This window comes from Pteropus vampyrus, unplaced genomic scaffold (assembly GCF_000151845.1).
Source record: "Pteropus vampyrus isolate Shadow unplaced genomic scaffold, Pvam_2.0 Scaffold135, whole genome shotgun sequence".
NCBI classification, from domain to species: Eukaryota; Metazoa; Chordata; class Mammalia; order Chiroptera; family Pteropodidae; genus Pteropus; species Pteropus vampyrus.
Genome location: NW_011888916.1, coordinates 6146198 through 6207481, shown reverse-complemented (window position 1 = coordinate 6207481; position 61284 = coordinate 6146198). Strand labels below are relative to the sequence as shown.

At 47.3% G+C, this 61284-nt stretch overlaps 2 protein-coding genes and 2 long non-coding RNA genes across 12 annotated transcripts in view; 1 reads left to right on the top strand and 3 right to left on the bottom strand.

Moving 5' to 3' along the window:
- Positions 1-3021: 3021 nt before the first annotated feature.
- LOC111744422 lies at positions 3022-20630 on the bottom strand. Of its 4 annotated transcripts, XR_002782142.1 has the most exons (4): positions 19739-20630; positions 13041-13235; positions 5752-5852; positions 3022-3480 (listed from the first exon to the last, which is right to left on the bottom strand). It is a non-coding gene; the product is annotated as an uncharacterized LOC111744422 (long non-coding RNA). The 4 variants fall into 4 exon arrangements; XR_002782143.1 differs by lacking the exon at positions 19739-20630 and having other exon boundaries at positions 13041-13880; XR_002782141.1 differs by lacking the exons at positions 13041-13235; positions 19739-20630 and adding an exon at positions 8093-8210.
- TTC39A (tetratricopeptide repeat domain 39A) lies at positions 8227-49835 on the top strand. 6 transcript variants are annotated; one of them, XM_023534965.1, is made up of 19 exons: positions 10338-11728; positions 12167-12320; positions 16254-16358; positions 23871-24002; positions 24870-24946; positions 26292-26359; positions 30798-30862; positions 32853-32952; positions 34365-34430; positions 36285-36393; positions 36903-36970; positions 37051-37110; positions 38044-38205; positions 42620-42711; positions 44371-44491; positions 46376-46487; positions 46904-47018; positions 48149-48265; positions 48818-49835. In XM_023534965.1, exons 3-19 carry the CDS (start codon positions 16294-16296, stop codon positions 48939-48941), a joined length of 1653 nt encoding a protein of 550 aa, XP_023390733.1. In that variant the 5' UTR covers positions 10338-11728; positions 12167-12320; positions 16254-16293; the 3' UTR covers positions 48942-49835. The 6 variants fall into 6 exon arrangements, with proteins under 6 accessions (XP_023390732.1, XP_011365987.1, XP_023390733.1 ...); XM_023534964.1 differs by lacking the exons at positions 10338-11728; positions 12167-12320 and adding an exon at positions 8227-8365; XM_011367685.2 differs by lacking the exons at positions 10338-11728; positions 12167-12320; positions 30798-30862 and adding exons at positions 8227-8365; positions 28095-28159 and having other exon boundaries at positions 48818-48941.
- On the bottom strand, positions 21617-24957 carry LOC111744424. Its single transcript, XR_002782145.1, has 3 exons — positions 24832-24957; positions 22293-22407; positions 21617-21975 (listed from the first exon to the last, which is right to left on the bottom strand). It is a non-coding gene; the product is annotated as an uncharacterized LOC111744424 (long non-coding RNA).
- Positions 49836-57603: 7768 nt separating the features above from the next.
- The window catches only part of RNF11 (ring finger protein 11), a 33162-nt gene continuing 29481 nt past the window's right edge, over positions 57604-61284 (bottom strand). Inside the window, exon 3 of the mRNA XM_011367682.2 lies at positions 57604-60474. Coding sequence (XP_011365984.1) covers positions 60303-60474 — 172 coding nt within the window. The 3' untranslated portion in view covers positions 57604-60302. The remainder of the gene's footprint in view (positions 60475-61284) is intronic.

The window sequence follows — 61284 nt, the reverse complement described above, 5'->3', positions numbered from 1 at the left end:
TTGGTGACTGGAATCTTTGGGCAGCTTTGGGGTCTCTTGCCTGGGACTGGATCTGGACTTGAGGCCAGTGCTGAGTTTTTACTTCCAAGATTCTCAGATCGGCAAGTTGAGGCATTTGTGATTACCAGACTTGTGATTTTAAATTTCAAGTTTCTACAATGTTGAAGTTTCTAAGATGTTGAATGAAGTTTCTGCTCCCAGGATTCTGAAATATCCCCTGTTGCTGAGGGCAGCTGTACGGGGTAGGAGAGGGCTCTGGTGTGGGGGGCACATTGCAGCCTCTCAGATCCTCAGTCCCTGGTGAGGATACCATGGAACATCTCCAAGTAACCTTTGTCCTCTTTATCAGTGATGGAAGGATTCTGAGTTGAGACATTTTTGGTCCTTTCTTGAGGTCAATGAGAAATAGATTATTTAGGTTGCACTTTCAGTTCTGCCCGTATGCCACATTTCCTGAAATACCTTCAGATCTGTGACTTGAGTTGCTTAAGTGCCTTTGTGCTTCTCCTGAAAATGTCTGCCTCCCAACTCAATTTCTCTCTGTGGTCAGCTCCATTCTCTCCTAATGCTCACCTACTTCTGCACTCATTGTAAGGCATGGCTACCAGCAGCTCCAGGCTCAAGTCCAAGTACAGGAAGACAAACCAGTGAAAAGTACCCTGGAGCCACACAGGCTGATTTCGAATCATGACTCTGGGGGTTTCTGGCAGTGTGACTTTAGACAGGAGAGGAAGGGGCTTCTCCACCACCACTAGTTTGATAAAGCTCAGGGAAATATTTCAATTGGCACTTCCTTCAACCAATCACTCACTGTGTCCCGAGAGGTAGGGTCAAGTAAGAAGATGCACTTCCCATTTATCCAATGGAGCTGGCCAGAAGGGAAGGAGAAAAAGTTCTCTACAAACAAGTAGGAGTAGGGGGTGTTGTAGCATAGATATGGCCACTTGGCAGGCCTTAAAATAAAGCCATAGTTTCATGAAGTACCCAAATTATGATTTACTTGGAGCACCCTGGCCTATCTCACTGAGAGCCCTCCAACTGCTGTTGACACCCTGAATCTGGGAACTAGTCCCTCACGGCGTCCTCTGGAAGCTGTCAAACAAACTCAGAAAGAGTTTGGAAGCTCTGCTGGAAATAAATGATAAAGATTTATTTAAGGGTCTTTGGGGTTGTAAACTGGAGACACAACTAGGCAATACCCAGCGTATTCTGAAGAAGAAAGAAAAGCGACGAGTTCTTAGAGTAAAAAGTATGTTTTTGAGAAGAATCAGTTCTGCATTCTTAGCGTCTGGATTGTTCCGAGGTAGTAATCCTCCAGACGACCGGTGGTGTCGATAATGGATGTCAGGTGGTTTGAATATGTGAGCATTCTTTCCCTAGTCCTTCAAGGGGGTAACCAGAGGGTTATGTACGTATGATGTACATCCAGGCATTGATGCAGGACTGGAAGGTTCAAAAGTTTAAGTTCCCAGGCTAGATAAAACAAGAATAGTTTTCTCAACCTACCTGATTTTAGTAATTTAGCAGCTTCCGTATAGTGACTCCATTTAATTTCTGTACTCCATACCTTGGGGCCTGTGCCACCCACAACTCTCCTGAGACTGTGGCTTTGCCAGCCCCAGCCCCATTTTCTTCCTACCACCACCACCCTGGACTGGAGGGCGTATGCGGGAATGGTCCCTGAGGCTCTTTATCATCCCATCCCAAGGGTGAGAGAGACTCTTTCCCTAATTCCCTACCAGCTTGACTAAGATGTGGCTGCAACCTTTGAGGTACCGTAGGAAACAGAGAAGAGTAACAGAAGATTTTTATGATTCCCTCCCTCACCAAGCCCCTCAGCTGTCCTGGCAGGAGCCTTCCTGCAGAACTTCCACTTCTGGGAAGGCCCAATATATGTCTTCCAGCGTCCTCCATCCTAGAAGAGAGGAGGAAATTTCTCTCCTCACCCAAGATTGCCAAAGCCTTCCTTTCTTTTCCCAAGATCAGCCTTTCTCAGGTGAACAGCAGTGCAGAAATCTGTTGCTTTCAGGTAAAATCTTTCCCCCGCCCAACTAAGTGTCTGGTTTTGCCCCATGTCCCCCAACGGGACAATTATATTAAGACTTACGACACTTTGTGGGACATCAGATGTCCTGTCCAGGGAGACCTGGGCCAGACACTCCATTCGTTTTGACTCCTTTTTTCCCCCATGAGATGAAGTCTGTCCCTGCTCGTTCCTTCCCACAGCCTCAAGTGTCTCTCCTATTCCCTCACAGAATGAGCTCTGGCAAGTACCCACGCCTGTAAGAATTCAGCTCCAGCTAAGACATACCCTCCCCCAGATAGAGCATCTAAGCCTCAGACTGAAGGTGACTCTGCTGTCTTGCCAAGAAAATAGGTGGGTAGGTATTTCCTTTATAGCTAGGTGACTGAAGGGCACATTCAAGCACTGGCCCTGAGCATGGGACAAGGCCAGTCAAAGCGGGATGACATCTCCACAAGCTCAGTGCACAGCACTGCACTCAGATCATCACCCTTCTCCTCCTTCGCGTGCCACTGATCCCTCTGGCCCCAGCCTCCGTCCCCTGGACAACCTCTGAACTGGGCCCTTGCCTCTAGAACACCGCCATCCCCTGCCACCCTGCTGCCTCGGTGATCTGTAAGAACAAGGAGATCTGCCCTTGACTGTGTGCCGACTTGACGAGCATCATCTCCTTCAAGCTACCACAGCTCTGTCCGAGGAGGTCTTCTCTCCAGTTCTGACGAGGAAATCAGGGCCTCCTCATGTTTTCTCAAATGCATAGTCACTGAGGTGGTTTTTAAAAATTTTTTTTTTGTACTAATTTTATATTCTGTTTAAAAAAATATATTTTCCCATCTTCTAGAAAACTCATTCATGCAGCAAACATTGACTGAGCACCTACTATGTGCCAGGCACTGTTCTGAGCACTGGAAATATATTAGAGAACAAAACTGAAAAAAAGAAAAAAATCCCTGTCTTTGTGGAGTGTAGAATTTAATGGGGAGAGACAGAGAATAAATGAATAAGAAAAATATACAGGACGTCAGATATCAAGTGCTATGTATGGAAAAAATAATGCAGGGAAAAGGAATTCAGAGTATGAGGGAGAGGGTTCCATTTTAAAGAGAATGGTCAGGGAAACCTTCACAGAGAAGGTGAAATTTGACCTGTGATCTGAAGGAGGCGAGGGGGTAATCAAGTGAGTGTCTGTGGGAAGAGCATCTCGGGCAGAGGGAACGGCAGATGCAAAGGGCCTGAGGTGGGGGTGTGCTAACGTATTTGGAGAAGAGCAAGGAGGCCAGTGTGGCTTAATATGAGAGAGAACAAAGGGAGGTGATGCCAGAATGATATATGGGGGTGCAGGTCATGCAGGAACTTGTGGCCATGTAAAGGCCTTAGCTTGTGTATTCGGCATCATGGGGAGCCAGTGCAGGATTCCGAACAGAAGAGTAACGTGAGCTGATTCAATGGGTCTGGTGCTGTGTGGAGAAAAGACAATAAGGAGACAGGGGGAGAAGCAGAGAAACTAGTTAGGAGACCATGCAATAATCCAGGCAAATAAATTCTCTATAAACACAATTTAAATATCTGCAGAATAGTTTACCCTACAGATTCACTATAATTCATTGAACAGATTCCTTACTGATGAGCATTTAGCTTATTTCTAGCTCTGTCTTTATTATAGAAAACACTCTGATAACATCTTTGTACCATAAATCTCTGTGTCTGTGATTATTTCTTCAGACAAGTTTGCTGCCTGGGTGTCACTTTTCTAAGGTTTTCGATCCATAACTCCAACTGACCTTTCAAAAGAGAGCGCCACTTTCTACTCCCACCAGCAGTGTGTGACGTAGCACATCTGCCCTGAAGCTATGTAGTAGGTGTCCAATGGATGTTGCGCTGTCCTTGTGCTCATGGCCAGGTCTGAGTGCACATCTTAGGGGAAATCCCTCTTTTCTGAATAACCTGGCATGGTTCCAAAGCCCTTTCAGGTCCATTTGCTTATTTAAAGCTCACAAAAATCCTGTTGTCCCTGCTTTATAGATGAGGAAACTGAAGCCCAAAGAATAACGCTTTGTTCCAAATGCTTTATGTGTATCACCTCATTTAATCCTTGCAACAAACCAGTGAGGTTGGTGCCATCAACATCCCCATTTCACAGATGCAGTCACTGGTGCAGGGTGTCAGAGCTGGGATGCAAGCCCTGGCTTGCAAAGCTGCTCTCTGAACCACTCCCTGCCCTGCCTCGAGCTAGTGACTCGCTTGGGGCTTCATAGCTAGAATGTGGTAGGGTCAGGAGTCCAGCCAGATCCTGGCTCTGCATCTTGAGTTTTAAGCCCCAGCAGGATGCCACTCAATACCAGAAACCCCTCATTAGATCTCTGCCTCTTCTTTCTAGTCAAACTGTTCTTGGTTTCTTGTACCTGACTGGGGCTCCTTCCTTAGACCCACCCTTGGCAGCTTTTGGAGACCAGACTTTGGTAAAAGAGCTCAGATCCCAGAACTGAGAACATCAGAGCAAGGAGGGCCCTTGAACTCCTGGTCCAACCTTTTCTCTTTTTTACATTGGTCAGGAAGATGGGAACCAAGGGCCAAAGGGGGGCAGTAACTTGCCCAAGGTTCCACAGCTGGTGGGGATCAGAGTCCATGGGGCAGAAGGAGGCCAGCCCAAGGAGCTGGCCTAGGTCCTTCCTAAGGGCTCCTCTCCAGGGAATATTTAAGAACCATGACTGTTACAACCCTCTTCAAGGGCCCTTTGTTGATGGGCCTGTTTACTTGTGAATTATTAATGAATCCAAGCCTGTAACCTGCTGGGCGGGGCTCGCTCACTTAAAAACAACCTGCTTTATGGGTAAAAGGGCTCTGGAGTCTAAGAGGGGTAGTTCTGGGATCCAGGACTCAGGATGCTCTGGTAGAGACAGGGGGCGTCGGGGCAAGGATGCTTCATGCCAGGGAAAGGACTGGAGGAGGGGACTGAGAAGGGGAAAGGGGACGAGAGGTCAAGGAGTCATGCTTAATAAGCCTCAGAGTGTCCCTGAGAGATTGGGACTTTTATCCCAGGTTTACAGATGGGAAGGCTGAGGTTCAGAGAAGAGGCAGCACTGACTTCACTGAGCTTAAGCTCTTTCAGCAACAATCGCATCACTTTCACATGCTCACCCCCCCATTTCTGTGACCCCTATATCCATACACTTTTCCTACAGGATAAAGATTCAAGACCTGCCCTTATGCTATGGCTAGACCCGAGTTCAAGTCATACTTGGTCCAAGCCTAGGTTTCCTCATCTATAGGATGGGAGAGAAAGCTACTGTGGAGCTTTCTGGAGAATTTTGAGGAGGTTTTACTAAACAGATATTTACTGAGGGCCTTCTTAAGCTGACAGGTAGTACAGGTGAAAGCAGTCCATGAGGTCTTCACTGCCACTGAAATATTCGGTGAGCCCAGTGATATGTTCTTGCAGGTTGGGGAGAAAATGAGGGGGGAAAGCAGCCCTGGTATCTCCCAGACACAAAGCACCAGGAAACAGGTCCCCAGGAAGGGGAGGAAGGAATCTGGGACTCATGATGCTCTCCTGTCGGCTCAAGGTGGAGATGGGCAGGGGACCTGAGCAGGGTCACCTAGATTGGGAGGTGGAAATAATGGTGACTCATAGGCTCCCCAGGATTGGGACTGGGCCAGAGCTCCTGGGGGCTGGAAACTGCTTGGTGGAGCCCTTCTGAGGGATGGGCCACTTGGATGCTCTGACTCACCATGTGAGTGGCGCCAGCATCACTGCCAGTGTTGTGGTGTGGGGAGAGTTCCAGCTCCAAAGACAGATTGGCTGCTTATCTTGCTGAGCCTCAGTTGTCATCTGTAAAAGGAGGGGAATAATAGCATCTACCTCACCACCACTGCCGCCACCATCAGAGCACCTACACAGCACTGTGCTACATGCCATGCACTATTCTGCACATTTTACATACACGAATCTTGATCCTCATGGCACTTTGTAATAGGCAATATTATTATTTCTATTTTATTGATGAGGAAACTGAGGCTCAGGAAGGTGGTTAAAAGTGAGCATTAAATGAGATGTTTGTTTTACACTTAACATCTGTGGCACGTAATAAGCCTTTGATGAACATCAGTCATTATTGTAATCATTACTCTGAGGGAAATGGTAAAGTGCTGGGCTCAGTGTTAGTGTTTAGTGATTAATCAGGCACTAACACAGAGATGTCTGGCCAGGCCTGCCCTCCAGAAGCTCCCAGTCTGATGGCAGAGACAGTCACATACAAACCTCACTCCACCACTACCACAAACAGACCGCATCAGCCCAGGGTGATAAAGGGGCTCGGGCAATGTGTGCCCCGGAGGCCTCTGACACAGCCAGGGTGGGAGGGTTTCCTGGAAGAGGCAGCTTCTGAACTGAAACCTGCAGGGTGAGTGGGAGTTTTGGCATATGGCAGGTTCTTAAAAAGTGTTGGTCAAATGGAGTAAAGATTTACCTTGAAGCTAATGTAGCATAAAGCTTCAGAACCGGGTCCCTCCCAAGGTTCTAGGAGGACCCTGGTAATTTTACATTGGTAAATTTGTTGTTGTTGTTGTTTTTTAAAGAAGCATTTTAATTGCAATTTCCTGGATTGACCGGTAGTTAAATGAATAAATAATAAGTGACAAAGGAGAAAGGTGTGTTCCAGGCAGAGATAACGGCATGTGCAAATACCTAGAGATTTGAAAGTGCATAGCCCCCAGCCTCATCACTCAGGTTACTGTTTACAAACGTTGCTGATCTTCTCACCAGCTCTGTGAATTCCAGCTGTCACAAGGGTGCTTTTGCCCACCTCCATGCTTTCATCCATGCTGTTCTCCCATATGGTGCACCCTTTCCATGACTTCATTGTATATGCATAATATAAACTTTAAGGCTCAACTGTGTACCCACCTTCCCCAGACCCCTCCAGCCTATGTAGCATTTTCCCTTATCTGGATTTCTATAGTTGATGGTGGATTGTTATCATAGCCTATTCCTTATAGTTAATTATCTTTTCTACGCCTATATCTGAGAATCCCAGAGGTGGGATGATCCTTGCAAGTGAGCATCTGGCCTCTGCTCACCTGTGAGTAGGAAAAGAACTCACTACCTTTCCAGGTAGGCTATTTAGATCGAAACAGTAATCCCCTAAAGCTCTCCCCTCTGCCACCAGGTCCTATCTGCCTGGTTCTCCAGGGACCTAGTCTAAGCTCTTTTCCCACCTGCTTCTGCAAGTTCCTCCTTGTTTCCTCTCCTAACATCCTGGAGCTCAGGGCTAATCCATGGGCACTGGAGTCCCTCCTCCTTCTGTCCCCTGCCTTTGTGAAGGGACAGCTCTAATGGCAGCCACGTGCTCTGATGAGTCATGGTTAAGAGCATTGGGCCCTAGGGGTGGTGGCTAGTTAACTCCTCATGGGCCAGTGGTTCTTTCTGCCAGGAGACCAGATCGGCTTCACCCTTGGACCTAGACATACCTCAGGGCTGGGCACACAATGGGCAACCAAGGAGTGTTATAGATGATGCCCACATAGGCACTGGGTATTCAGGGGGAAGGGGACTAAGGGGGGCAAGTGGTAAGAGTGTAAGCTTTGAGTTCCAATCACAACTTGCCATTTACTGGGTGAGTGGTCTTGAGCAAGTCATATGAACTCTGTGCCTCAGTTTCTCCATCTGTAAAATGTCATTTACGGGGATTATTGAGAAGGCAAGTGTGACCTGCTGGTTTGCAATGAGTAAACTGCCACGTTATTTTCTGCTTTTTTTGTCTCCTCAAACACACTCACACAGTGGCAAGTGGGTGGGATTAAAATCCAAGCCTTACTCTGGAGGCCGGGCTTTTCTCTGCCTGAATGCCCCCCACCAATGAATGCAGTAGGATGATGAAGGGCTCAGGTCGGGGCCACTGCGAGGCAGGAGCAGTGGAGGAGGGGAGAGTGACAGGCAAGTGGACCTCAGATCTAGCACAGAAGAACTTTCTGGCCCCAAATAGGTGGGGCTGTGTGAGGAAGGAGCGAGCTCCGGGTCCCTGGGGGCTGCGCACATAGGGTCCTGGGGCATGGGCCGCCGGGGGCTCTCACCTGTCGGAGCCGAGAGTTGGGGCGCAATCCGCATGCGGGTGGCGACTGTGGCTCCACTGCGCGGGTGGGCAGCCCATGGCCTGGCCCGGCCCCGCCGCCTTCCCCGCCCCTGGCGCGCCCCTCCCCAGCAGCCGCGTCCGCGGCTCCGCTGCACAGCAACGGGCGCGGGTTCCGGCGGCAGCACCTGGGCCGCAGCTGGCGTCCGGCGGTGGCACGCTGTCCGCCCCCCTCCGAGATGACCACAGCCGGCGCCCCGGGCGCCCTGCCGGCCGGGTAAGTGCGCGGTGCGGATGGCCTAGGGGGTGCGGGGCGGGCTGGGCCCGGGGCACCGGGCGGGCCTCCCCCGCGGCCCCCGCCCCGCGGCCCGCACTGCGGCTTCCAGCCCCCTGCCGGGGCGGCACAACGCCCCCCATTCTGCTCGCCTCTGGGTGCCGCCGCCGCCGGGAGCCGGGTAGGGGGTTGCAGAAACTCGCTGAAGGAGCGTGGAGGCGCTGGAGACCCTGGGTCGTCACTTCCCTCTGGGTTCCAACTTTCTTCACGCATCTATAGTAACAGGCCATCACTACATTCAGAGCCGCCTTCGTCCCCTAGTGACGTCTACACCTGCGGGTGGACTCTATTATTATCACCTCCATTACAGATGAGGAAACTGAGGCATAGTTCATAGCTCTTAAGTGACTTCTTTTAGGTCACCCAGGAGGTGAGAGGTGGGCCTGGGTTTTGAACCAGCTCCATCTGATACCAGAGCCCCCCACCCGCAGGCCACACTGCCTTATCTTCAGGGATATTTGGAGGAGTTAAAAGGCTAAGAAATGAACTGGCCAGGCCCATTGGGTACAGCAGGAACCGGGTAATAAAGGTGGGTGTTGCCACTTTCGGCATGGCTCCTCTGTCCACCCCCACCCTAACCCCACTGAGGAACTCTGTAGGGTCCCTATGCTGCCCCTGTAGCAGCGACAGCTGCTAACCGCTAGGAGACATGGTACAACTTATTGCCTTTCTTAGGCCCCAGTGGATAGGGGATGGCTGCTGGGAGGCCGGACTGCTGGGAGGTTGCTGGGTGGAGATCCGGCCCAGGTGAACTGGGAGGGGTGCCAGCCCTGACTGGAGCCTCACCACCAGGGACAATATTTGCCAAGGGCCTCAGGGCTAACATGAACAGGGAGATGACGAGGCTGGTGCCAGCTGTCAACTGGAGGCCTTCACGGGGCCTGTGTGTGCATTCTGGGCTGAGCGCTTGGAAGTTGGGTGGCTGGGGGACACCCTGGCCTTCAAGAGGGTTGCCTGGTGAATCTTGTCATGACCATTTTTGTTGTATTGACTTTCGCCAAGTCCTTCATCCTCCCTAGACTTCTAGTCCCTACTTTGGAAAATACAGGGAGGCTGACTGGCTGCTCCTTTCTTGCTCTGGGCTGGTCATTGGCAGTCTAGAGCCCGGTTAAGTCTCTTCTGTCCAGCCTTGATTGAGTGCCACCCCACTGGGCCCAGAAAAGTGGTTTCCAGGTCAAAAGGCAGGTGGAGCAGGGCACCTATCAAAGAATCCTGAACTCCCAGGCTAGAAACCACATTCATCCCTTTTCCTTGCATGCTCAAATCCTAGCCTGAGTCCTCTCAACAACTCCAAATTCCTCTGGCCCCTCAAAGATCTCCAGGGCAGTGAGCTCACTCTTCTGGCACTGGCGGGTCTTCCTTATACCGAACCATACCTGGCCCCCTGCATGCTTTCCAGGTCCCACTTTTCTTTGAGGCTACACAGGTCCATCTGCCTCTGCCTCCACCCCTGGTCAATGCCATCCTCGTGGGGTCTGAGCAGAGCAGGGGCAAAACAGTACGACCTTCACCATTCAGTTTTTCAGTTATTCATCAAACACCTCCGAGGCTTGCTTGCTCTGGGCTCGGCTATGTGTATGAAGGTCTGTGGTGAACAAAATGAGCTTTAAATCTGCACTTTAAAAATGATAAAATATTTTAAGCCTTTGGAGAAATATAGCAAATAACAAAATGAACTCTATGTCCTTGCCACCCAGCTTTTTTAGATATTAACATTGTGCCCCATTTATTTCATATTCTTTTAAAGAAATGAACCATGACAGAGACTATTGAATGAAGCTTCTCTGGACCCTCTCCCCCTTTCTCTCTACAGAGATAATCGCCATCCTGAATTTTGGTCGTTTTCCTAACTGTTTTTATTCTTTTGCTGAATACGTGTAAGTCTAAAAAATACGTAGTTTGTTCTTACTTTAAAATTTTTATACCAATGAAATCACACAGCATTAATCGTTCTCACTCAGTTTCTGAGATTCAGCCTTCCATACACTTGTTGCTCTGGTCCATACTTGCCCTGATGTATGATATACCACCTGATGTAGAAACCACTATTTATTCAGCCTCCTTGATGGACACTGAGGTGGTTCTCAGTGTCTTGCTATTCAGACAATGGATATTCTCATACAATTGTCCTTTGCACATATGTGAGTGTTGTAGTTTGCCCCATAGGAGTGGATATGTGCACTTAATCTTATAAAGTTAATTATGGTGCACTCAAATTTTTAAAGTTATTTCATTATGAAAAGGGTGCTGCTTGATAAGAGATGATGGAAATGCATAATCTTAGAAAGAAAAAGATAACAATTGCTAACATCTCCCAAGTACTTTTTATTGTGCTTACATTGTCTCAGTTGTTCTTCACAGAAGCCCTGGGAGGTAGAGTTATTCATTATCTCCCATTTCTTTGTCAATCCCATTTCATCGATAAGGAAACTAAAGTGCATAGAGGTTAAAAAACCTTCCCAGGTTTCTCCAGCTTGAATTGCTGAGCTGAAGCTTGAGTTCAGGTTGTCTACTTTCAAAACCCTTGAAGGCCATGCTGTCCTAGGCCATGCCACCTCACCCCATGCCACATGACTTTATGTGTGGCTAAGGGGGACGCTTTGGAAGAAGAGTCACAATTACATTTGCAATTTAGACTGGCTACTGTTACTGAAATCAAGGGATTCATTTTACCTGCACGCATCAAAGCCAAAGGAGACACAGATGGGGATTGTAGTAAAGAAAGTAGAGGTTTATTTAAAGAAATGGCGCCAAGCCTGAAGACGCAGGTGAGCTAGTGCTCAAAGACTCCCCAATTGCATCTAGAGGATAGGTAATATAGGGGAAAACTCATTAGTCATGGTAGCTAAGTGAGTTGGGGTCGTGGGCTCTACTGATTTTGGTAGAGGCTAGGGTAGGAGGCAGTTGATCATTGCATAAGGCCCTGATATCAGTCATGGTGTAGTTCTGTCTGGTTTCAAGGGAATGCCACTGGGATCCTTCTGTGTTCATGGGTGTGGAGCTACAAGATGTTATCTTTAGTTTGACCCAAACTCTGTTTCCGTGGTCAACAGACCTGAGACTTTGTTCATAAGACTGTTCCATGCTGACCTAAGGGCTTAAAGATTAAGGGAGTGGTCGTGCAGGTATGCAGAAGGATGAAAGAAAAGCAAGTGAGTGCAAGCCCAATTTGAATCAAGGAGAAAGAGAAGAGAAAAAGTCATTTTAAAGAAGTGAAGAATTGCATGGTTACATCGTTTTTGAAGCTACAGGTCCCCATAGACACGTTGCCTCATCTGCTGAGTTAAAGTTCTCTCCTGAAAATAAGTAAGTAAGTAAATAAAGTTCCCCCTGAATAGTGGAGCAGGGAGTAAAAGCAATCTCTCACTCCAGGCTGTTCCCTGAGTGAGTCCTTGCCCCGCCTTCACTGTCTCACACCCATCTCACCCTGACTGGAGACAGGGCAGGAGGTAGGGTATTTTCTGTCCCTAGTGGGGACTGAGGATCCCCCAGTTCCACCCGGTGCTACCCATTATGCACTAAGGTAGCAGCTTCTAGGCAGATTAAAACAGGGAGGTGGGAGAGAAGGGGAGAATGGGGTGGCTTCAGGCTGCCTGACACTCCCTTTCAGCCTCCAGCTTCCTTCTCACTTCAGCCTCAAGCTCCCCTCCCCCAACTATGCCAAAGTTCCCCACATTGGTCACCAGCCCTGCTTCGTGCTCCATCCAGCTTAGCGTCCTCCCAACCCAATTCTGTTTCCCCAAGGCACAGTGGAGAGGCCACCACCACCACTTAGGAGTCAGAAATATGTTGGCCTGGGCCAAGTGAGGTGGCCTGGAACAGAAAGACCTTGAAGACACAGGGACAACCTTTGGAGAAGTGGGGATCTCAGTTACAGCCAGGAGAGGAGAAAGGTTTGGTGAGGTTGCTCTTGCAGAAAGCATTTCTGCCTTCTCCCAGGCTCCTGGGAGGAGCAGACGAGGTTCCTGTCTTCACTTCTTTATCTGTCAAATGCAAATAAGAGTGCCTGCCTCTCAAGTCCAGTGAGAGGACTGAATGAAATAATTAGTCATCATTTTAGATAACCTGAAGTGGTATTTTCTTGGTGGTGATGGAGTGGTTGTTAATGTTGTTATTAAGTCTAATAGGGCCAATGCCTCCAGCCTTCCTGAGCTCCCCAGCCAGCTAGCCCGCCTTCCTTACCCCTCCATTTAGCAGGCCTTCCAGAGCCTCTGTCTTCCTGCCCTACCGTATGGCTTGTGCCTTCTCCTCACTATGGTGCCATGCTTCTAGCCCTTTGCTCATACTCTTTCCTTTTCTCGGGCTTCTTTCTCCATCTTGTGCTCAACTCAGTGGCATCTTTTCCAGAAAGCTTCCTTGAATGCCCCACCCTCATTTCTGGGCTTCCTCAGCCTTCAGAGACTCCCACGATCACAGCCTTGAGGGCTCTGGCTGCATCTATTGCTCCTCTAGACGCTGAACTCCACAAGGGCAGGCCCAGGCCTGTGTCCGCTCTGTGTCTCTAGGCCTGGCCCAGAGCTGGAGATTGGTGGGTATTTGTGGGAGAAAGAGGGTGGAAAATTAGCCCCAGGGCCTCCCTGAAGCAGCTCCCAGTCTGGAGAGGTCACCTCAGACCTACCTCACTACAGTTAAGCAGAAGAGGTGCTGGGGTTGCCAGAGGAGGGAACATGTGCCTCTGCATGGTCTGTCCATTCATTTGTCCATTTGTCTTTCTCTTCAGTTGGTCCAAATAGGCAGAACCTCTTCCTTGGTGGTGGGTGAAGGTGGTGGTGGTTGTGGAGTGTGTGCAGAAACGGGCGGCAGGCTCTTGGCTCTGGAATTATTTAGAAATGGATGTAAGCCAGAACAATGGACTTGACCTCTGGGCCTGAGCTGATGGACACTGACTCCTGCAGAAACTTGGGTTAGAACCTTGGCCAAAGTCACCTCTCCTCTGTGCCTTAGTCTCCTCATCTGTGGTAGGGGTAATAGTCCCACTTCACAGGGCTTAGTAAGGATTCAAGGAGCGAACACCAGTTAAACACCCACAACCATAAGCGCTCACTGCCTCTTTATTGATTCATCCAACTGAGGTAGGTGGACTAAACACCAGTCACTAGGCTAAGCTCTGGGCACAAAGGAAGGCACTAACCCTGCCTCGCGAAGAGAGAGACACGTTGCTTCCAGTGGGGCCTTTTTGGCCACTGAAAGGAACCTGGTCTTTGTCCTAAGAATAATGAGAACGCAGGGAAAGGTTTCAAGTCCAAAAGTGTGACATGGTCAGATTTGGGTTTTAAAAAGATAATTTTGGCTATTATGAGAGGGACAGATTAGGAGAAATAATACTTCCACCATTCTCCCTTAAAAAAGCTACCTTGAGGTTGGGTGGGTTGTCTTTTAAAATACATTTCTGAGTTCCTACAGAAGTAACAGAAATCCTCTCAAGCCAAGAATAAAGAGGGAGCTGAAATTGAGCTGGTAAACAAGATGAAGCTGGTAAATAACCTGGGGTTATTTACAAATTCCAAAAACCCAGAACCTTGAATTTCCACAGCCACTCAAGGGATGGGAAATAAAGTCCTGTGGGCCTACCCAGCCACAGTGCGAGGAGCTGGAGCCTAGTCCCCCACGCCCACCACATCAATCTGGGACCTCCATAGGGTGTCCTCAGCAAATAGAGGCGCTGACCAGAAAAAAAATACCCACACACCTGCAAAGGGAGACAACAGTTCTGGTGGGGACAAAAGGCTCCCTAGAAAGTTAGAAATATTGCCCTCACACAAATTTTGTGTTTGAATACACACTGCCTTTTGTGGTCCTGGAAATACTAAACTTAAAAAGTTACTTAAGTGGACTCAGGGTGGTGGCACCCCATGGAAACTGGCCAAAGTGAGTGAAAATCCTCCCTGGGGGAATGTATCCTCATCCCACAAGGATCGTCAAATAGGAGCTTGTGGAAAAATTACAAAACACGCTAGAAAACAAGTCACTCTGAGTGATAGGCACCAGGAGTAAGAAATAGCAGAATTAGTTTTTTCTGAGAGTCTAAGATGCTAGAATTATGATATATAGAATATAAATAATTTTGTTTAAAATGTGTAAAGGGGGGAGGGGAGAGGTAGATGGAGTAAAAGGTCAAATATGCGGTGACATTAAAGAATTAAAAATAAATTAATTAATTAAAAAAATAATAAATAAAATGTGTGAAGAAATCAAAGGTGGACTTGAAACAATAAGCAGGGAAGAAAATACTGCCCGAATTGGCCAAGCAGATTTGAAAAATGACCAAGTGGAATTTCTGGAGAGAAAAAGTATAATCATTGAAATGAAAAACTCAGTAGACAGGATAAGTAGCAGATCAGACCCACCTAGAAAGAATTAGTGAAATGGAAAAGTCTAAAGAAATTATTCAGACTCTTAACAGAAAGAGTCAAGAGGTGGCAAAGAGACATGAAATATAGAATAAAATGGTCTAACAGAGAGAGAAAGGGCGGGAGGGAGCAGGAGTGGAAGGGGGCGTATTCTGTCAGACCTGGGTAAGGATGATAAAGGCCTACACTGGAGGGCCCTGGGCATAGAAGGGTGTTGGTCAAGGGATGTTTGGGAGGTAGAACTGACAGGGCTTAGTGATGGAGTAGATGATGGAGGCCAGGGAGAAAGATGGGTCAAGGATGACTGTCAGATTTCTGACTTGAGACACTAAGTAAAAGGGTGTCATTTATTAAGGTGGCAAAGACTGGGGAAGAACAGATTTAGGACAATGAACAAGAGTTCAGTTTTGAACTAGACACGTTTCATTTTGCTTGGGAAAATATGCTGATATATCATCACAGAGGAGAAAACGTTCGAGCTGGACCTTAAGGTAAATGTAGGAGTTTACCTAGTGAAGAAGGGACTGTCTCTTAACTAACTTTTGAGGAAAAGGATCTCCTTTCAGCGAGATCATCGAGGTCCATTTTGGAACCTACTCTCACTCAAAAGAGATGTCTTGAAAAGAGACATTCTCAAGATCATCAGAAAGGATTTTTGGGATCTCCTCGCTCCATCTCTCATTTTCAGATGGGGAAGTTGAATCCAGAAAGGTCAGAGATTTGCAATCCTAGCCTTAGACTCATTCATTACTCATTTAACAGATATTCATCAAAACCTCACTTTGTATCAGATACTAGATGCGGGGGATACAGCAGCGAACACAAAGACTCCCTTCAAGAAGCTTATATTTTAGTGGTGAGAGACAGATAATAGACACAAAAATAAGTAAAAAATATATGTCAGGAGGTGATAAGAACTATAGAGAAGTGTAAGGACTGGAATATAGAGGAGATGCCACTGGCAAAGTGACCTTTGAGCATTAGAGGCCCTGGGCAGCTCTTAAAGGTCCACTGCCCACTACAGCCCATTGTGACAGTGACTTGGGTTCTAGAGTGCAGCCTAAGGAGGGCACAGAAAGCCCAGAGAAGGAGGAAGAAGAGGACTGAAGTGGGATTTAGTGGGTGGGCTGTGCCCCCCAGGGGGGGCAGAAAAGCCCAATGGGTCAGAAGGGCCATAAAGACTCCCTTTACCCTTGTGACAGGTAAGGTAAATTTATTCCTGGGGCTTTTTTGGCCCCCTGTCCTTGGCCCCTCTCCACCAGAACTCAGATGATACCCCATTCCACTCTCTTCTCACCTTTGGGAACACTTAAAGGTGGGTCCCAATTGTCCTCGTGTCCTAGTACAGAGTGGGCATCCTGGAGGCGCTTGTGACAGGCACCCAAGTCCCACCAAGGAGGTCGGGTGGGCCCTGCAAGGCTCCGTTTCAGCCAGGAGAGGGGTTGGGGCTCCCGCGTCACACCCCGTATCTCTCTCATCAGGACTTCTGTGGGCAGCCTCCACGAGGCCCTGGACCAGTGCATGACCGCCCTGGACCTCTTCCTCACCAACCAGTTCTCAGAAGCACTCAGCTACCTCAAGCCCAGGTGAGGCTTAGGCCCAGGTTGGGGTCGGTGTGTGCGTGTGTGTTTGTGTTAGCCCGAGTGTGAGTGTAAGGCTGGGGATGTTGGATCATGGAGATTCAGAGGTCTTCTGTGAAAGGATCTCCATGTAACTGAACTCCTTCAGCGTTCTGGGTCACCGTGACCCCTGAGAGACCCGTAATAGACTCTCCATTTCACAACTGAGAGCAGCCAGGCCCTCCCCAAGGTCACTGTGACTTCCTTTCTCTTAGGTTCTTGTCACCTCATCCACTTTGATTTCTTGTTCCCACTGAATCTACGGGGGGTTTCTCCTCCATCAGTTCTAACACAGCTCCTTTTTCTTTATTTTTCCCCAAAGCATTAAAGACTTGAATTACCTTTACTCAAGCCTTTTAGGGTACAAGTGACAGTCATTTAGCCATTTCTTCTAGTGGTTACTGCCTTATTTCTAATTAATATGCTTATAATACTCATTCTTTTTTTTATACCTACAGCATAATACTCTTTCTTTACTTATCACTTTTTTCAGTTTTTCAAAAACTGAAATTAAATTGAGATAAAATTCAAATACCATAAAATTCACTCTATTTTACTTTTTACTTTTAAACGTCATCTGTTGACAGACAAGGATTTAGCTTTCTCGAACCCTTGCCCCCTCTCCTTTACCTCATCCTCCTCTTATCAACATATCACAATATTTGGCCAGATCAATAATCAACGTTTACATTATTATAGCTATATAGCTAATGCTCATTGCAGAGACAAGTCATACATCGTAAGATTACATTTCCTTTCTAGAGTTAATAATGGTCTCATTTTTTCATTTGTCTAATTTGCTATACATTTATCCTGAGCTCTTTATAACCACTCCATCAGCTCATGCTATGATGAGTTTCCCTAAATGCTCAGACATATCAGGCAAGCACTCAGTTCCTCCTCTTCTTGGAAACCTGTCCCGTGAAGGACAGACATGTCTGCTGGCCACCTCCCAGCTGCTTCTTCCTTTGGCCACCTTCCGTTGCTTCTTTCTTTACTTGATCCCTGCTTTTTCTCTCTTGTACCCTCCCTCATTTTTCTAGAGCATGTCGTCCAAAAGTGTCCTAAGAAAAAGTTGCATTAGTATGATCCCTCGCTTCAGAATTTTGAAGGCATTGTACCCTGTTTTCTAGCATCTACTGTAGCCACAAGAAACCTAATTCTTACTTTGCATGTGATCTTTATTCCCTCTCCAGAAATGTTTAGGATCTTCTCTTTTATTCCTGCAAGTCTGAAATTTCACTATGATGTTCTGGAATGTAGACTGTCTTTTAGTTCTAGGAAATTCTCTCATACAATAACTCTATGTTCTGTTTCCATTTCCTAAGCTTCTTTAAGTCAGATATTTGACTTCCTGAATCAGTTCTCTTCTAAGCCTCTTACATCCTCCTACCCCCAATTCACAATTCTTTATCTTTTTATTTTCCTCTGACTTTTGGGAGATCAACTCAATCTTATCATTAAATCCTTCTATTGACTTTTTTCCCCTGTAATTATATGATTAATTTCCTCCTAGTGCATTGTTCTCCAAATGTTTGTTTTTCCCTAAAACATTTTATTCTTATTCCTATGGGTGCACTCTTTTCTTTCTTTTTTTCTTTTTCTTTCTTTCTTTTGTTTTTCTTCACTCTTTTCTTTATATCTATATTTGAAATATGTGAGTCCGTAAGACAGGGCCTGGTAAGTAACAGTCACTCTAATAAGTAATTATTGTTGTTGTTATTATCACAGAATATTATCTCTTTTTAAAATGTTTTATTCTTTTCCTGCATAATCTCAGCTTTCTCCAGGTTCCCTATTTCTGTTTAATGAGGAGCATCCTCTTCTCGTGGCGGGGATATGGGGGGCTTTCCTCAATGCCTGCTGGCCCGTGGCTGTCTGTATGGTCATATTCAGGAGCGAATTCACTCAAAAGGCCAACTGGAAAGTCTAGGCCAAGGAGCCTTGTAATTGCTGACACTGGCTTTGGGATGACCTGGCTGAGACCTAGCGCCCCAGATGTCAGCTTCTCCAGAGAAAAATCCTCCATTCCTCAGCCTGGACAGAGACCCCCTGGCTGCCTGTATTCTGAGGAGGCGGGATGAGGGGCCAGGGGTCTAATCATATCTTCTGCCTGCTCACCCTTAATCCCCTCTTTTCAGCTGTAGGTTGTCCTCTGCCACACCTGGTTCCCCCAACTCCCCAGAAGAAGCAAATACTGACTCGGGGTACCTCTTCCCCCAAGTCTGCAAAGCCTGACCTGTTCTAGACTTGACTTAACCCATTGTTCTCCAGGCTATGGTCAGTGGCCCAGCTTTTGGGGGTGGGGGTTCCAGGGCTTGATGATTACGAATATGCTTACAATAGTGGCACAGGCAGCAGTCCCCACACCTCATCTCACCCTCTGAGGGGATCTGGGCTTGGGGTGGAGCAGGGCCGGGTGAACTGGGATCTGCAGCAGGAGTGCAGCTGCCATCTGAAGCAGGCCAAGCCCCTTGCTCCATCACCAAACATGCCGCTTCCCCTTCTAGTACTTTTGGAAGGTTCCATGACTTCACTTCCATCTGGTCATTACCTGTTCCTTACTGGGCCCTGGATCCCAGGACACAACTACCTTCCCTCACTGGCCAGGCTGCTCCAGGCCACAGCTGCTCAGCTTGTCCTTCTCTACCCTGTCTCCTTCATCCCCTGAAGCCCAGCTAAAAACCAGGCCACACCTTTGTCTGACTCTAAACTATCCTGCAGACAGGGGGCCAACAGAAAGGAGCTGGAGAGCAGAAGAAAGTGTTAAAAGCAGATGCCGTGGCTGCACCTAGGCCCTTAAGCTGTACCTAAGTGTACCAGACCACGAACCCCGCCCCCTCCCGCCTCCAGACCCTCATGAGAGGCTGCCTCACCCTCCCTCATCCAGAGGCCAGTCTTCCCGTGAGGCCATCTTTTACCTCACACGTAAGGCAGTGTAGCTTCTCTTTATCTTAACCTCTGCCCCATTCCAGAAAAGGATCTTTCTTATTGAGTTTAAGAGCTTTCCCTCTAAGCAGTAGATGTCAATAGCACACTCACTGTTCTCCATTGTGACAACCAGAAAATATTCCCAGAAACTGCCAAATGTCTGGGGGCAGGAGGTGTGCATGGGGACGGGGAGAGGTGACGGGGAGGGGGAGGCGAGGGGTAGCAAAAATACCTCTCCACCTCTGTTGAGAAACACATGCCTAGAAAAATAACTCTTGCTCGAGATGGCCATCCCTCCCCAATCATAGCCATTGAAACTTCAAAACATGTTGGGGTCCAGTTTTAGTCATTGTTCCTCATTGTACACACAGTGTCTCATTTAGTTATGCTAATCCTATGCAGTGGGTGAACATTACCCCTATTTTGCCTTCGGAGAGCTCCCACTTCTGCTGCTCCTTCAGTTCGTCACTTCAAGTAGTGTTGTCTCCGCTTCTAGTTTATTTCACTTCATGCTGTGTCTGTCCCTGAGCACTGTCTCTGGAACATGGTTGCCACTCCATTCATTTTTCTTGATGAAAAAGTCATTATGATTGATAAGTGGCAGAGCCAGGATTCAAATCCAGGCCTACCTGGCTCCACAATCCACGGCCTCCTGGGCCATCTTGGATCTCGAGCAGGTGGAGGAGTTTACGTTGGGCCAAAGGCCTCGTGCCTCCCTCCTCCACCATGAGGGAATGAAGGAGGTAGAGGGGTGTGTGCGGGGTGCAGGAAGTTCAGGCTGTGTTTGTGCCATGTCCTGGCATTCCTCTGAGGGGTGAGACAGTCCCCTGCCTAGAGTGAGGAGCCAGGCTAGCGTTGCTGGGGTGATGGGAGGAGGTGGGAGAAGTATCTGAGTAGCATGACAGGCCTGGCAGGAGTTGGTGGCCTTTACTCGGTGAGCCTGTCTTTGAGGCTGGAGGCTTCCTCCAGGGTTGGTGGGCAGTTGTGTGGCTCCTGGGTAGGGGTTCCTAATTGGGTGCAGAAGGAGGTTGGAAGGCTCAGCAGTGAGTATCTGGATGAGAGTGACTGGTATGAAGGAAGCTGGGTCAGGAAGAGAAGACAGGCTGGAAGTGGGGGGATGGGCAGTGAGAGTGGGAAGGTGGGGAGGGTTTGCTCAGGAGGGTGGGTAGCATCATTTAAGACTCCAGAGGCAGAGCCGTTCTGTGGGATGCAGTGATGAGGTCAGGCTGTGATCCATGGGATAGGGTGGTTGAACACCTATTGCTGGTTTGTTCATCAAAACTTCATGAAATGCCGTGCCCAGCAGCATGCTAGTTTCTGGGGCTGCAGAACTGAGCAAGGCATGAGCTGTTCTCAGGGTGTGGCAAGAACACACTGAAATAAGCAATAAGCGGTGCCAGGCGTTATATAGGGACCACAACTCATGTGGGGAGGGGCTGGTCAGAAAGGCTTTAGGACTGGCCACATAATTTTGGGGCTCATTGCAAAATGAAAATATGGGGTCTCTTGTTCAAAAATTAAGGATTTCAAGACAGCAATAGCAGAACATTAAACCAAGAACGGAGCCTTTTTGGGCAAGGGGCCCAGTGTAACTGCACAGATCACGTACCATAAAGCCGGCTCTGGATAGCTTCCTGAAGGAAGTGACATTTAAGCTGAGATGGGCTGGGTGAGGCATCAGCCAGATGGAGAGGTCATTTCTAGGCAGAGGGAACAGCCTGTGCAGAGGCCTGTCAGTAATGGGAGTTCTAGTGTATTTGAGGAACAGAGACACTCGGCCTGGCTGGAGTGAGGAGAGCCGAAGCAGATCCCGGAAGGGAGAGGGCAGGGCGATGGAAGGTGGACTGGGGATATGAGTCTCCTAGAAGGTGCTTGGGCTGGAGAGCAGGGCAGTGAGGTGGGGTCTAAAGGGACAGGAATTGGGGTGAGGAGGGGGGCTTTAATGAGGCTTGGAGGCAGGGGGACTGCCTCTGCCTTCCAGACTACCGCGGCCTCACCTAGAGAGGTCCTCAGAAGTGGGGCCTTATGCTGGGATGGGGGGATGGGTTCAGTGGCCCCAAGAAGGATCAGTGGATGTTGGGTCAGAATCAAGAGGCCCAGATAGTGGAGACAAGGATGGTGGACAAGTAACTGATGAGGGCCTGAGCTTTGACTGCTGGCAGTGTAGGAAAGGGCTGGAGGCCGCTGGGCTTAACTGACCTTCAGGTGGCCAAGGAGTCCCTGGTCCCAACACCAGCTCTTCCGAGGGCTCTTCCAGTACAGCTGGTCTGGGCCCAGAAGGTGCGACCCCAGTGGGCATGGTGTCCCAGAGCTGGGTCTAGCTCAGAGGTGAGGGGGCTGTTGCTGCCAGGTGGCTGGCTGCTTTATGTGCAAACGAGAACTTTGTGGAGTGCAAACTAAACTTGGAATGTCTCAGGTCAGGGGACTTGTCATACCTCTGTACCTCAAATTCCAGTCCATACCACATTTGAGGAGCTTCTCGGTGGTGAGCTGGGGAGAGGCCAGGATTCCCAGCCCCAGCAGCATGCCGGTGGCTTCAGACCTCAGACTAGAAATTCCACTTTGCCTGCCAGCTGCCCAGGCGGGGCTGTTCCTTCTTCTGGGCTCAGCACGGGTGCGCTGAGAGGGTGGGGCCGAATCCCTGGCGTCAGGCCTGAGGGGTGGCAGAGGCGGGGGTTTAGGGAGAGAGGAAGTAAAAAGCAAGGGCTTGCAAGTTAGAGAAGCCTGATGGGAAGGGGTAATCTGGGGAGGCATGGATCTGTGTGCTACCGGGAAACCCGTCCCCAAGGAGAAAGCTTTGATCTAAGGCAATGACCCTTGACCCAAGCGGGCGGTGGAGCGACTTGCATTGATTGAGCATTGGCAATATGGCCCTGGCTTATTTAAGCCACCAGGAGTCCTAGGAGAGAAAGGTTAATGGCATGCATTTTAGAGAGGAGAATCGAGGCTCAGAGAGGCTACAAGACTCACCAGGGTCAAACTGCTGGTATTGAGCAAAGACGAGATTCCAACCTGTGGCTGAGAGACTTCGAAGCCTGAGTTCTGCTCACTGCAGGTTGCGGCCTCCTTTCCACAAGTCTCTGCCCTAAGATAAAGTGGTTCTAGCAAAGACCAGGGAGGTGTCCTGACAGCTGCGAGGGCTGGTGAGGGGTCGACCAACCACTGGTTTTCTTCAAAAACCTTTGACTCCCAAGGATGATATCACCTGAGAGTCACCCAGAAGTAAAAAAGCAACTTAATGTACAGAGGTGTTTGTGAATGAGAAAGGCAGGAAAACAGGTAAAATCATGTGATTTTACAACAGAACAGTCTATAAACCTTAGTCCATCTTTCTTTGCCCTGAAGTTCCCAGCATAAGCCTGGAACTGAAGAGATTCGTAAATAATTAACAAGGGGGTATAGGGAAGGGAGTGAACCTCTGCAGCACCTACTGTGTGCCAGACAAGGGTCCTCCCCAGCCAGCCCTACATGGACCCAAGCAGGCCAGCATTATCGTCCCTACTTTGTAGAAGCATAAATCAAGGCACAGGCATGTTATGCCTTCTCTAAGTACGGAGATGGACTGACATTGTTCCTACCCCTCCCTGCCTGCTGCTCTCTGTTAGACTAAATGTCCCCAGCCCCAACACACTCTTTAGTTGAGAGGTCTGGGGCTGAGGAGAAGCAGGGAGGCTAGAGGGGAAGGCTTCCTGAGGCAAGCTTGCTTGGTCCTGTCACATCGGTGCTGAGGACAGAGATGAGTCCCACACAGGCTCTGTCCTTGAGGTACCCAGTCTGGGGAGGGAGCCCTGGATTCCCAGAGAGGCCTTTGAAGTATTTAAGGCCTTGACAGATGGATGAGTCAAGGGACATGGGATTAGGAAAGGGCATTTCAAGCTAAGGGAGCAGCATGGGCAAAGACCTGGAGTGGGGAAAGTGTGGGGTTTTCTTGAGGAGAGCATGTGCAGTTTAGTCTCACATGTGACCAGATCACAGAGCAGAAGCAGAAGTGAAAAGAGGGCTGAACTGAAGAGGTGGGCAGGGCCTGCGTTTTGCAAAGTGCCATACCTGAGCATTATCTCATGGGATGTGGAAGCCATGGGAGGGTTTAACCAGAGAGGTTGAACTAGAGAGTGACATGATCAGATGATAGAATTAGGAGAGGGAGCAGGTGGGAGGCCAGTGAGGCAGTCCCGGGAACAAGGATGGGACAAGCCCAGGGGTGGGGCTTGAGGGTAGAAGAGATCCCACAGATAAGACTTGGGCTCTGCCAGTGGGAGGTGGGGCAGAAGGTGAGAGGCAGCCCTGGGTGGAGGGAAGCATGGCCTCAGGCCAACATTGCTAAGCCATTTTTGAGTCTTCTGAGCAGAATAGGAACAGGCTCAGATTTGGAAAGTCACAGAGCCACTCAGCTGGGATCCGAGGTCTTTAGATCACAAGTAAGTCTCTTCTTCTCCCTGGACCTCTATTTCTCCCCATGCTGAATGGGAGAGAAGATGGTGGATGATTGACACAGGGCCAGTTACCTCTGAGGTTATAGGAGGTACCTATGTCCTTTCTCCCTGGCAGGACCAAGGAGAGCATGTACCATTCGCTGACATATGCCACCATCCTGGAGATGCAGGCCATGATGACCTTTGACCCTCAGGACATCCTGCTTGCTGGCAACATGATGAAGGAGGCGCAGTTGCTGTGTCAGAGGTCAGGGCCCCAGCGCGGGGAGGGATAAGGTGTTGTGAGGCCTATCCTGTCACCCTGGCCTATTCCAGTGCCTAAAATGTCATTATGAGTGCTGTTCCTTTTGGCTGAGAAGATGTGTCCTCAAGTGCTAAGAGCTGTCCCTATCATCACTGCCTCAGGAGCCTTATTGTCAGAGCCACTCACTGAGGGCTCCCAGGGCCCAGGCCTGGTTGAGAGGAGGTAAATTCTGGCTCTGTCACTTAATTCTGGCTCTATCACTTGACCTTGGGCAAGTCCCTCTCGGGTGTGTTTTTTGATAGGTTTGTTGTGGGGACTGAATGAAGACACTAGTCACCGGACTTGGTATATAATTGGTGTTCAGTACATATTAACTGCTTGAATTAATGAACCAGTAGACCCCGAGTGTTTGTGTGCAGGCGGTCGTCATTCAGTGGGGACACACTCATGCTTGTCCTAGGCTAGGTCCTGTGCTGGGTACTGGCCATGCACGGAATCATCAGACCTGGGCCCCTCTGATGCCCACACTGCCTGGTTGGAGAGACAGGCACAGACAATGATATTTCAGCACGATGCAGGGAAGCTCAAGGGATCATGGGTGTCCAGCTAAAGAGTAGGAAAGGCTTCCTGGAGGATGTAATGCCAGACCTGGGTCCTGAAGGATGACTAGGAGCAGAGGGAGGAGGGGAGGGTGCTCCAAGCAGAGGCAACAGCAGGGGCAAGGGTGTGAGAAAGCCCTAGATTTGGGGGAGTTGCCAGGATTTCACTGTGTGTGGAGTTCTATGGGAAGAGCAGGAGATGCGGTCGGACCCAACCCGGGCCCCTCGCTCACCTTCGCTGAGTGATCCAAGGCCATTTTTTCCTTTTTAGGCACCGGAAGAAGTCCTCTGTAACAGATTCCTTCAGTAACCTGGTACACCGCCACACTATGGACCAGTTCACGGAAGGTGTGGCACCCAGGATGTCCTCTCAACCCTGCAGACCTCAGGCGGTCCTGTTTCAGATGCAGAGAGGGGTGGGAAGGGGTGCTCATTCTCCCAGTCATCACTGAGGGTGCTGGGCCCTGGCCTAATTACTGGGACACAGATGGGTCAACCCTGGGGCCTTTTGAGGAGGGGCTCTCGGGTGAAGGGGGAGCAGACGAGACTCACTTACCTGATGGCTTTACCTGTTAAGAACCTGGAAGTCCAGGAGAGAAAATTCTGTCACAAAGTCTGTGTGCTTTGCTCCTCAGGCTGGGGTGGGCTTAGAATTGTATGTGAAGTTAGGTTTACTGGTCTATGTATGTAGCGATCTCATGTGCCCCAGAAGGAATGTGGTTTTAGAAGCTGACACACTAGGTGGGACGAGACAGCTGAAAGCAGGGGAAGAGATGGTCTGGGGTTCCAGAGCCTATGTGGCGTTTTTGTGCTGTGACCATATGTACATGTCCTGGAGGTAGCAACAGCCAACCATGAGCAATTTCAGGCTCTTCAGTGCGAATGGCCTTCCCCACCTCCAGAGCCCTAGAGTTTCCAGCAAGAAACAATGCATATGATGGTGTCACTCCCTCCTTCATACATTCCATGGCTTCCTGCTGCCCACAGGACCAGATCTGTAACCCCTTCAAGGCCAGTGTTCGTGGCTCTCTGCCAGTGGTCCTCTGCTTTTCCTCATCTTTTCCTGCCCTCTAAATCTCTCCCCACCTTACCCCATTTTAACCACCTGTGTCTCGAGGGTCCCCAAATATCTGAGTTGTTTGGCTCTCCTGGGCCTCTACCTAGAAAGCTCTTCCTGCCTCTACCTAGAAAGCTCTTCCTGCCTCATCCTTCCGTTCCTTTTTCAACTCAAATGGCCAAACTCAAATGTCCTTTCTTCGGGAAGTCTTCCCTGACTCCCGGCTGGGGTTAGACCTCCTTCCCTTACTCCCGCAGCCTGTGGGCTTCCCCAGATCAGAATCTTCTTCATCAGTTCAACCCAGTGCCTTCTCCTTGCCTGGCACCATGGGGGTGTTGGTGCACAGCACCACAGCGATGCTTGGAGAGCAAGAGAGCAGGCCGAGGGCCCTGTGCTGACATTCTGGGTGGCGGGATGGGGGGACAGGAGGAAGACAAGGGGGGAAGACGTAAACTAATTTGGGACAGCCGTAAGTGCTAGGAGAGAACCAGACCTCGGAGATTGGGTGGAGGGGGCTGGGGAGGGTGCTGACTCAGGCTCCCTTTGCCTTTTGGGAAGTGGGGGTGAGGCGGATTTGGCCTAGGCCTCCTGCCAAGAGTCCTAGGAGGTCACAGGGCTTTGGTTTTCTCCCCGCAGAGGAAATCCACGCTGAGGTCTGCTACGCAGAATGCCTGCTGCAGAGAGCAGCCCTGACCTTCCTGCAGGTAGGAGCCCTCTCCTTGCACAAGCAGCCTGGGGATTTCAGAAGGTGGATCACCACGCCCAAGCCAGTAGGGTCTATAGCAGCCATGATCAGCCCCCTTGTAGTTTAGGTGAGGTCTGAGGCTCCGTCACTCCAGCACTTCCGGCCATGGCCAGGCTCGGTGGCAGAGGTGATGGACTCTGCCCACTCCACACTGAACACAGATGTTCCCATCTGCTACCAGGATGTGCTTCCACATCGTGACTGCTGTTTTCCTGCTAAGGGTCACATGGGATGACAGGCATTGTCACAAAACCTGCTTTAAACTTGATTTATTCAACAAACAAGTTGACTCAATTCATTCAGAAGGTTGATTTGTAGCACAACATATCAGGCTTTGTGCACACGTTACAGGCATGTAGTTTTTACATACCTTACACACAATGCATATTTCTTTCTACGTACATTTATATACGTTCTTTAATCTTCATCTTACAGTCCTTCGAAGGGAAGGGTTTGAGAGGAGGAGCCACTTTCCCAGGGTCACGTGGCTAGCAAATGGCAGAACTGGGATTCGAACCCAGGTCTGGCTGGCTAGGAACCTATGCTCCTTACTACACAGTGGTAATTATGAGTAGTAGAATCACTATTTTAACAAAAAGCCTCGTTTATAATTATCATAATTAATCATCCTGTAAATATGTGAGTTGGGGTGGAGAAGCACATATAAATTTTATTGTTGGGGTGCTGTTTATTTTTGTTAGCTATTTTTCTATCTTTTTATACCTCTGGTGATTAGAACTGGATTAATCCTAATCCTTCATCAGCGTAATGAACTATAATAATTGCACCATGAATGGCCTTTTATTTTGTTTATTCTAGTATTACATATAACAGCCAATGCTCGTGAATTCCCCTGCTGTCCCCCCACCTCCCTCCTGCCACACACACACCCAACTAGAGGACAGAACACTGCTAGCAAGTCTCTCCCTCTGGGCCCTTCCCCACCCTGTTCCCTGCCCCCCTCCACAGGGGGAAACCTCTAGCTTGGATTTTGTGATTATCACCCCCATCCTATTTTTTAAAAGTAGTTTTCTCATCTTCCTGGTGATGTCTGAACAGCATATCGTTATGTTTTGGTTGGCTTCAAGCTTCTTAAGGCCTCGAGTTGTGTGGGACTTGCTTTCTGCACCCATCTTATGTGGCTGTGTAATAATATTACGTTCTGTGAATATAACAATTTGTTCATTCCTCTTCCTGCTGAAGAGCGTTTGGGCTGTTTCTGGTGCTTGGCTGCCGTTAACCCTGGGGCCATGAACATTCTCAAGGGCGACTTCCGCAGCCAATGTCCATCCAATTTTCTTGCTTGTACACCCAGGAGTGGAGCTGCTGGGCGGGCTATAGGTATTGGTGCTTTAAATTACAAATGTGATAAATACCAGCTTGTAAAAAGCACGAGCGTCTCTCTTCCTTCCCCTCCGTTCCTCCCCTGGAGGAGGCTCTGTGAACCACAGAGTATCTCCTGGCTCTTCTCCAAGCACAGAGAATGTGTACATGTGAGGCTGGTAAAGCAAGGCTGTGGTCAAGCCCTGGGCATTCTGGAGGTGTTGTTTGGCTGACCTCTGACCCCATCCCCCCAGGCCCCTCATAGAGCTGGACCCAGGGAGGGGCAGGCAGGGTCCAGAGCCTTGTGTGATCGTTCTCAAGCCTCTGGCTACCCACCCAGGCCCAGCTCTTAGCATCTCTCCCTCCCGCAGGATGAGAACATGGTGAGCTTCATCAAGGGTGGCATCAAAGTTCGAAACAGCTACCAGACTTACAAGTGAGTGGGGCTGGCTTGGGGAGTCTGGGGAACAGCATCTACTACCCTGTTGCTCTCAGGCTGCTTTGTGGGAGGAGAGCACTGGCTGGAGGCAGGAAGCCCTAAATGCCATGTGACCTCAGGCAGATTTCTGCACCCTCAAGACCCCAGTTTTCTGGAGTATTATTCCCCTGTTTTTCTGGGTGTCTCTGTTGCTTCCCTTGAGTGCTTACTCTGTGCTTGACCCTGAGCTAAGGGCACATAAGACACAGATTCTGCACGAACAGCTTGGTGTCTGGTAGGGACAGGTGGAAGGACACAGTAACAGTAATTTTGAGAGCAGCACCAGAACCCCTACACGTTCGTTACGGCAAAGTCCAAATGCCACTTTTCCCATGAAGCCTTCCTTGACGGCTCCAGTACACAAGGATAGTGTCACACACACTCACACCCCTCCCTAAGATGGGAACTCCCCAAGGACCAGATTATTTCAGCACTGGGCCTGGCATAGGCCGTGTTTATGGATGAAAGAAGACTTGTGGAGAACCCTTTTACCCAATGTGGTACCACAAACATCTACAATTCTCAAGTCAAAAGAGCTCTGAAAGCTCAGTTTTTCCCTTCAAGTTTGGCATTGAAAATCATTTTCCACTGAAAGTTGACTTGAACTGACCAGAGTATTTATCATCTTTATTTTCCCCATTTAATGTGACTATTTCCCTGCAGAGATTTTGTGATTTTAATTTCAAGATATTGCTGGGGTGCAACACACTGTGCCACATGCAGACACCACATACTTTGTGGGTCTGTGCTGGAATTGTGGAAGTGTGTGAGGGAAAGCAGACAAGTGTTCTGGCCCCTCTAGTCTCCCCACCAGCTTCCAGAGTGATGTCAGGTCACCCCTTGCCGACTCTTCTTGCTTGTAGCATATAGTCCTGGGTCATTGCCAATCACTCCTGAGAGTCCCCCGCCCCGTCTTCCCTGCCACATCTCCTACCTCACTCTGCTCCAGACATTTGGGCCTTCCCTCAATTCTTCAAACATGCCAAGCTCATTCCTACCTCAGGGCCTTTGGACACGCTGTTCTCTCTGCCAGGAATACTCTTTCTCTGCTGGGCTCATTCCTCTCATCTCTGTTTTCAATTCAAACATCAGCTCTTCAGAGAAGCAACCCCTGAACCCCAGACTCCATTAGGCCCCAAAGTTCTTCTCCTTTGAGGCCTTCCTCACTTTCACAGTGACTAAATAGGGATCTGTCCTTTAGAGTGGGAGAGCTGTGAAGGCAGCAACTTGGTGGCTTTGCTTCCTGCTTCTCTCTAGTGTCTGGCAAGAGAGGCCTCTGTTACTGAATGAAGAAGCTCATAGCCTGGGAATAGGGCGGGTACATCTTTAAAGCCTATGTCCTGCTCCAGGCAGGCTAGGCTCTGTACTGTTGGTGACCAGGAGAGAGAGGGTTGGATTCCACCCAAGAGATTCCAGAAAGACTTCCTAAAAGAGGGAATGTTTTAGTTAGCCCAGTTTTTCTCAACCAGGGGTCATTTTTGTCCTCCATGAGACGTTTGGCAATGTCTGGACATATCTTGGTTGTCGCAATGGTGGGGAGGCTGCTCCTGGCATCTAGTGGATAGAGGCCAGGAATGCTAAGCATTTTGTGATGCATAGGACAGCCTCTTACCCAAATAATTCTCCAGCCTAAAATGTCAGTGGTGCTGAGGTTGAGAGAAACTGTTCTAGACAGAATGCAGAATGCAAGCAAATGCCTAGATGTTGGACGACTCAGGTACGCTAGGCCTGATATGGCTGAAATTTAGGGGCAAGGAATGTGTTATCCACCTCCCTCCTGCCACACACACACCCAACTAGAGGACAGAACACTGCTAGCAAGTCTCTCCCTCTGGGCCCTTCCCCACCCTGTTCCCTGCCCCCCTCCACAGGGGGAAACCTCTAGCTTGGATTTTGTGATTATCACCCCCATCCTATTTTTTAAAAGTAGTTTTCTCATCTTCCTGGTGATGTCTGAACAGCATATCGTTATGTTTTGGTTGGCTTCAAGCTTCTTAAGGCCTCGAGTTGTGTGGGACTTGCTTTCTGCACCCATCTTATGTGGCTGTGTAATAATATTACGTTCTGTGAATATAACAATTTGTTCATTCCTCTTCCTGCTGAAGAGCGTTTGGGCTGTTTCTGGTGCTTGGCTGCCGTTAACCCTGGGGCCATGAACATTCTCAAGGGCGACTTCCGCAGCCCATGTCCATCCAATTTTCTTGCTTGTACACCCAGGAGTGGAGCTGCTGGGCGGGCTATAGGTATTGGTGCTTTAAATTACAAATGTGATAAATACCAGCTTGTAAAAAGCACAAGCGTCTCTCTTCCTTCCCCTCCGTTCCTCCCCTGGAGGAGGCTCTGTGAACCACAGAGTATCTCCTGGCTCTTCTCCAAGCACAGAGAATGTGTACATGTGAGGCTGGTAAAGCAAGGCTGTGGTCAAGCCCTGGGCATTCTGGAGGTGTTGTTTGGCTGACCTCTGACCCCATCCCCCCAGGCCCCTCATAGAGCTGGACCCAGGGAGGCGCAGGCAGGGTCCAGAGCCTTGTGTGATCGTTCTCAAGCCTCTGGCTACCCACCCAGGCCCAGCTCTTAGCATCTCTCCCTCCCGCAGGATGAGAACATGGTGAGCTTCATCAAGGGTGGCATCAAAGTTCGAAACAGCTACCAGACCTACAAGTGAGTGGGGCTGGCTTGGGGAGTCTGGGAAACAGCATCTACTACCCTGTTGCTCTCAGGCTGCTTTGTGGGAGGAGAGCACTGGCTGGAGGCAGGAAGCCCTAAATGCCATGTGACCTCAGGCAGATTTCTGCACCCTCAAGACCCCAGTTTTCTGGAGTATTATTCCCCTGTTTTTCTGGGTGTCTCTGTTGCTTCCCTTGAGTGCTTACTCTGTGCTTGACCCTGAGCTAAGGGCACATAAGACACAGATTCTGCACGAACAGCTTGGTGTCTGGTAGGGACAGGTGGAAGGACACAGTAACAGTAATTTTGAGAGCAGCACCAGAACCCCTACACGTTTGTTACGGCAAAGTCCAAATGCCACTTTTCCCATGAAGCCTTCCTTGACGGCTCCAGTACACAAGGATAGTGTCACACACACTCACACCCCTCCCTAAGATGGGAACTCCCCAAGGACCAGATTATTTCAGCACTGGGCCTGGCATAGGCCGTGTTTATGGATGAAAGAAGACTTGTGGAGAACCCTTTTACCCAATGTGGTACCACAAACATCTACAATTCTCAAGTCAAAAGAGCTCTGAAAGCTCAGTTTTTCCCTTCAAGTTTGGCATTGAAAATCATTTTCCACTAAAAGTTGACTTGAACTGACCAGAGTATTTATCATCTTTATTTTCCCCATTTAATGTGACTATTTCCCTGCAGAGATTTTGTGATTTTAATTTCAAGATATTGCTGGGGTGCAACACACTGTGCCACATGCAGACACCACATACTTTGTGGGTCTGTGCTGGAATTGTGGAAGTGTGTGAGGGAAAGCAGACAAGTGTTCTGGCCCCTCTAGTCTCCCCACCAGCTTCCAGAGTGATGTCAGGTCACCCCTTGCCGACTCTTCTTGCTTGTAGCATATAGTCCTGGGTCATTGCCAATCACTCCTGAGAGTCCCCCGCCCCGTCTTCCCTGCCACATCTCCTACCTCACTCTGCTCCAGACATTTGGGCCTTCCCTCAATTCTTCAAACATGCCAAGCTCATTCCTACCTCAGGGCCTTTGGACACGCTGTTCTCTCTGCCAGGAATACTCTTTCTCTGCTGGGCTCATTCCTCTCATCTCTGTTTTCAATTCAAACATCAGCTCTTCAGAGAAGCAACCCCTGAACCCCAGACTCCATTAGGCCCCAAAGTTCTTCTCCTTTGAGGCCTTCCTCACTTTCACAGTGACTAAATAGGGATCTGTCCTTTAGAGTGGGAGAGCTGTGAAGGCAGCAACTTGGTGGCTTTGCTTCCTGCTTCTCTCTAGTGTCTGGCAAGAGAGGCCTCTGTTACTGAATGAAGAAGCTCATAGCCTGGGAATAGGGCGGGTACATCTTTAAAGCCTATGTCCTGCTCCAGGCAGGCTAGGCTCTGTACTGTTGGTGACCAGGAGAGAGAGGGTTGGATTCCACCCAAGAGATTCCAGAAAGACTTCCTAAAAGAGGGAATGTTTTAGTTAGCCCAGTTTTTCTCAACCAGGGGTCATTTTTGTCCCCCATGAGACGTTTGGCAATGTCTGGACATATCTTGGTTGTCGCAATGGTGGGGAGGCTGCTCCTGGCATCTAGTGGATAGAGGCCAGGAATGCTAAGCATTTTGTGATGCATAGGACAGCCTCTTACCCAAATAATTCTCCAGCCTAAAATGTCAGTGGTGCTGAGGTTGAGAGAAACTGTTCTAGACAGAATGCAGAATGCAAGCAAATGCCTAGATGTTGGACGACTCAGGTACGCTAGGCCTGATATGGCTGAAATTTAGGGGCAAGGAATGTGTTATTATGGTGGGAGGTGAAGTTAGAAATTCTTTGAATATTGGCTTTCTAGATTGTCAGTACTGTTATAAATCTACCACCAGGGAGTTCTGAGATCAGCTGGCAGTGGGGGACAATCTTAGGCCCAGCTGGAAGGGGACCCTGCCCCTAATACATGGCTGAAACAGGACTTTGCATCCCTCTGCAGAGAGCTGGACAGCCTTGTACAGTCCTCACAATACTGCAAAGGAGAGAACCACAGGCACTTTGAAGGAGGGGTGAAGCTTGGTGTGGGAGCCTTCAACCTGGTGAGTGGCGTGCCCCTCCCCCTGTCCACAGTGTCTGGGCCCAGATTAATCTCCCCTGTACATCCCCTGCCACACACGTGGTCTCTGCTGGGCTACTGTGCCAGGCCCTGTGCCAGCCCTGAGACCCAGTGATGAAGCAGGCACATTGCCAGCCTGGGGGCTCACGACTGGGGTGGGGGTGAGGATGGGTGCCAGCATTCGCTCCAGAGTCTCTTCTGTGAATTCCCAATTCAAGTTTGAAATCCAACATGGTGGCAGTATTTATAGCATCGGAAATTGACAAATATCATAAATCGGGGCCCTTTCTGCCCCGGAGAGCGGGTGGTTAAACATTGACCAGTGTCAGGGAAGAAGACAGGCCTGAAAACAGCTCTTGACCCACAGGGAACAGAGAGCCAAGCTCCTTTCTGGAGGAGTTGTGGAAAGTTTCAGGGAAGGGGCAGTATTTGAGCTTGATCTTGAAGGATCCATAGGTAGGGGAAATTTTCCAGGCAGAGAAGGGGTCCTAGGCAGAGGGGGCAGTGAGAGCCAAGGGAGGGAGGCTCAGAAGAGCTGTGCCTGCTCCTGGGAGGAGGAGCTGCTCATAGATGATTTGGGCTCCTGGCCTAGGGACCTTCCCAAAAGTGTGCGTGTGCGTGTGTGTGTGTCAGGGGGCAGGGCTGGAGGGTAGGCTCTCACCCCTTCAGGCAAAGCCTATTCAAAGAACAGGCCTTGTGGGTGGAGGGTCCCTGCCCCACTCTGGGTTCTAGTTTCCTCATATGTAAAATGGGAGCAGTAATCCTGGGCCAAGTGCTGAGTAATACAAGCTGCAAAGTATACTGGATGCTTTAGCAGGTTATAACCAGACCGTCCTCAGTTCAAGAACTGGCTCTGCCTCTAATGAGCTATGGGGCCTTGGATGTGTTCTATCATTTATCTGTGCCTCTGTTTCTCCATTTGTCAAAAGAGGCAATAATTCCTTCTGTGCAGGATCATTCTGAGGATCAAATGCAATGACAGAACCCCCAGTGAAAAGTAGGGATTCAGTATAATAACAACAATAGCTAAGTGTTATGTGCAGGTCCCCTTCTATGTGCTTTACATGTATTATTTTGATTCATCTGCACAGCACACCTATGAGGTAGGGGCTATTATTATTTTCATTTCACAGATAAGGAAACTGAGGCATAGAGAGGCTATGTAACTTGCCTGAGGTGATTCTGCTGGGAGTAGTAAGACTAGGATTTGGATGTAGTCTGCTCCTGTCACACTGTAGTGCTTCTCTGTATGGGGCATTTGGCTTTCCAGGAAACCTGGGGGCATTACAGAGACAGAGCCTGCACACCTGGGATTACCTCCAGGACTCTGGGGGATGGGGAGTAGGAGGGGGAGCCCCCACCCCTGCACATGCCCACCTGCCTCTGTTTCTGCAGACACTGTCCATGCTTCCTACTAGGATCCTGCGGCTGCTAGAGTTTGTGGGATTTTCAGGAAACAAGGTAACCACCTGCTTTCTGGGGCCCCTGACCTGCCTGGCCCCAGGACAAGAGCTCAGTTGACGGGGTGGGGCCGAGGGGTTGCGTGGCCCAGGTGCCAGTCCTGGCTCAGCCCCGCTTGCTGTGTGGCCCTGGACACGACCCAAACCTCGCTGGGCCTCAATTTCCTCTCCAGGCTAATGGGGCCAGTGATCCCTGCCTGGCCTCTCATAGGATGGAGGCTCTGGAGTTAGGGTAGGTGTGAAGGGCAGTTTCATGGGGTGGCTTAGGGGCATGTTCTTTGAGCCTGACAGGTGTCAGGAACCTGGTCTTTCTCTCTTCAGAAGACCTGGAGCAAATCCCTTCCCCCTGGACGGGACCATCATCTGATCTGGGAGATGCCCAACGGAAACCCTACTGTGCACCAGGCCTTGGGGACTGAAAGCAAAGGAGTCACTTTACTGAAGTTTTACTGAGGGCATGAATATGAGTACCAGGTAGCAGCAGGTCAGGAAGGGCTCCCTGGTGGAGGAGGCCTGCCGTCATAGAAGGAGCATTGGCCTAGAAGGCATCCCCTTCTCCTGGAGACTCTGAGCAAGTCCCTGTGATTCTGAGCCTCTTTTCAGTAAAACATGGGACTTTTTTTAGACCAGGTCAGTGTTTCTCAAACTTGGACTTTCTCCAGCCCATCTTGATTTTTGCCGTGTCCATGGACCTCTCTATTATTATTTATGTATTATTTTTCTGAAAAGTGGCTTATTTTTTTTTACTGAATCTCCTTTAAATTTATTTAAAGGAAACATCATACACAGAAAGCCTATAGTATTTAGCGTGATAAGAGCATAATCATAACAATAAATACTACGAGGACCAAACTGTCTTATGAAAGCCCCACTAGGTTGTGTGCTCTACCAAGGCTGTTAATCTTTGTGAGAAAGGTTGCCTAGAGCGAGCGCGATGTTGAACACATGACAGCACAGGACGGAGGCATTCTGTCCACCATCAGGAGGACAGACAGAGAACCGAGAAGGGAAGACCCTCATTTGGGACTCTGCTTCCCCATGCCTGTCCCCAGACCTCTAAAATCTTGGTCGTGATCTGTGGTCCATGGCCTAGACCTGGGGAGACACTGGCTGGACACTCTGTGGGTCCTCCTCAGTTTTGTTTTCTTAAGAAGGCCCTTGAGTCACAGTAGGATTTCAGGATGATGATGCAAGGGAAGAGCATGACAAAGGCCGAGAGGTGGGACAGTGTGGACTGCGAGTGGCAAGGCCAGAGGGAAGAGACCTCCAGCACCAGCTCTGGCCCCATCTTTATCCTGAAAGGAGGGGATCCTTGGAGGGGGTGAGGCAGGGCTGAGGCAGGTCATATTTGTATGTTAGAAAGATTGAGAACATCCTGGAGGATAGACCTAGAGGCAGGTTGCAGGCTGGGATACAAGTGGGGTCTGGCCTCTCGCACCTCCCCAGCCAGGCTCTGGAGCCTTTTCGTCCAGGAAGCCTTCCCAGACCACAGTCCTCATGGCCCCTTCTGTGGTTAGAATTATCTGCCTCCTTGTCATTCTGCCTCCTACTACCAGACCTGGGGCTGCTCAGGGCCTCAGCGCCCACCATGGGTTTAGCAAGTGAATAAATGAAGGGATGGGGGAAGTGAAGGACACCTGGACCCAAGCCTTTTCCCTGGCCTTGGCAGCAGTGTCCCTCCCGCCAGGAGGCACCGGGAGGGGTAGCCTCTTGCCCCGGGTGTATAGCCTGGAGCAGCTGATCTGGACTCCAGGGTCCAGCGCTCTGCCACCCCTGTGCCAGCAGCATTTCCCTCACAGCTGTCCAGTGACTTCCATGTCCTTGCTGGCCTCAGCCTGTCCCCTGTGTCCCCCAGGACTACGGGCTGCTGCAGCTGGAGGAGGGTGCCTCCGGACACAGCTTCCGAGCTGTGCTCTGCGTCATGCTGCTGCTGTGCTACCACACTTTCCTCACCTTTGTGCTAGGTAGGCACGTTCGGGGCCTCTGGGGTGTGGTTGGCTTTCAGGGAAAAGGGCAAGAGGGTGAGGAGCTGCAGACCCTGCTTGGGCCCCCGAGACTGGGGCACTGCAACCAGAAACAACCCAGCCACATCAACTGTCCTGAAGCCGGGCCTGATGACCACTCACTTCCTCACAATTTTGACCAGGGTTCCAGCTTCAGATTTCTCATCTGTGAAATGGGAGTGATCATGCCCACCTTGAAGAGGGTGTGAGGATGCTATAGGCAGCTCCTTGGGGTCCTGGGCACAGCCTTGGCAGGCATGGACTCTCTTGGATATTGAGCCCTGTGGTATGCTGGGGGAGATAGCCGCACTACCTTATTTAATCCTCACATCACCCTGGAGATAGAAGAATTATTATCCCCATTTCACAGAGGAGGAAACAGAAACCCTGAGAAGCCCCCAGTAGGTTGCTGGGAAGATCACAGACGCTGGTGGTGGGGGGGACTCATGTTTTTCCCTCACCTCCGGCAGGCACTGGGAACGTCAACATCGAGGAGGCAGAGAAGCTCTTGAAGCCCTACCTGAAGCGATACCCTAAGGTAAGCCTCACCTCCCGCCAGACACCATGGCCCGTGTATGCCCCGTGAACCCACACAGACCCACATGCGTGTCTCTGCAGGGCGCCATCTTCCTGTTCTTTGCGGGGCGGATCGAAGCCATTAAAGGCAACGTTGATGCGGTGAGTAATGGGGTCTGGGCTGGACCCCTTGGGGTGGCCCAGGCCAGCAGGAAGTCAGCCGCAAAGGGACATACTCAGGGACAGAGTCAACTGCAGGGAGGGCCCGAGGGAGAACTCACAGGAGAGCAGGGGCGGGAGAGGCCCTTCCAACCAAAGCAGTCTGGGAAGACGAGGAGGAGATGGCATGTGTGGAGTAGGATTTTGACAGGGAGATATAAGACTGCAGCGTTCCTGCAGAGGGAGGTGCTCGAGTAAGTCAGGGAGGTGGGCCGGCCTGCCTGTTCAGGGCATAGTGATCTGCCAGAACCTGGTGAGTCGGGTGCTGGTGCCAGGGGGTGAGGCTGGCACCTTGACGGCCTGGATGAGAAGAACAGACTCCATAGGTGGGAGGGAGCCACCGAAGGGGCTAGAGCAGCGAGGCTTGTAGTCCTGGCAGCACTAAGCCAAGGCCCTGGACGGACTCCGCAGCGTGGAGTTCTGGAGTCTCCCACTGACCCTGGGTGTGACTCTTCAGGCACGAGGACAGCTGCCCTAGGTCCAGGTCACTTTGGAGGAGCTACTAGAACCTTTGGAGTTTGCTCTGAGACATAGACATTATTATATCACTTTAATATTAACACTCTCCACTGCCTGTTATCTCTCCATTATATAGCTCTAGCCTGTCCTTTCATTTTGTGAAAGGTTAGAGTCCTAGACAGAGGCAGTAACTGGGCCCAAGGTCAAGTAAGATTTAGGGTGAAGAGTCGAGACTGGAGGCCAGATACCCTGTCTCCCCTAACCCTCCCCTCTGCCCCCAAAGCCTGGCACAGGGCTGGACCACTGTGTGTTGGAGGAGACAGCCTACTGTGGAGTAGGGCCAGTGCAGAGGGCACAGAGATTGGGGGGCACGGGCCAGGGATGCACCTGCTGAGGCTGACCGGCAGGCGCCCACAGGCCATCCGGCGGTTTGAGGAGTGCTGTGAGGCCCAGCAGCACTGGAAGCAGTTCCATCACATGTGCTACTGGGAGCTGATGTGGTGCTTCACCTACAAGAGCCAGTGGAAGATGGCCTACTTCTATGCTGACCTGCTCAGCAAGGAAAACTCCTGGTCCAAGGTGAGCTGACGCCATGCGCTGGGGGGCACTGCAGGACTAGGCCAACCCAGATCAGCCATACCCCTAACTGAGCACAGATATCCCAGCTGGAATTTAAACAGAACCATAAGTCCTAATAGAACTCAGGGTTGGAAGGAACTAAAGACCATCAAGAGCAGAGAAACTTTGGAACTATAATGTGTTGGTCAAAATTTTTAGTCACAAAGGACAGAAACATGACTCACACTGTCCAAATTGGTGCTGCCCAATAGAACTTTCTGTTACTGTGGAACTGTTCTGTTTGTGCACATCTGACGTTGTAGCCACCAGCCACATGCACACACACTGAGCACTCGAAATGTTCCCAGTGCAACTGGGAAACTGGGTGTGCTCAATGTCATTTCATTTTAATTAAATCGAACTTAAAGGGTCACTTGGGGCTAGTGGCCACTGTATTGGATTATGCAGATCTAAAACACAAAAAGCTCATTGGTTCACATGACTGAAAGTTCTAGGCACAGCTGACTTCAGGTAGGGCTGGACCTGGGAATTCAAATTACATCCTCTGGGCTTGGTTTTTCCATCTGTGGCTATATTCTCCGCTATGACATCTTTGGTGTGCAGGCAGGTTCTCTCCGTGTGACAGGCAGGATAGCCATGGGGTGCTTGTCTCTAACTCACCTCTTCCCTTTGGTCTCATCTGAAGTCCCACAACAGAGCCTCACTGGTCTGGCACAGACCACATGTGATGTCTGGAAACAGATGGGTGGGAAGACTCACAGATCAAGAGTAGAAGGGGGGTGGTTCCCTAGGAGAAAAGTGATGCGATATCCCCAAAAGAAGCATGGGGGGGTTGGCGGGGGAGGCATTAAAGAGATGCCATGTAGGCAAAACAAAGCAAAACAGGAACCCAGCATAGGTGAAAACTTGTAACATCAAGGTAAGTGGTGAAATAGGTATTAGCCATCATCGTCATAGTAATGATATCACGGAATTCTGAATCAAGAGTCTTAGAATCATCTAGGTAATCAGAGAGAATCTAATCTGGTATTGACAACCACACCAGACAAACACAGCACGTGGCAAACATAGCACATGTGTCTTAGTGGCCTTGAGTCCCTATTTCTTATCCCTCCCACCTCTGCATGAAAGTCCCTTTTCAGTCTCCCTGCCAGGGGACCAAGTGGAAAGGGGATTCTCCAGGTCTGGGCCAGGTGGAGCCGGGAGAAGGTGCAGGCCTTCATTGAGCTCTGACTGTGTGACCAGCACTTGCCATTTCCTCCACACCACGCCCAATGAGGTAGTAGTTCTCTCCACTGGGTACGCAAGGGACACTGAGGCTAGGAGAATATATGACTTTCTTGGCCCGCACAGCTGTGGGTGACAAACACAGGCTTCGAAGACAGTTCCGTGTGACTCAAAGGCTTGTGCTTATCTCTTGCTCCTCGAGTCCTCCCAAGGAGGCCTGGCTTGCCTTGAGACACCCCTGTGGTTGGAGGTGCTTCCTCAGGCCCAGCCCCTGAGGGCCAGGCATTCAGTCCTCACCTCCCACTCCCAATGAGAGCACAAACTTGGGGAACCTTTTTGAGCTAAAGCAACCTAGAAGCCTTCTTGTGGAGTGACACAGGCAGCTGGGTACATGTACATGGGGAAGAAGAGGCCTGGGGTAGTCACACAGCTGCTGTGAGGAGCAGAGGGAGGGCCGGGTCTCCCGGGTATCAGGAGGTCTGGCTGTGAGTCTATTCAGCCTCTAGCTCACTGTGTGGTTTTGAGGTGGTCAGTTCCTCTCTCTCTGCATTACTTTCCTCAGAAGGGTTTTCTATGAAAGTGGGAGATGGAAGGAACTAAAGACCCCTCAAGCATTTTGAGTCTTGGGGCTTTATTCATTCCTAATCTCCAGCACTTGGCTGCCACAGAGTCCACCAACTTTCAGCTCTAGAGATTTGGCCTGTCGCCATTGCCATACGCATCAGCCCCTCTGCTCAGCATCCCTCTCTGCCTGGACTATGCGAGTTGTCCCAGTTGGAGCCTTCGCGTTTCCCCCAGTGCTTACAGCTTGAGATGGCCAGAAACTAGGTGGCAACAACTGTGTGCTCAGTGCTGTAATGGGAGAATCTGAAGGGAGCTCAGAGGTAGCCTAGCCAAGAAGACAAGGAAAGCTGCAGAAAGAGGAGACATTTGAACCCATTTCTGGAGGAGGAAGAATTAGGGTGGCAGAGTGGAGGAAGTAAAAGGACACGCGAAGCCAAGAGAACAGCAACGGCAAATGCTCAGGAGCCAGGGTGCTGCCATGAAGTTCTGTGTCGCCAGATGAAGGGGCCTGGGTGGGAGTGCAGGGGGACTATGGAGGGACCATCATCCCCTCTTAAGTCACTTTCTGTATGCTTCTTCAGGACAAAAACTGTCTGACTGTACAAACCCTGGTAGAGTAATACAAAATAAATGTGTGAAATCAATGGGCAATCAGTCAGATAACCCTGGGGAGACAGGACTTCCTTTAGGGAGGTGGCAGCTGTTTTCCAGCAGTATGGTCCCATAACATCCTTTAATAAGTTGATGTCACAACTCTTAAGTCACTACATCTGCCCTAACTACTGGTGACTCAGTGTGGGGGAGCTGCCCAGGAGGCATAGGAGAAGGCAGCAGACAAGGCTGGTGGAGAATAGACAATGGCATCCTAGGAAGAGGAAGGCACAGGCAGAGGCCTGGGGTGAGTTTAAGGAGTGATGGGGAAGAAATGGCAGAAGAGGAGCCAGAAAATCAGGTCACGGAGGCCCTGAGTGGCTGTTTAGACTTTACTCTGACAGTGAAGGAGCGCTTGATGCTTGTGGCTTAGATATGTGCTTAAGAAATCCCTCTGGCTGTTGCCGGGCACCCCCACGCAGAAGCTGGGTGCCTTTGATGTATTCTGGAGACAGCCCAGCAGCCAGTGTGACTAGAGTAGTGTGAGGGAGGGGGAAAGAGGAGGAGATGAAGCTGGAGAGGAAACTGGGGGAGACTGGATAGGCTCTTGCAGACCATGACAGGGAGTTTGGGTTTTATCCTAAGTGTGATGGGATATCGTGAGATTTCAAGGACAGACTGATGTGATTTGACTTAAAAAGATCAGAGGGGCGATGGTGTGGGAAATGGCTTGTAGCGGGCAGGAGTGGGAGCAGGGAGATCGGTTAGGGGACCAGATAAACTAGGACAGTAGGAAGACAGCCCTGGTGGCTTGGAGCAGGGAGACAGTGTGGAGGCGGGTGTAATGATCGCGGCGATAGGGCAAGGCCAGTGGGATTCAAGAGCTAGATGGGAGGTAAAAGCATGATGACTTGGTTGGTGACTCAGCGCCAGGGTGGGGAGGAGGGAGAAAGCAAGAATGACACTGGAAGTTAAAGATGGAATGGGGAACAGGTTTTAATAAGGGGAGATTCTTCCTACCACACCCTACAAAATCCAGCTTTTCCACATTTTGTGAAGGGCAGACTGAGGTGCTGAGGGCAGAGTGGAACTGGGAGTAGCCCTGGGCTTCAGCATGGGTGCGGCTGCCAGGTGGAGGCTGTTTTCCACCTTCTCTAGAGACTAGACTCCAGGATGTCTTGCTCCTTTTTCCTCCTCCACTCACTAACTACACTGCTTTCTGGGCTAAGGCAGGTAGTTCCCTGGCAGCAGCCCCAGGTGGTAGGAGATGTAGTTCAAGACTTGGCCACCGGGGGGCAGCACAGAGCCAGACTCCTCTGGAGCTGGACTTCTGGGGAAGGGCGCCGCTTTCAGGGTGGACTTTCTGGGAGAGGGAACGGGGGTCTGCACAATTGCACCTTCTCCATCAGGCATTGTCTTTGGGATCAGGTGAGGTGATGTATGTAGTGCCTGGTACACAGTAATGTATTTCCACCAAGGGACCCTGAGCTGAGCCCTGACCCAGGCGCTGCTCCCTCTTCTGGCCTCACACCTCTTCCTTTACGCATCCCATACTTTGTGCTAGCTATTTGTATGCTAGTTATACACAGGCTCAGCTCAGGCTGTTCCCCCTGCCTGGAAGGTTCGTTCTCTGGTCTTTGTGAATCTTCCTGTTGACCTTCAAGGGCCCAGGCTGAAGTCATCGCTTCCCAGAAGCCCTTGCTGCCCTGTCTTTGTGTCTCTATCTCAGCCTCGGCACTGCCGTGTGCATCCACTAGTTACCTGAGTCATTCTCTCCACTGCTTCAGAGTGGAAAGGGCAGCTGCTTTGACATGGGCCCGTTCTGGATTTAGTTCCCAACTCAAGTCCTCGAGTTGTTTCAGCTTCCTCACCCTCAGTTTCTCCCCTGGGGTTTGGGGATAATGTTAGCTACTATGCTGAGCCAGATGAGGTATTTGTGCCAAATGAGGTCCAAATGAGGTATTTGTGCCAGTCTGAGGCTGTAATTGGAGGGCAGGTTGCTAGCACCTGACTGTTGCTCTGCCTCCAACAGGCCACCTACATCTACATGAAGGCCGCCTACCTCAGCATGTTTGAGAAAGAGGACTACAAGCCGTTTGGGGATGACGAAGTGGAGTTGTTTAGGTGAGCCCTACCACTGCAGCCCCATTGTAGGCCTCAGCCAGCCTCTGTCCACAGACACTCTGAGCTGTGGGCATCAAGGAGGGAGGTGGTGGGGTGGTCATCTCTCCTGGCCCTCAGCATCCTGACCCTCCCTCAGGATTGTCCATCATCCCTTTCCATCACCACTCCTCCTTTGTTTTGTGAATCAAATAAAAAATGTATTTAAAGAGCGTGGCATAGGGCCCAGAGCCACTAAATGGTGGCTGTTTTATCTGTACTGCTGCGTTTAGGTCTCGAGCAGGGCTCAGCCTCAGCAGGCTGAGAATGGAGCCTAGGGCCTTCCTCCAGTTGTGGTGAGGGTTGGTTCCGACATGCTTCCTGGGCCACCAGTGTCACAATCGTAGGGTATTTATCATTTATCTGAGTGCCTCCATTTCTTTATCTCGTAACTCTCCCAGAAAGCACATGAGGGTAAGTATCTGTGGGGGAGAAAGATAATTTTCCCTGTATTCTGCTAGGTTTTTGGCTGAGATTCCCCTGTAATAAAAGACAGATTAACAGAAGAAAAACAAACAGAAGTTTAATCACATGTATTCCTCCTGTATACATGGGAGAGACCCAGGGAAACTGAGTAACTCTCTGAAATGGCCCAAGCCATCGCCTTAAATGCTATCTCCAACTGAAGACAAAAGATGTTGGGGTGGCGAGTCAGTTATGGGAGGTTTTCAGGTAAAACATGGGAAAGAAGGGTAAGGTTGTTGACACAGATTTAAGCCGCTGTCTTCTTCCTCTCCTTCCTGGTTCAGGTAAGGAGACACCCTTACAAACAAGGACTTCCCTTATAAATATCTCTCAAGAAAGGCAACTTCCAGTAGGTTTTCAGAGTTTTTCCTGTATCTGCTGTTTCTTAAAAATAAGCAACCCCCCAAAATTCTTATTCCAAATTTTGGGGTAACAAATTCTGCTCCCCTTCATATCATTGTCTCCATTTTAGAGATGAGAAAACAGGCCTGGAGAGGTTCCACAGTGAATAAGGACGGGAGGCATTTGGCAGGGGGACCTTACAACTAGGTCCAGCTGTTTCCTGGGCTTGGATGGCTCAGGCTCAAGCATCACAGCCACACCCTGTGACTATGGCAGAAATCAGGGGATGGGATGGAACTGGATGTGTGAGGCCTCAGATGTGGAGGTTTGCCTAGCCGTACACCATGTTTTACTCTGCCTTTGGAAACAGCTGAGGAGGCCACAACTCACGTGGCAAGAGTTAATGAAAGGTTCGAGCTGTGTGGTCTTGAGCAGATCCCTCCCTTTTTCTGGGTGTGTTAGTCTGTCCTGTGAAATGGGAGTCAGACTTCCCCTGGGCCCTCCGGAAAGGGAAACGGGGCCTAGAAGCGGAGGAGGGACAACTAGAAGACAGAGCAGGCCCGGGGCACTTGCGTAAATTCTCACCTCTGCTGGCTGGTGCAGAGGAGCCCCTTGCTTAGCCAGAGAAAGTGGGCAGGTCTCAGGACAAGGCCTGTGAAATAAGGCCATAGCCGAAGGCTGTGAGTGCAGCACCATCATATAGATGGAAAAACTGAGGCCCAGATAGGTACCAAGCAGAGGCTGGAGAATCTGGGGACTCTCAGTTCTCTCCAGCTTTTTCTCACCCTTATCCCACCCTCTTCATCTCTTTTGCAGAGCTGTGCCAGGCTTGAAACTCAAGATTGCTGGGAAATCTCTACCCACGGAGAAGTTTGCCATCCGGAAGTCCAGACGCTACCTCTCCCCCAAACCTGTCTCATTGCCAATCCCTGCTCTGGTGGGTAGGAGAGTTTTGACTAGCCTTGAACTCTAGTTTGGAATTGTAGGAATTAGCTGAGAGCCAGGGATACCATGGACCAAGGGGAAGTGGATGAAGGAGAAAGACCTTCAGGCCACAGGGGCCTGGAGAGGATTTCAGTTAACCTGGGATTGAGAAGAGGAACACAGAGGAGTCTGAGCCAGCCCTGCCTCTGAGAAAGTGCTGGTCTCCTGAGGGTGGGTTGGGGAGACCAGTGACCAGGCTAAAGATAACTCAAAGCAGAAAGAGCATCCCTCCTAGCCAATCCCACACCCTTGTCCCCAGGTGGAAGCATCACTCAGCTATTTGTGTTCCCACCCTGTCTGTTTCAGTCTTGTCACATGATTATAATTGTCGTTTACACTGTTCCCTTCACTGGACCAAACTTTTCTGAGGCCTAGGTTCATGTCATATTCAACTCCTAAATAACAATAATAATAACTGACATTGTTATTAGGCACTTGCCGTGTTCAAGGCTCCTTACACCCATTGCCGATGGCCTCATTTGATCTTCATAACAACCCTCTGAGGAGGTGCTGGTGGCGTCCCCATTTTACAGATGGGGATACTAAGGCCTAATAGATAAGCAATAAAAGTAGAAAGATAAAATATGTAATAAGTGGATAAGATATAAGTAGAAAGATAAAATAACTCATCTAGGTCGCATAGCTAGTGAGAGTCAGAATTTAAACCCAGGTAGTCTGGTTCCAAAGCCTGTACTCTGAACTACTTATGATGTTATGATGCTAATTCCATGCGTGATTTTAACAGACAAGGTTCCAGTTTGTTAAGTCCTTGTTATTCAAATAGTAAGGCAGCCAGAAAAGTAGAATGGGCCTCTAGAGACCATTTTCTGATCCTGGCTCTATTATTCACTCATTGTGTGACCTTGGTTAGGGTCCCCCCACCCTATATGTAAAATGAGAATGTTTTATACCTTGCCCATGTCATAGAACAGTTATGAGAATCAGCTGATAAAATGTGTTAAATACTTTATAAATCAAAAAGTTCAATATTTATAGAATTTATTTAGAACTTGTATCCTGAATATTTCTAAACAGATTTTGAAATATTTTATAGTTTAAAATATACAGTAAAGCTATTAGCATCAAACTGGGGGGAGAGGTGGGTGTTGTAAGGAAGGGCAGGGGAAGCAACTATACCAAAAATTTAGTGGAGAATTTCTGAAACTATAATCTGTAAAATACCATTTATGCATAAAATGATTTCTGTAATTAAATACATTGGGGAAGACTGGCCTAAACAAAGTTTATATACTGTAGACCATCTTGGAGCCTTTATATGTTAAGCTGCAGGGTGTGTCCAAGAAGCTTGAATATGGTTTTTCCTTAAATTATTTGGCCATGGAACTTTTTTTAATGTAACATTTGCTAACTTGGGACCATATAATGATTTGGAGAAACTCAGATCTAAACTTAAATTCCTTCTCTAGAACATAACAAGAACCATAAATGTCTTTCTGGAACTTCATGTATATAAGTCAATTTCACATCTATTACCTGGTTTGATAGTTTAGGAAATGCTAATTTAAGCTAACAGATTTACTATAAGTGAAAATTTAATTTAGTATTCTGAGCTTCTTAGCAGTCAAGGCAGAAAAAAGAAATCAGGACCTGTTTGGTTTTCATGATGGAACTTAAGCCCAGTGCCTTGAGGGAATAGGAGAGAGCGTGACATAGACTTAAGCTCTATTGGAAATCCTGAAGTGCTTAAGTAAATTATGCACCCCCCTTCCCCAATTTAGGAGCCAGAAGGGCTTTAAGTGATACTCTGATCACTAATAGGGAAATTGAGGCCCCACTGAGGAGGAAACCTAGCACTGACTTGCTCCCCTGCCCTCAGGAAATGATGTACATTTGGAATGGCTACGCTGTGATTGGGAAGCAGCCCGAACTCACAGACGGGATACTTGAGATTATCACCAAGGCTGAAGAGATGCTGGAAAAGGGCCCAGGTGATTACTACCCCCAGGCCCTTGAACCTGCCAGGCTGGGTCAGACCACACAAATCTTTACAGTTGAAGGTTCCCTCTACCAAAAATGTCCTTTCTTACCTCTCTAACCTGGTAACTGACCTTTGCCTTTCTAGACTGAGCTGCACTGGCAGCTCTTCCAAGCTGTCCCTTGTCCCCCAGGTAGGGTCAAGGCCTCCTCTGGGCTCCCATAGCCCCTGGGCTTCCTGCAGTCAGTCCTGGTCTCGCTGTATTGTCGTCGTCTCAGTATCTGTCTTTCCTTCCTAGATGTGAGCTCCCTGAGTTGGGGACCATGTGAGTCACCTCTGTGTCCCCAGGGTCCAGCAGAGTAGGGGCCCCATGAGTAACTGTTGCAGAAATGAACAAGCCTGGTTTCTTCCCTCACTCCTTATTGTCAGAGAATGAGTACTCAGTGGATGATGAGTGCTTGGTGAAGTTGCTGAAAGGACTGTGTCTGAAATACCTGGGCCGGGTCCGGGAGGCTGAGGAGAATTTCAGGAGCATCTCTGCTAAGTAAGTGCTTCTGTGGGGGCTTCCGCTCCGGACTGCCTGCTGCTGGGCCTGGGTCTCCTCTGTAGAATTCCCAGGGCAGCTGCTTCCTCATGCACCCTCCAGAGCCTGGCGCTAGCCTTCCTCTATTTACTACACATGTATTAGTGTATACTCTGTGCCAGGACACTTGCTGGGCACAGATCTTGCAGTCCTGTCCCCCAGGGTCAGCAGATTGCCCAACTACAGGAGCCCATCCACACTGAGTTTCGTGTGAATGGTGCCCCCTGAGGTTTGTAATTCAGCAACTCTGCCTTTGCTCTTGGGGACTGCAAATGTTACAGATATACAGCTACAGGCAAATCAATCTGGTACGATCCAGGCTGTGTTAAAGGAAAGCAGAGAGGACAGCAGGTGCCCTGAGGAGGGACCTAAGTCTAAAGTGAGACAGCAGGAAAGGCTTTTCAAGGATGCCATTTAAATTGTGAGCTTTATCAGGGAGAGAAAGCAAGGGAGGGGTTTAGGTCTAGCATGTGCAAATGCTCGGCAGACACCGGAGGTTGGGGGGACAGTGGTTAGGTCCTTCCCTGTCTGGGTGAAATTACAGAAGGAAAGAGTTGCAGATGAAATAAGTTTGTGTGTAGGGGAGGCGGGGGAGGGCTAGATTGAGAAGGGCCGAGTTGTTTTGCTTACAAGGCTGAACTTTATCCTGTAAACAGAAGAGAGCCAGGAAGGCTACCAGGCAGGGGATTTTAAAAGGGCAGAACTGGATTTTAAAAGGATGTCTCCAGGGCAGCATGGTGTGGTAGGTCAGAGGGGCCAGATTAGGGACAGGAGACTTCCCAATGTAATAAATCATTCATCCTGGAAAAAGGGGGTTGGGGACTGAGGTGGGGGTGGGCTAAGGGTATGACATGAGCCATAGGCTGTCAGAGAGTTGGGGTCCCAAGTGCAGAGGCCTGGAAAGCGCTGCTGTGGATCTCAAGCTTTTCTAGGGCTAGGTAGTGGGAACCTTCCCAAATTGGAATTCCGATCAGGAAAGTCCACTGGAGGGCATGGGGTGGATTCTCCCGTTTGGGGAAGACTCGAAAGGAGAAGCCTGAAGGATGTCTCAAATGCAGAGCCTGTAAGCCGTGTCCTCTCCTGTCCCACAGTGAAAAGAAGATTAAATATGACCACTACTTGATCCCAAACGCCCTGCTGGAGCTGGCCCTGCTGTTTATGGAGCAAGGCAGAAACGAAGAGGCTGTCAAACTCTTGGAAACTGCCAGGTAAGACTTGATTAGCCTCGGTCAGTCCTTTGCTCCCAGTGAGCTCGGGAGCTTTGCCCCGGGTAGGGGAGGAGGAGCCCAGGCAGCAGGGAGGGAGGGTGCTGGCAAGGGCCGTATGCCAGCCCAGAGGCCAGGCCCATGTCCCTGGAAAAACTCAGCTCTCGCCTGGTGTAGGGAAGCTTCCTCTTTAATTTACTAATAGGAATTGGTATCCCAGAAGCGGGGAATGAGTTACACAGGGTCACACACAAGCCGGCCACAGGGCTGTGTGAAGACCCGGGTCTCCTGCCCTTCAGCCCATGGATCTACCTCTTGAAACTACTCCCTCAAGTCTTGGGACCCAATAGGACCAAGAAGGCATGGTATCTGGGTGAGGGGCTACACAGCCTTTCTGCTATTCCCTACTGGCCAGAGCCCAACTCCTTCTTTAAACAGAAACGGAGCTTTAAGCTTCTACCAATCTTCCTTGGCTGGTGGGCTCCCACAGCTCTGACTGAAGGAAAGGCACTTGCTGGAGCAGTCTCATGCGTCTGATTCTCTCGTTTCTTCCAGGCAAAACTACAAGAATTACTCCATGGAGTCAAGGACACACTTTCGAATCCAGGCAGCTACACTCCAAGCCAAGTCTTCTCTAGAGAATGGCAGCAGATCCATGGTCTCGTCAGTGTCCTTGTAGTTTTGTGCAGCGCTCCTGAGCTGGAAGGCAGAGACAGCTGGACAGAGCTCCTGGAAACATTTCAAAATGATCCCTTCCCCCTGCCCTGCCCTGCCCTGCCTTTGGGGCCCACCGGTGCTCCAGTGGGACGGCATGACATGGGTATCCGTGCAGAAGCAAAGCTGGCATTTTCACCAGTGTGGCCAAAGGCCTCTGCCAATGACAGAGCAGGTGGAGCCTTCTGCCTGCCCTATCACACATACGGGTCCTTGTTTTTCACTGTGATGTTTAAGAGAATGTATGAAGAGTTTACATTTTCCTTAGAAATATAACGATGGGATCATAGTTGGCTTTTTAAGAAAACACCAACCGACCACCTGTACATCTTTGTTTTAACTCGTACTGCGTACTGATCTGGGGTACATCTATATGACGCCAAAAGCCAAACTGCTTTTCAAACTTCAGCAAGGTCTCAGCTTCTGGGGCCAGAAGGACCCTCAGGAGGGTCTGTATCTCAGGCTTTGAGGCTTCAGGGGGTTGTGCATGGGGCTTGCACACAGACACCCATTATCTTCCTTCTTACACTTTATTTTCACTCTCTTTGTACCTTTCCAATTTAAAAAAATCAAACATGTCTTTTTAGTGAGATCATTTTCTACATTTGAGTCCATCTGTAGAAAAAAATTCATCAGTAAGGAATGGTGATGCTGACAGAAGGGGAGCTGTGTGGCCCTCTCTGTGCCAAGATGTTTGGTGCGGGGGGTAGGGGGGTAGGGAGAGGGCGGTTCCCAGACACCAATCTGCATCCTCTCTGTACATCAGACTGAAACCACTAGGAATAATTTATGAAATCTGTACTTCACTTCGAGGTACATTTATTTACCGACTGCATTTTTCTTAGCATGGTTATTCCTGGCCTTTTGTATATGTTTTAAATTTTTCAGTTAAGAGAAAATAGATATTTAAGTAATAAAACTAATACACTTAAAAGAGATCATAAAACATCTATTTCAGTAAAATATGTGGCTTGAATTCTTAGGCAGGGCAGAAAGTTTGGATCAGAAGCCATATGGCCCAGGAATGTTTTATTTAGACAACATGATAGTTTCTAACATTTAAAAATGTTAGTAAGAGAGTTCAGCAATAAATCTAATTTCTGGCCTCATTAAAAAAAGAGATTTGGCAACACTGGCCCTTAAGGTGACCATCAGTTGGAGCTGAGTACAGGCTACTTTAAACACATTACCTTTCTGGACCCTCAAAGCATCTGCATTTGCAACCTCTGGGAATGTTAAAGTGAGAACTCAAGTTAAACCAAGATTTACCATTCACAATTTAATGACAGAGTACTTTAACCATGTCCCTAGAGGAAAAATCACATACACCATAAAAATATTTATCTGTGAAAATGTGACTGACTCCTCAAACACATGAATGCAATTTCTGTAAAGAACCACAACTCTCCCATGCTGTATTTAGCAAACACTTCTGAGCATTTGCCAGTGGCTGGGTGGGTTAATCTATTAACTACAGTCAACCAGCCTCCTATGACTGATACTGAATGAAGCCATGGGTTTTAGGTATATATTCTCCTTAGGGAAACAAAGCAAGGCAGAAAACCCTCATCCAAGATCCCCTTTTGCACTTAGTACTGTCAGGGATAATGCTATGGAAAAAAATTTCTCATTTTGTTATAACTAGACACAAGAATGCTCTCCACAGAGCAAGCCCTTTGCAAGTTCTATCTCCTCTGAAGCCTGGATGCTGGGAGACCAGCCTGTTTCTAGGTTGTTGGGCAGGGCAGGGTGAGAGCCAGGCTACTGACTGAGGATGGCCTTTTGTGGCTCCCCTACATATTAGAGCTCTATCTATTGCTGTCTAAAAGCAGCACCGGTTACAGGAAACCAAATATATAATTTGCAAAATAGCAATACACACACACACACACACACACACACACATACATGTATGTATATATATATAAAACTTTTATCTCAACATTCATTTTAGGTGCTTTTGCTTATATTTTTAAAATTGATGCCAAGATCTTTTCGTGTTTGTTGCTGATTTCCTGTTGGGTTTCATTAATTAGCCTATGCCATCTTTACCTGTCTGCTGACCTGACTGCAGTCTGACTGATAAATCAGTGGGCTTTGTCTCCTTTATCTCACTTGCAGCTTGAGATAATCTATGAAACGCATGTATGTGAAGGAGGGTGAACACATTGGGTGTCTAACGCCACCATATCCTTGTGCAGAGGACTTCGAAGCTGAAAATTCTATCATGGGCTTCTCATTGTGTCCTCTTTGAGACATTTCTGGTTAACTTCTCTAATAGTGCAGACCTTTCCAGTACCTCTGCCCTGGAGAGGCAGCTGATCAGGTGGAGTGTTTTGACCTAGAATAAGGAATAAGGAATAAGGAGACTTGAATTCTAGTCCCTGTTTCCTACTGATTTTCAAGGTAACCTTGGGAAAGCCATAGACCCTCTAAAAATTAATTTGGCTCTTTCCTGTTGTCAACAGTTCTAACTCTGGTCAAGTCTGTTGCTAGGTTTTCATCTCCAAAATGAGGCAACAGATATATCCCTACCTTTTGCTAAAGCCTTGTGTCTCCAATGTACTACACTATAAATGATAGGTTTCCTCAATCAGGGGCCTCAGTGGCAGCCCAGGATACCCAGAGAGCAACTAATCCTCATTTGGGGAAAAGTCTAAACCTTATGCCACACAGAGGAACTCAGTTGTTAGGAAGTAGCAACTGGGTAACATGATCTGAACAAGCCTTTGATAACGGAAAGTCTACCTCTGCCTCTCACTGGTCACAGGCCCTTGGGCTGGCAGGGTGTCTTCCAGCAGTGTGCTGGTTCCTATCAGCTCTCTCATGTGTTGGCAGGATTCCCTATTCCTTATCTCTCAAGTCAGAATGGGAGTGTTTTCAAGAGAGCTATCGTCATTCACAGCAAAAAGCCATGACCTGACAGCAAAGCCAGGACCCTAAAAGACCAGCGCCACCCCAGACTCAGCTGAGGTCCAGGTGGGAGAGTCCCAGCAACTGAAGAATGGAACTAGATTTTCAGAAAGCCCTAGCCTGCTGAGTGCCGGAATCATGCAATGAAGGAATAAGATCTAAAAGACACCTTTCTCTGGATATATTCCCAAGTTCATTTATTCTAAGGTGATGGGATATGAACAAGTCTTCTTGTTTGCTTCATGTTTAAAGTCTAACAGTGTGCCTTTTCAACAACTGTTTTCTTATGTCCTTAGCACCATCACACTAATTTAATGATAAATGAGACGTGCATGGATTCTGAAAATCAAGCAGCGAAATGGAAACTTCTCACCCCTGCCCCTAGATGCAGCTTTCCAATGTTGGAAAGTGCCTTTCTGCTTGGGTTAGCACAGCTCCTGTGAAATCTGGTGCAAAGTTCATTACTGCCCAACAGGGTAAGTCCACAAACGAGGAGTCTCATTTGGGGGCTTGAAAAATTCATTTCTAAATTAGCGATCTATGAATTGCTTCCACTGTATAAAGTCGACTGTTAAGTGACAAAAATGTAATAGAGCCCTTCCTTTGGCAAGAGATACAATTACTGAAGGTTGATACAGACTTCTAAAAGTTGACATGCAAGTTTAATCAGACACCTCACAGCTAACATATCACAAATGACTAGACTGGGTTGCTTTGTTGCTCTTCATACCATTAACAAATACTTAAGAACACCAGACACTAGATACTTTGGGTAGAAGAAAATAGCTAATATCAAGTGCTCGCTATTTACTAGTTGCCATTCTAAGCACTTTACATGTTTCTAAGCTTCATAACCATCTGAAGTAGGAACTATTATTGCCATTTTATAGATGAGAAGACTGAGACATAGGTTAAGTAACCTGCCTAAGATCACATAGCTATTAATGCAGCAGAAAGATTTGAAGCCAGGAAGTTGAACTCAAAAAGCCCATGTTTGCTAAACTGCTAGTTGAGCTATAAAATTATCAATTTATAGTTGGACCTGACTTTTATTGACTCTTGGGCCATCGTTAAGAATGAAAAGTTACTGGCTAATAACTCAAACATTAGAAATCCTGCCTTAGAACACACAGAGCATATACATGTCCGTGTGGCATAGTTTCTCCAGGCCACTTGGCATCATGAGGTAGAGATAGGGTCTTAACTTGAACAAAGGCAAAAGAAAAAAGGCAAACCTTAAGCAACAGCATTTGCTCATAAAATCAAGGGATGTTGAAGGAAAAGGCATGATCTAATCCCCAGTTGGATAGGTAGACTTTCAGTCAGCTACTGCAGAGATGGGAAGTGAAGCCTGAACAGATGCAGAAGCTCAGGCCTAGACTGAGGCTTGAGGGATAGCAAACCATATGCTAGTGTAGGTTTGGTATAAAAAAATAAGAGGTGGGAAACACTGGAAAACTGAGAAGCACATGATGCTAAAGGCACTGAAAGAATTTTTTAAGTTTTGGCTGACTAGCCGAACATTTCACATCTGTGGGTCAAAGTAGTCCATGGGCCAGAAATTTGTCACCCCTGGACTACAGCTTTCAGATAACTATGGAAAAGAGGTTGTGAGCAAATTCCTAGTGAGAAAAGCCTGATCTACTAAAAATACCAACTTTAAGTTCTATTAATTACATGGGGTAATGGAAAAAAGCAGAGACTAGATTCAAATTTGGTTGGAATTACTTCACTACTCCGAGAATCAGTTTACACTACTGTAAAATGGGGCTAATGCCAACTGCCTCACAGGTTTGCTGAGGATAAAAAGAAATTATGTAAAAAAAAAAATAGCACAGCCCCTAATATATTAAGGTGGTAAATTTATCGGCTCACGTAGACTGTAGGAAGGCAGTGGTGGGTTTGGTCTACAGGATGACTGAATCAAGGGCTCTGGTGCTTCTCCATCTCTTGGCTATGCTCCTGTTAGATTCTCTTAAACTGGCTTCTCTGCATGGCAGGGGTACATGGCAGTTCAGATCCCACATCCTTACAGCTTTGTGACCAGAAAAAAAAAGGTTTCTTTTCCTGTCTCCAATGTGAAAAATCCCAGATATTCTGATTAGTCTGGCTTGGCTCAAATGTCTATCCAGTGGTTCCCTCCTAGATCAGCATTATATTGTCAGGGAATTTGTTAGAAACGCAAATCATCGGACCCACTCAAGACTATAGGAGTGAGGCCGAGTAATCTGAATTTTAAGCAGCTCTCCAGTTGGATCTAATGCACGCTAAAGTCTGAGAACCACTGCCTTAGAAAGGGACATAAATACTGTAAATGATCCAACTTGTGTCATATACTCAGTTGGGAGTTATTACTAAAAAAAGAACATGGGATACTTGAAAGACAAAAACATGTATCCACTATACATTTTTTTCTTTCAAAGTTGACATATAGGAACTATGGCCTGCCACATTCCCAGGTGAAGGGAAGGACAACAGTGGGTATCATCTGTGGTACTGGTTAGTGAAAAGGCTTATCAGAAAGTTGCTTGCTTAGACCTTTGCCTTCGCCCTTCTCCCCGACACCCTCAAAAATTTGCTATATGAGATCTCTATTTTCCACGGGAAACTTCCTTGATGGTGGTCCCCTAACAGAATTGCCTAGATTGCTGAGGGCCTTTTTCCTGATTTTATCCTTCCCTTTGATTAATAACTGTTGAGCACCCATGCAGAGGGCACCCTGCTTTCATGGAGCTTAGTTTGATAAAGAAGACATACAAGTAAACAAAGAATTAGAGCTGTGGAGTAAACAAACAGGGGATATGTTCGGTCCAGAGGATAAGCAGCCAGCCATCCGAACAATCTGGGAAAACGAACTCTAGGGCAGAAACTATAATTCCAAAAGACCCAAGACAGGAAAAAGCTTGCCATTTTAGAAGGCACAAAAAGCAAGCCTATCAGGCCAGAAGGCAGAGTACTATGAAAGGAGAGAGGCAGAAAACCAGCTATCTCAGTTAAGGAGTTTGGATTTTACTCTCAGCACGGTGGGAAGCTATAAAAGTTCTAAGCAGGGAAATGACATTGAATTTACTAAAAATTATTTTAGCTGCTATGTGAAGAATGGATTATATAGGTTAAACATGGAATTTAGGATGCTGGTGCCACGCCAAAAACTCTAGCACCTCTTGGTTCTGCGTTGTGTAAAATTGCTGATAAAAATACATTTTCCCTTCAGCAACTAGGGGAAAAAATTCTTTCAGTATGTTAGGTCATAGGCACCTAGAGTCAACATGAGTCGGCATTTTGTGTTCTTTCCTTGTCACAGGAAATCAGAAGCCCAGTTTAGCAAACCCATACCCATAAACATGATTTCTTATTTCAAAGATATCTTCAAAGCCATTTACTCAAAATTTAATAGTCCTGAGAACAGTACTTGAAATAATGAACCATCTGAAAATGGTTCTACTAGATAGTACCTGTCTCACTACCAGAATGAATGTTTATATTCATATTCATGTCAAATTAACATCATAGTGGTTATCAGCATAAGGACCATGAGGACAAATGGTTTGTGAAGAACTTCTCTTCCCCACACACTACATACTCCGAAATTGTAGTTATTAATTTACAGTCTATCTGCTGAGTTCAGCTACCCTTGTAGACAGAAGGTCATGATTCTGCATTATTTCAAAGCTCAAGGATTGGCTCCGATTCTGGAATTGGCAGAATGAGCCTATTCCATTCTCACACCTCTAGTATGGGTAGTGCTGGAAGCCAGTCTTAATGTCTTTCTCATAGCAAAGTCCAGGTTTTCTCAATTCACGCAATGCCTAAGATCTGCTTTTGGATCCTAAATGACTGTGGCCCCCAGAGAACAGCTGGGCTCATCACTTTTACAGAGCCAACCAAATCTTCTTGTAAGCATTCAGTTTGCCACTATGACCAGACTCTTGAGGCAAACCCTCAGTTACCTTTTTCAACTTCTTTTTCTCAGTGCCAAGAAATCTGGAGCCCACAAGCAGTGTTACAGAAGGGGTTCAAAGGAAACAGGTGCTGCTGCTCCTTTGAACATAATCAGTCTTAGATGCCTAAAATGTCTAACTTATTCATAATGCTGGTTTCTCATTCACATGCAGAGAAAAAACAAAACTTTCTGTGGAAAGCATCCAAAGATGATTAAGTCTTCCAGTGGACAGTAACTTTTCTCAAGAAAAATGTAAAGGAAAGTCAGTATTCCTCCTAAAGTTCCTTTAAAATCTGGAAACAGCCAAAGGACAAATGGAAAAGCAAAATCTGGATACTTGCATCTGGACTGTCAAACTCTTACTAATCCGCAAGCGACGAGTACTGCTGTTATTTTTTAAAATACTCCTTGTATGGTTTTAAAAAGGACTGGTTAAAATTAAGTTGACTAATAATTTTTTGTGGGATGTTTTTAGACTCAAAGCTCCCAGAAAAGAATTATGAAGTATATTTAAATTAATATTCACCAAATATATGTGCCTCATTCATTTACTAACTTCTATACAGTGTTCTAATATAAACCTTAATGTGTTAGAACTCTTAGGGGCTTTTAAGAAAAGATGGAGGTTACTTTTCTCTAGTTAAAAATACTTCATGTGCAGACCTAACAAATAGTCCAGTAAACTTTCCTTAAATACATAAAATTAACTTACTGTATCTTTTTCTAAGTGGCTTTTAAACCACTTTTAAACATTTTATATGTTTACATGATACAATCATTTAATCACTCTGTTAAACCCTTATGTTTCACTTAAATTATCACAAACTAAAGCCCTGTCTAAATCTGAATTGTGAGCATTAAATTGCTGCCTGATCATAGACAAATACATATTTTGACATATATGGAACTGAGAAAAAACTCTTTCAGAGATCATTTTTTATAGCTCTCAGAAAAATCTCAACAGGTAGTCAATCAGGAATTATATTCAATGCAACGATGGTAATTTTGTAGTTGCACATTTTTTACTTTTTTAACAAACATTTATTAAGCACCAAGATTCTGAGTATATCTTCATAAGGGGGGTGGGGGTGGGGGGAATGTATTTAAAGAGATGAATAGGTGGATCCAAACTTTTAACAAGCAGGCTAACCTATATTACTGATTCAATTCTGAAGGGTGCAGGAGCATCAAATAGCTTTTGTGAGTAAATTGTTAGAAACCAGAGACCTCAATGGCAAATACTTAGAAACTGAGATCAAGTAGGAATAAGAAGGAATTCAGCTAAGATGCCAAAGAACTAATATAATCAGTGAGGAGAAGACTGCTCAGGACTCTGATGGCTCTCCTGCCCATGCCTCCCATGAGGGGGACATCCTGAACCAGGCTTGTGTCTTAAGGAAGTCTAGTTGAGTGTACAACTGGAGAAGGGGAGCTACATAGAGAGGGTACAGAAGGAGGGCTAAAGAACTTATCTTTTCTCCTCACCCGGTAAAAGAGCAGATGAGTAAATTTAATATTACTTCAGGAGATACTAATCAAAAATAAAACTTTCACATGTTCACTAATTTCAAAATTAAAGGCTTAAAAAATTAGTTGAGGTTATTACGTCAGTTATAATGCACTTATATGCAGTTGACTGTGAGAAACTCACTGCTAGCCATTGCCCTCGTAAGCAAAGGAGGCCACCAAACTGCATACATTTCTGAATTATGCCAAAGACACTTACCTTCAACTCTTTACAATTTTAAGTTTTCAGGACCATAGCCAGCTCTATTCTTGACTATTTTGTTTTTCCTTTTTTAAAATGCACATTTCCTTATGAAGGAGTTTGTACAAAGAATTTGTAACATCAGTGCTCAGTATATTCTGTAAAATCATACTGTTTTAGATCACATGGTAGACACTGAATGTAAGAGGAGAGTCTTATAATACCTGGCTTAAGAGATTCTTAATAAAAAACACTTCTAGAATTGAAAAGGTTTGTGTGAACCAGACTAGAAGTATCTGAAAATATTTCAACTTGTTGGGTTTATGTTTAAAAGAATAAGATTCTTTTATTTTTTCCTGGTCAGGCTTTTCAGACAGTTTAAATCCTATAGCCAAGCATGAACACATCTTGCTCAAATCTATATATGCTGAGCTTATTTTTTGGTTTAAGAAAATTTGAAGCTATTAAGCATCTAAATTTATGATTAGACTGTATTCAATGCCAAGCCATAAAAAATACTTCCCCAAAAGTATATATACATCTAGAGATTTAAAAGTAATTAATTAAATCTATACATGTCTATTTTAAAGAAAGATAACTTGGGAAATATTGTTATGTAATCAACTCTAACTTTAGCCCTTTACAACTGTATTATAACTTTATTTAATTTAGTAAAAGCCAAAATTGATGGTTCTTAACATGGTATGTGAAAATCAAAATTAAAGAATACAAAGTATCTAAAAAAAAAAAAGCATCCAGCTCAATACTGATTCCCTTCAATATTACTGCCAAACTTCTGTGAAAAAAGACTTGTAAAAAGGAAAGACTAACAGCAACATAGAAAATGATTTTTTTAAAAAAAGTTCATTTACCAAATTTAACAATCTAGAAAAAAAGAAAATCTGACTAGAATACTTGATGACACACAGACATCATGTTTAAATAGAAAACACAAGGATAAAAAAGTAATATCACTGAAAATATTGCACAACTTCAGGTGTTTCCTCCAAATTTGCTTTATGTAATTGGGTGGATATAAATTAATGAACAAAAACTTAAGCAAGATACATGTAACAATTTAACAGAACCTGATAATCTAATTTCTTTCATTTTTCCCTCAAATTCGTCTTTAAGTCTTTCCATCATGGGGCTCATAGTAAAATTAACCAACATATGGATACTACAGTCAAATGTCGAAGCTTTAAGAAACACTTATGACATATTAAATTCCTCTATAATGCAATTATGAAGAACCTTCAAGATACTTGTGTTTCGTATGTAGAAAAGTGTTAGAGTCAAATATTCAACTCAATATAAAATAAGAACCATTTCTGATTTGTTAGGTTGAAATTGGTTCTCCTTTTGCTAATAAATGATTTTTTAGCTGCAATATCATTGAGCTGAACAAATAAATCACCTTTGAGTACATAAGGAAAAATAAACACATGCTAAATGGATAAAACATTACAACTACATCTTTACTAGACCATCTCTACCTCTAACACTTCAGAAGCTTAGAGATTCAGTGTTCTTACATTAACTGCAAGAAAAAGATAAAGGAGAAATTCCTTCTTGTTTGAGATCACAACTATGAAGTCATGTGGTTATACAAATTCTGGATTTGTGTGCAAAACATGAAATATAATTATCTTAATTCTCCCCGCTTATTAGACTTATCAGTCAGCTAGCAAGACCTTCCTTTCCAAGAAACAGAAACTGAGATGTGTTTTATATAACTTCAATAACCTCAGCACTACAATAATAAGAGATGCAGTATCCTTTTGCTATGGTTCAAGACAACAGGGGAGGAGGTCACAGGAAAAAATAAATCAAAATTATTACAACTGAGAAACTTTTCTCAGTTTCACCATGGTGCCACTTTCATTTTTACATAAGTATTGTGGCATAATTCAAGCTCAATAAATCAGAAATCTTAATTATTTAAAATTTACCTTGACTTTTAATTATCACCATATTAACAACCAAAATAGTTAGATAAAACACATGGGGAAGGGTAATATTAAACCCCACTTTACTAGAATTGGTTTCTCGACACATTAACTCATTTTTTAATAGAAAAGGGATAGTGCATCTCAGTTTGCTTACGAGCTAGGAGATCACTTTGAATTCTGCATTTCCTAACTGCAAACAGATATAGCACTTATAACAGGTTATAAATAAACTGGTTTTCAAGCATAGAGCCAGCCCCAACGATAATAATACACTATTTAAAAAGACCTAAGGCAATGAATTCCATTTCCAATGGAAAAAAAGAACTGTGCAAACAAGCTTAAAACTACTTTTTTTTGTGCCAGTGTTATAAAATGTAGCTTTTAATAAAACCTTGACCCAAATGCCAGCAACTTCAGAAAAGAATTTGAGTGAGGGGAAGAAGAAAGTTATTTCTTTTAGGAAAAACAATCACTATCTTTTTCCTAATCTTCAACACACACAATTTAAACATATACAGCTGCTGTAACACTTTACACAATTCCTATGTACTGGAGCAATAACAAGATCTAAATACAATTATATTTTTAAACACTGGGTCAAGGCTTTACATAAAAATACCATCCTACTTTTTCCCCGTAAGTTTCTAAAATATCACCTACTTTTCCCCAACATCTGCAGCCATTCAGGAATTTTTAGGAAACTTTTGTGCATGATCTTAATTCCTAATCCCTGGCTCTTTGGGCTCAGTGACAAAAGATCAAAACCACCAAAAATGATGGTTCACTTGAAGTCAGATGAGAGACCCTGGCTCAATTAGTCTCGTAGGACGAAAGCAGTGCTGCATCAACTGGCTCCATGCAGGAGGGGCACGTGAAGGATCTCATCAACCAGTCATCTATACAGTCCAGGTGATAGATGTGCATGCACGGCAGAAATCGAATTGGGTCCCCATAAACAAAGTCCATCATACAGATCACACACCTGTTGGGGGTGAAGAAGAAAATCAGAAAGCACTTTTAGAGAAGTGATCTATCTACTCCTTAGAAAGACAGTGTTAATCTGAACAGATGAAAATTGTCTGCCTGTCATCCTACCACCAAAGCAAATTGAAATTTTTTCCTAATAAATGTTAAATTATCCGCAATCTGTTATTTCAGTCACCTGGGAATTTGCAGAGTTTGAGAGCAATCACTAGAGCAAAGAGAAATGGACCACATGAGGGACCAAGTCCATTGCTAGAATGGTGCTTATAACACAGCTAAATGTAAAAGACACCTGAAGAAAAATGTGATGGTTTAGGTAGGAAATAGTCAAATAAACTATTTATCTGAACCGGGTTTGTAGTGTTAAGCCCAGAGATAAGATAGTTTTCATTTTAATAACTATACAGAAAAACAAAACTACTAATTTCAGCCTATTTACTGGGATGCTGTAGGCTAAAAGTCTCTTCATTAACCCCAGTTTCAAGTTCGCTGCACTCTTCTACAGGTTCAAGAAGCAGCCCAATTCTGCAGTGTTTCAAAAGTCGGTGTTCTAAATAGGCTATGATCTTAACCGCTAGCACTAAACGGTGTTATGGTTCAAAGAGTCAAACATCAACACAGTAAATTAGATTAGGTCTGTACTGGCAAGACCATTCTCAACCTAAAAGGAGAATGGTTGTCTTCATTAGGGGAATGTCGGACAATAATGAGTTCTGAAAACAAAAACTCCCCAGAAGTAAATTTTATATTCAACTCACCAGGCTTAAAAAAATCACACCACAGAAATGAATATAAGATTTTCTTATAT

Bases quoted from the DNA above. Each gene is read 5' to 3' on its own strand.
- TTC39A (XM_023534964.1), top strand. From the start codon at position 8,328: ATGACCACAGCCGGCGCCCCGGGCGCCCTGCCGGCCGG. The intron at 26,360-30,797 runs GTAGGAGCCCTC...TCCCTCCCGCAG, and splicing joins CAGCCCTGACCTTCCTGCAG to GATGAGAACATGGTGAGCTT. The intron at 37,111-38,043 runs GTGAGTAATGGG...AGGCGCCCACAG, and splicing joins TTAAAGGCAACGTTGATGCG to GCCATCCGGCGGTTTGAGGA.